The sequence below is a fragment of the Petromyzon marinus genome, chromosome 1 (assembly GCF_048934315.1).
Source record: "Petromyzon marinus isolate PM22_M1 ecotype Great Lakes invasive population chromosome 1, UKy_Petmar_22M1.pri1.0, whole genome shotgun sequence".
NCBI classification, from domain to species: Eukaryota; Metazoa; Chordata; class Hyperoartia; order Petromyzontiformes; family Petromyzontidae; genus Petromyzon; species Petromyzon marinus.
Window position 1 is genome coordinate 31,011,195 of NC_133667.1, and position 64,842 is coordinate 31,076,036.

General features: G+C 47.3%; 2 protein-coding genes across 2 annotated transcripts; one reads left to right on the plus strand and one right to left on the minus strand.

The window, feature by feature from the left end:
* The first annotated feature begins 31,961 nt into the window (after nt 1-31,961).
* Nucleotides 31,962-49,520, plus strand: LOC116939960 (long-chain fatty acid transport protein 2-like). Its single transcript, XM_032949072.2, has 11 exons — nt 31,962-32,566; nt 32,990-33,176; nt 34,461-34,673; nt 34,970-35,128; nt 41,841-41,965; nt 42,456-42,650; nt 43,537-43,627; nt 43,801-43,999; nt 44,456-44,553; nt 45,784-45,914; nt 48,163-49,520. Exons 1-11 carry the CDS (start codon nt 32,270-32,272, stop codon nt 48,337-48,339), a joined length of 1,872 nt encoding a protein of 623 aa, XP_032804963.1. The 5' UTR covers nt 31,962-32,269; the 3' UTR covers nt 48,340-49,520.
* Nucleotides 49,521-49,599: 79 nt separating this feature from the next.
* LOC116941860 (histidine decarboxylase-like) lies at nt 49,600-59,855 on the minus strand. The gene is made up of 12 exons (XM_076068654.1): nt 59,791-59,855; nt 58,942-59,158; nt 58,691-58,804; nt 57,852-57,974; nt 57,167-57,307; nt 56,721-56,857; nt 55,047-55,120; nt 54,604-54,766; nt 54,109-54,199; nt 53,353-53,451; nt 53,162-53,263; nt 49,600-50,045 (listed from the first exon to the last, which is right to left on the minus strand). The coding sequence occupies exons 1-12, from the start codon at nt 59,853-59,855 to the stop codon at nt 49,737-49,739; spliced, it is 1,635 nt and encodes a 544-aa protein (XP_075924769.1). The 3' UTR covers nt 49,600-49,736.
* Nucleotides 59,856-64,842: the final 4,987 nt, after the last annotated feature.

The following is a 64,842-nucleotide window of genomic DNA, read 5'->3' on the forward strand; positions in this document are numbered from 1 at the left end:
TCGGGGGCCATGACGGGGAACGGCGCACTCGGGAAACCCTGCGTCGCCAGTATCTCTGGCCCAAGTTAGCACAAGACGTGGCCGCCTGGGTACAGGGCTGCCGCGCGTGCCAGCAATGCGGGCCGAAACCAGCACGATACCAGGTACCCCTGAGACCGTTCCGCGTCAGTCGAACGAATCAGCTGGTTGGGATCGACCTGCAAGGGCCGTTCCCGCGATCCCACCGGGGCAACCGATATATTCTCGTAGCGGTGGAGTACTTCACACGCTATCCCGTAGCGGTGGCCATCCCCGATAAGACATCCCTCGTAGTGGCCCGAGCGTTCGTGGAACACTACGTACTGAAGCACGGGATCCCCGAACGAGTCATTACCGACCAGGGTAGTGAGTTCGAGGCAGAGCTATTCCAGGCGCTGTGCCGGGAGTTCGGGATCCAGAAGGACCGAACTACGGCGTACCACCCCCAGGCAAATGGGATGGTAGAGAGGATGAACCAGACTCTAGCCGGGAAGCTTAAACGCATGGCGGCCGCGAATCAACGGGACTGGGACGAACACCTCCCCTATGCTCTGTTCGCCTACACCACCACGGTACACACATCTACGTGTGTGATCTGCTGTTCGGTGTCCCTCCACCGCAATGGGAGGAAGGGAGCCGCCCCGTGGAGCACCTGATGGAGACCCTACGAGGAGCGAGGGGCCGGGCCTACCCGCAAGGCGAGGCCGCACACCAGAGGCAGGAGCAGGGGACCCGACCCCGAATGGAGCCCCCTTTCTACTCGACGGGCTCTAAGGTATGGCTGCACACCCCTCGCGTCTGGGCCGGGCAGGCGGGGAAGCTAACCACCTACTGGCGGGGACCCTGGACTGTGGGACGACAGATCTCCCCCTGGATGGTCCTGATTCAGGGGGGGGAGAGAGGCCGGGAGAGGGTGGTCAACGTCCGGCGACTAAAACCATGGAGGGCGGCCCCAGCGAAGGAGAACCCCGCCGCTCGAGTACCCCAAAACCCCGGGGTCCCCACACCCCCCATACCCGGGGGCCTCGCACGGTATATGGGCCCCACGGAGCCCAGGGCCCCGGGGGGTCCTGACCCGGGCCAGGGAGGACGGGGACGACGGCCCCTGAACCCTACCGCCCCCGAGTTTGTCTCCCAGCCCGCAGGTGCCAAGGACCAAGGAAAACCGCTGGAGTGGAGGAGGAGACCGCCGCCCGAACTCCGGGAGACGGAGCCACCACCCCCGAGGCCGGCCACGAGGACTGGACGAGTCCCGCGGACCCCGCGGCGCTACCTCGTGGGAGCAACCCAGGCGAGGTGCTCCAGTCAACCCGGGACGGGACTGGCACCTCGGGGGGCTATGTGGTGCCACAACAGCGAAGCCGCTCCGTCGAAACCGGAGCCGTCGCTGTGCTGCTGCGACCGAGAAGCCACCCGGCTCCCATCACAGCACTTCCCCCGCCACCCCCCCCCCACCTAAACACACACTCAAGTAGGGCCTCATGGGGAGGGAGGGGGTGTTGTATATGTGGGTGTGTGAAAATTGATGAAAAATAATTAAAATTAAATGAAATTCGAAATTTGCATAATTAATCCGAAATTATGCTAATTCGTGTAATTATGCGTGTAACTATGCTAATTAGAGAGGTAATCGTATTAATTTATACGAGTGGGTGTGGTTGTGTTAATGATAACCTTTATGATAATCAGGCCCCGCCTCGTTGACGAGGTGGGGTTATCAATCAGGATAACGCAATCAATCGTGTGGAGTTACGCTAGTGTCAATTCGGCCTCGTTGTCTAACTTCGTATTATTGATCAGCATAATACAATGATTCTCGCTTTAACACTCCCCGAGTGTTCATATTTTTGGTCCCATGTTCATATCGTTCGCTTTAGTTTAATGAGTGTGTATTGGTGTGTTTATAGTTTAGGTTCCCGAGTTCATATTTCGTCGCAGGATACAGATCTTATGCAAAAATTTCAGGAAAGAATCACACGACCACTTCTGTATTAATCAATTTATTTTCTAATTAAACCTTAACTATAATATGTATGTGAACTCTCAATCTCGGAACTTCAACACGGTATCCACACGGTATCAAGACAGTATCATCAACGACTGTACGATTTCACTTTGATAACACATGGACCCCGCATAAAGCGATTGCTGTTAGTGAGAGAGAGAGTCAGGACATGCAAATGCTATGCTACACAAAAGCTTATACATTATAATATGAACGATCATTATGCTTGAAATGGTCAGCACATTATCACAGGCGATTGATTAACATGCAACGGTATTCATATAAAAAGACAATCAACAGTTATTATTTCCAAAGGCATAAATGTAACAACAGATCCACCGGACAGACTATAAGATTACCGAAATGGCTTAGTGTGAGGGTATGCGGCGGAACGTGTTATCTCACGGGAGATTAATTAATTAATTCGTGAATAAGATTGTATGATCAGAAAATCGGGTTAGCACGATTCCTCTCCAGGAGCGTAGCTCCGTGGCGAAGGTGCCAAGGGCTAATTCGTATTGATGGATCGGTTGGTAACTTATGCGATTAGAAGTACAGTCCAAAACAAAATATTGAAGAGGGAAATTATGAATATACTTATAAATGACGGACTGTTATCACACGAACGATGCTTCCACAGCCAGATGGTTCACGGACTTGAGTGTTCGCTTCTGGTTAAGGACCTGTGTATGTTTGAGTGATATGAATTGTTTTGAATAGTCAGTGTTTGGAATTAATTCTTTGCGTTGCCATACGCTGAAGTTGGCATCGCTTGTAGGAGAAGTAGCCTCGCTCCCTTTAGAGCGGTGAGGTGTGTGGGAGTGCATCATACGAATCGCCGCCCTCCTCCACGCAGCAGCCAGCCTCTGTCCACGGGGGAGAGTTGCTTGATCGCTCTCAGTTCTGCTCAGTGGACACCTCTCTCCACTGCTAGATGAGCTGCGCGATCACACTCGTGCTGGTTCACTGACAGCAGTTTCTCTCCGCTGTTGGATGAGCTGCATCGGCACGCTCCCTCTCTCTGGGTGGAGAACTCGAACGTGCTCGTTGCTGGTTTGCTGAAAGCAGGGTTTTCTCCACTGCTGGATGACTCAAGTCGCACGTGCTCTTGCTCTGGTTTGCAGAAGCTCTTGCTTGGTGCGTCGGTCGCTCTGCAGCTGGACTCAATGTAGAATCAGCAATACTCTGTCTTTCAGCTCTTGGAAATCACACTAGGTGACGCCTCACTACCCTGCGAGTCTTGCCAACGTCAGTGGGTAGCGACGGGGCCACTTTGGCTTCTGCTCGCCACCCCCTGCTCTGCAGCTCGCCGGCTGGCGACCTGTTGCTGTCGTTCCCGATTGGAACTGCTCCTGAGCCGACCCACTGGTCGAACTCCCCGCGTTCCGACCCCTCCGAGTCGAACTGTCTCCCGAGAGTCGACCCCCCGGTCGAACTCTGGTGAGCCGACCCCCCCCCCCCGGTCGAACTCTTCCGAGTTGCTCCTCCGAGTCGAACTGTCTCCCGAGAGTCGACCCCCCGGTCGAACTCTGGTGAGCTGACCCACTCCTGTCGAACTGAGGTTTCAATGCTCAGGATCCTCTTTTTATGCCCAAAAATCCCTTCACTCGGATCCTGTCCACAAGGCGGGGTTTCTTTCGATTTTTGCTGTGTCAGGATTTGTCCGTATGTATCTGTGTCCGTGTGTGTCCGTACGTGTGTCAGTGTGTGTCCTTGTGCATCACCCACGGTATATTCCGTTGTCATACTCCTACCATAAAACCCACAAGTAAAACAATCAAATGTTATAAATTGTCTCGAAGGCGCCTCTCTGTCTGGGTGCACAACCTGGAGGGAGGGGCGATATTCCCTCCGACTTTCACCGACGCACAAAGAAATGGTTAAAAAGTTTAAGTTAACATTTCATTTCATCAGAGTTCCACAGTTATGATTCTGTATTACTCCAAGGTCTGAGTCAGCTTCTCGTTGTGGTGTTTGACTCGTGTTTCCCCAAGCGTATACACACTCCTACCCCGCGCTGCAGGGATACAAAGACGGCCGGGATTTTCCTTTCTCTCCGACCCTGGGTTTAACATCGCCCTTTGCTTACGTTGCAGTTTTGCTGTGCGCTTGCATTTCTTTTCCTCTCTACTCTTACTTTAACCCGGCTTATTATTTGCGTATGGGTGGATTAGAGCATTCATGTTGACTTAGGAAAACCTTATTGTTAGGCTTCGGGTCAAGTCGTATAGAAATTATTAAAATATGTAAATACATTTCATATTCAATTAATAGACGGGTGATGGTTACATTGACGTAGCTTGTGACAGGGTTCAATTGAAGTGGGTGTGAAGATCAATAACTTTAGCCTACCCTGTTGTTAAATTCCGACTTTAAGTTACTTTAATAGTAATGCAGAACCAATTAGCTTTTTTGACTTAACTAGATCTAGGCTAACGCAACCTCCCAGTGACCCTGGCTTTGTGTTTACGTCAGCCCTTTTGCAATCCGCTGCGCTCTGCTCTCTATCTGCTCCCTCTGACCCTGGGAGGGCTCTGAACGTCAAAATCGTGTTAGTGGGTCAAGGTAAATATGACCTCCACATGCCATGCTGAGGCCTGGTTTGGTGTTTTTATTCATTATTAAAATTAAAAGAAACAATAGAAGTATGTATCTATATCAGTGGTTCTTAACCTTGTTGGAGGTACCGAACCCCACCAGTTTCATATGCGCATTCACCGAACCCCTCTTTAGTGAAAAATAAAATGTGATTTTTTTCAAATTCAAGACGTAGATATGTTTTTTTTACTGGTACACAAAATGAGCCGTGCATGAACATTACCTTGTTCAAAGAATAAAACCAACACAATGCATAAACTCACAACAAATTACATACCTGGAAATCAATGTGACTTCTGCTGTTGCCTTTGAGAGATCAGTTCAGATATGCGTGGCTTCACCTTGGCAAGTGCCACTCTCATGTCATTTTCACAGCAAAGTCTGTTCCTTTTCTTCGTTTTTATGTCCAGCATCCTCGAAAAGGATTGCTCACAAAGATATGTTGTAACAAATGGTATAAAAAAATCCAGGGCTTTCTTAGCAATAACTGGATACTTGTTCATTTGACGACACCAAAACGTTGAGAGCGTTGTTGTTCTGAAGAGTTGCTGTTGAACCTGGCTCTGCTGAATTTCAATGATTTCGTCGAGGAATTCATCATTGACATCTGCTGTTTCAACAGCAAACGTGAACGGCTGTCTCACCCATGCTGGATATGACTCTCTTGTAGGGAAATATCCGTCGAGAGACTTTGCAAGCTCATCTAAGTGCGTGGCAATTGTTTGCTTCAGTTCCGTGGATACAGAAATATCTCCGATTCCAGACACATCTTCGATCTTACTTGCACAGTCGTCCAGAAGCGGGAAGTTTGCGAAGTTATTGTTCTCTGTTCGTCGTTTCCATAACGGTAGCTTTTTTTGAAAAGCCTTCAGGTGTTCTTCCGCTTCCATGATATTGACTCCACCACCCTGCATCTGCTGATTGAGATGATTGAGAGCTGCGAATATATCAGCCATGTACGCTAAAATGAGAATGAACTCAGGATTTTTGAAGCAATCTGCATGGCAGTGTTGGTGCTCTTGCAAAAACAGGGCTAATTCCACACGCATGGCAAAAACACGATTCAGCACCTGTCCCCGGGATAACCACCGAATATTAGAATGGAGCAGAAGTACCTCAAATTCAGAGCCCATTTCTTTACACAGCTCACTGAAGATGCGGTGCCTCAGAGCACTTTTTCGCACATAGTTCACACATTCCACCACAGTTTTTAATACTTCTGCCATTTTTGGAGGTAAGGTTTTTGTTGCCAACGCATGCCTGTGCAGAATACAATGCGTCACAATGATGTGTGGTGCATCGGCCTTTACTAGTGCACCAAAACCAGACTTTCTTCCCAGCATGACTGGAGCTCCGTCCGTACAAACTGCAGAAACCATATCCCATGAAAGATTGTTGTCTCTGAAGAAGTCATCCACAAGCTTCTTCACATCGGCTGCCTTCGTTGTTGTTGTAAGAGGCTTACAAAATAAAAACTCTTCTTTTATCATTTCGTCTTTCACATAGCGTACAAAAACAGCAAGCTGGCTTAGATCAGAAACGTCTGTGGTTTCGTCGAGTTGAAGGCTGAATTTTGCCGGGCTTGAAATCAGATCCGCGACTACTTGAGCCAAGATGTCTTTACTCATGTCTTCTATTCTGTCACTGACGGTGTCATTTGAAAGGGGAATTTGGGATAATTTACTTTCGGCCGCTGTTCCGAGTATCAGATTCGCCATCTTTAATGCAGCTGGTTTCACAAGTGTTTCACCAATGGTGTGTGGCTTGCCCTGCTTTGCGATCAGGTAAGCAACTTCGTACGATGCTGTCAGGATCGGTTTGTTAACAGGTACAAATCCAAGAGCAGGCAGAGTGGCCCTTTCATCGAATCTGGCTCTCTTCACCCTGAATTCAGCAAGTGTTGTGTTCTTGTATTCCCCGTCTCCATGCAGCTTCAAGAAGTGTTCCTTTAGTTTTGCCGGTGCAAGACTAGAGTTGCTCAACTTGGCGTTGCAAATCATGCAGATAGGACGCTCACTCCCATCACGTTCCGTGATACATGAGAATCCATGTTGTACATATTCGTCCGACCACTTTCTTCTTTTGCCCGACATAGTATGGATAAAATATTAAAGAAATCACACGACGTACGACAACAACAGTCACACGTTGACTACTGAGTACGCACTAAATTCCCCGCAGCGCTGATTGGCCAAGCAGTGTAGCATGATCATCTGCAGCCAGTGATGGCCAAGCGGGCCGTGTGTGTCATCACAAATTTACACAATAATTCAAGTGTGTCCGGACCTCCGTGGCGGGGGCTCTGCCGAACCCTTGAGATCGACTCACCGAACCCCTGGGGTTCGATCGAACCCAGGTTAAGAACCACTGATCTATATGTATTGAAAAATTACTTGTTAATATTAAGATGGAAAGGGGGGCATATACAACAGGGGGCACCTGCCCTGAGTTTTTACCCGAGAGCCCCCCTCGTGGGGGTGCTCCACGGTTTCTCAGGGTCAGGGAATTGGCAGGCAACCCCCCCCCCCCAGGCCAAATTTTACTGCGGCACCGTGGCTTAACTTAGAATTAAATGACCACGGCGAACTCACTGAGAACCGCAGTGAGGAGATGCTCAAGACACACACGGACCAGGAGACAGGTGGGGAGAGGGGCAGCGTGGGTTAAGCGTCTCTACCCATGGTGCACCACGGGCTAGCGTCTCGACCCATGATGCACCGCGGATTAATGGCCCTACCCATGATGCACTGCGGATTAACGGCCTGACCCGTGATGCACCGTGGATGGGCGCTGCGAGGGCTTTGAAAGGAGCATAAAAAGGGACGCTTTGTTGAAGCAGGGGGCCATTTTTTGATTTGATTGGAGATCAACAGGAGGGAGGGATCGGGGAGCCGTCACCTGACCGTTACTCGCACGTCCGTGAGACGGGGCAGAGAACAGCCAGATTCTGTTTACAGCATCATCTATCCGCGACCTCCATCGCTGCGAGGTCGGACCGTAAGTACGAGGGAGAGAGGTAAGACAAGGTGACGAAATTCGGAGAGAAAATAGAGGGCAGACAGGTCCATTAAGTATCAGGCAGTAGCGAGATAGGTTAGACCTGTCCTGCTGGTCCGTACTGACACACACAGTCTAGTTCGATACTCGCGGGGAATAAAACCACTAATAGGATAAAGCTGTGTCGTGGTCACTGTGAGTGCGAGGAGGGAGACGGAGTGTTTGGTGTTTGCATACCGGTACGAGTGTGTACAGAGTGTTTTGTGTTCGCGCGCATACGCGGCTGTTTGCAGCGAATAAGGGAGTAGAACGTGCTTAGTGCCGGTACCTGTACGATCGTTTACAGTATTGTTCAGCGCGCGCGTACCTACACGAATATCTTCGGTGGTGCCCAGCGCTCGTGTACCTGCGCAATAGCCTACAGTAGCGCTTTGCGCTCGCGCGCCTGTGTGACGGGGTGGCGGGGTGGCGGGCGCGCACTCGCGCTATTGTCTAATAGCGAATTAAGCGCCTGGCGTGTGTGAATACGCAGCTGTGTAAACAGCCCGTTAAATCGGAGCAAAGTAATTGCGGCGTGGTTGTTTTTGCTTAAGCGCGTGGAGCGTGGGTGGGAGGGAATCCCACGGGGGCGCGCCGCGCCTGTTTATTCCCATGCAGGACGGGGTTTTGCTTTGCGAGCGTGCTCACCGCGACACGCCGCCGTTGAACAGGGTAGCGCATCGCGAGCGCAAAGCGCACGAGCCGCTAATTAAGCTACGCAAACGCGGTCGACATCCCAGGCAGAGGTACAGGGGGGCGAGGCATTAGGGGTTGGTAGTCTGGACCTGACAGAGCAGCCGGGGAGGTAGCGGTATGGATGGAACGGGGGAGTCGGTGGGCAACGGCCCCGACAATTCAGTGATGGCGGGGGACGTTAGCCCCCACACATCCAGGATCTCTTGTTGAGTTTAATGTTACCTAAGACAATGTTATTATGATGTAGTGTTCATTCATTATATTGATATTTCCAAGCATTAACAGATGCTGTATTTGTGCTGTGTTTTTCCATCAGTTTTACCTCGTTCAATTCATTAAATACGTTTGGAGTCAGATGTTCACCCTGGCTCTGAAGGTTTATTGAATACGAGGTTATCTACTCAGTGGTGCAACGCAGCGCACAGTGAGGCCGAGACAAACCCCATTATGAGTAATTCAGTAACTTCTAGGCAGGCAATCACAGTACTGTGCAACAAGTAGGTTTCTGACATGTGTGGAATTTCAGTGTTTTGTGCAGGCTCTTAGATGTTCCAGTATCCTATAAACATATGAAAATTCTCTAAAAACAAATTGTCTAAATGGTCCCAGACACTCAGTGATGGGGGTTTTTCTGGGTAATCAAATCAAGGACAGTACTGTAATCATAAATGTTGGTGCACATTGCATCGATACACAAATTCACGCTTGGAGTTAAGTAACTCACGAAGAACGGGACGAGGCCCTGTGCTCTGTCCTCATCCACGGCGCGTCGGAGCGTCTCCCCACGCAACGAGAACTCCCAAGTCCGTGGGCAGTGAGCGCACCCTCACCAGCGACATGAGACTCACCTTTAGCACTGACGAGTGAGCCTGGCGGGAGTCAGAATTCACCTTCATTCGTACTCTTTAATTATGTATGGATGTATATTGAACGTCTTTGGCACCGTCCGTAGCCAAACATGCTAATCGGAGGTGCGATTAGGTTTAAGTTTAGAGAGGGAAAAGTTACGAAAATAAGTAGAAGCAGGGAGCATTTTCCGCACGCTCTGATTGAAGCATCATTCATCAAAAGCGTACGATAATGCTCAATATTCTTCTATTAAAAATTTGTGGGGTGGGGGGAAATAAACCATTTTAAAACATAAGGTGGGCACGGGCATTAGCGAGTGTAGACTGCCACACCTGGTCTGATGTGTACCCCACTAGTCGTGAGTTGAGGAGTGCATCATTGCCGACGTCCTGGCTCACATCGCCGCGTAACTGTGTAAGAGCGCGTGTCCGTGCCGCCAGAAGGGCCAGCATGGTGGATTCGCTCACTGAGCTCTGTTCCACAAAAACGCAAGTACACACCCACACACATTTTTGGGATAAGTGCAACAAATTGAACCATTAATAGTTATAATTGATAAAAAGTTTTAAAAATATGGTCCACTCTGACCTTGGAGGCAACTGTGCTACACATGCAGGCCATGCAAACACCCTGATGAACAAATGTGAAAGTGTGTCACTATTACATCGCGGTTAATATGACAATTGCTATCACTCATTTATATCAACTGGTCCCTTCCAGCATTCAAAACTCTGCTTAAACTCATCACTTCCAACTTGTATTTCCTACAGCGCCATCTTATCAATTCTCCTGTCTGTCTTGATTTGAAGCTTTCGTGACTACAGGAATCCATACTCTTTCCATACTCTTTTGAGTATGGTCTGTCTTTCTCCACTCTCCACCCCTTAAATGTTTTCTAATCTTTCTTGCCTATTCTGTTAATCTGTTGATCGTTTTAGATGTATTTAGATTTTAAATGTACTGCTTTGTAAACCAAAGTGTTGGAAATATGATGATGATGTAGATCAAGGACCTGTATGACTCCACCTCCACATCCGTCTGGGTGATCATGTCGAAAGGTGGCAGGGAGCGACAGCATGTCCACCAACCAGTCCGTCATCACTATCTGCAGCTCCGTGGACGCCGGGTTAGATGCCTGGCCCAGATCACGCATCAACAGTTACCATAGTTTTAATAATAGTGTTGGAGCTGCTCAATAACCAATAAAACAAGGAATTTTACTTGAATCAAATAACCTACCTACAGTCTCAGCTTGCAAATAAATTTTATTTTGAATTTGTAAAAAAAAAAAACGTTTCTTGCACGTGTTTTTTTATTCTGTAAATTAAAAAATCTGAATATTTTTTGGGCCAGATTAAGTCTGGCCATGTTTAACATTCGTGGCAAGCAATATCTGATCTTCCCTGGGCCCCCCTATTCACTGAATATATTTTTTACTTACATATCTTAAAATATATCCATGAACACATTTTCTTCAACATTATGCGATTTTATATCAAATGTAAATACTTAATTTGCTGTAATGATTGTGTAATAAACTATTTAAATTATTTAGCAAATGTTTTCAAACTTGAGTTAAATTTGTACATTTGTATTGTTACCCTTGCATCTTGTTTTCTCAAAACGTTTCCAAATGTCTTCATTTAACTAAGATGCATATCTCAAAGAGTTCCCACATGATTTTTGATGGTTGTCCATCGATCTGTTTTATATGTACTGTCACTCATTGTGTATGCACCTAGCCTGGTACAAGCGCTGTGTGGTGACATCACTGACACTTAGTGGTGAATAGTCGTTGCTGTCGTTATGCAAATACGGCACTCTTACACACAGACGTACCCATGTGAAGCCGACACAGTTAATCCTAGTCGCCAGCATGTCACCAAGAAGCGATGGGTACGAGTTGAGTGCCGGGAAATATCCATGCATGTGTGGGCTCTGCCAGTGCGCAATCTGCATGCATGCCACAACTTGCATTAATAAAGCAGAAATTAAATAGTGCTCCGACGTGTTTTCAGGTTACACCACATCTTGTAAGGCATGATCCTAGCTTGATCCTATCTTATTCATGTTTCTCTGGCTGGGTGCCTTACCCCAGGCATAATGAGCTGCTGCATGTCCTCAAAGATTCTCTCCCAGGGCTCTACTTGCTGCGGGGGGCCAGGGGGCAGCAGGGGATGCAGGTAGCCGGGCCGTACGGATGGGTTCACGGGCCGGTCACGTAGCCCAGTTAGATACGCGGCGATGTAGTCCACCATCGCCTTACCTGTGCAGAAACAATACAGTACTTGTGTAATGAGAGAGCACCACCTGGGGGGTTACAGGGGGCATCTGTACGGCCACCGCTGGGTAACCGGTATCCAATCGGGAGTAGGGATTCAATCTAGGCCAAAGGTAACAGGCGGAGCTATGGAGAATATTCGGGGACCATCTAGAGGGTTCCACGAGGGGGCGTGGCCGTAGGCGGAGCTTAGCTCTGCCGGGGGGCATATAAGCGGAGACAGGAGAGGACTCGAGGTCGGTGTGGGGAGTCTGGAGTCCAGTCTGCATCATCGCCTACCTCTACTCGCTACCGGCTATGTGGCGGGCTCTGCCAGCGAAGCCTTCTCTCCTCCCAGCGCACCGCCAGCCAGCGGCGAGTGTGGAGAGAGAGAGAGAGAGATGCGCCGTGATGGTGGAAGAGAGAAAGCACGCATCACGGCAGTAGAGAGAGAGGGAAGCCTTCCGGAAAGAGAGACATTCTGTTAAATAAAAGACACCAGTCCAGAGTCGTCGTGGAAGTCGCTTATTACATTGGAGTCAGAAGTGGTTCTTCTGGAGACGGAAACATGCAACGGAAATAAAAATCTCCAAGCATCTTAAGAAGAAGAACCCACCTGTTGCGTCTTCCGACGACAACGAGGCAGTGACCTAGGACCTGCCGACCCCGGGATTCATGGTCCCGGTTACAGGAACCGTGGCTGGTGAAGTCGCCGCACTAGAAGCGGGCGGCGCGGCTGCGGCTTCTTCACACATGGCAGGTGGAAGACGGCTGGCGGAGGATAGAGGAGCAGCTGGAGTCGTTGCGGACAGTGCTTCTCCAGATGGTATCGCTCGTCGCCTCGTCCACGTCATCGGGGCACCCGCAGGAGGTACTGCTGAGGGGTGACGTGCAGAGGCTCTAGACTGGAGCCTCGGAGGGTCCCCCTGCGGAAACGACGGCCGCCGTCGCGGGCACTGTGGAGGCATCCGCCATTATGCGCGCTGCGAAGACCACGCGGCAGGACGCCGCCATCTTGGGCGGAGTGGCTGAGGCGCGGTCGGAGCCCGCCATTTCCAGTGAGCCGCGTGGCACGCTGGCTGCGGGGGCCGCTGCTCCTGCTGGGCGACACGGGGCTGAGCGCACCTGCCGGCTTCCGCATGTAAAATAATTCCTCGCTGCCGGCGGCGATTGGAGTGCCTTCACTTGGAGGTTTGAGGCAGCGTTCCGGTCAGTGCAATGGTCAGAGGAGGAGGCGCTGGTCGCTTTTCCGACCATCCTGGATGACGATGCTCTTGCGGTCTTTAGATCGATCCCCCCTGAGAAGAAGAAGACGCTACAAAGTGTTTATGCCAAAACGGTGGAGGTCTATGAACCACCTTCCAGCCCCCGATGAAAGTTTATGCATCGGAGAAGGGGAAGCTCGGAGTCTCCGCTCGCCTACCGAAGTTCCCTTATGGAATTGGCTGTGGCCGCCTACCCCGATGTTAAGCAGGAGGTCCTTGACTGGTTGGTCATGGACCGCATTTTGGCCTTGGCCAGGGACATTGGAGTGGTCTTGCCCTCTGCGGTGTGGCCGCTTGGGCCACTTCGCGAGGGAGTGCAGGGGCCACCCTCGGTCGCTGACTCTGCCTGCTGCTCAGGCTCCTGCTGTTTCTCCGACAGATCACCATCATCCCTCACAGGCGAGTCGGTACACGTCGGACACCCGACCAAATTTGCCACCTCATGCATCTTATACCACGGAGCATGGTTGTTGGTATCGCGATTTGGGGGTTTGTAGAGCTGCATTCATTGGCCTGTTTCGGTGACCCAATGGAAAAAATTGGCACGTCGCCTAGTCCCGGCGGCTGCGGGATCCTCGGCGGCACCTGGTTCCATTCAGGGGGTAGATGTCCGCATCTTAGTTGGCACGGGGGCTTCCGCTACGATCATTTCGGAAGTGATCTTTCAATTGTTATCGATTCCCATATCGCGTGTTCGTCCGGCTTTTGCCGCTTGTGTAGCTGCTAACGGGGGTAGCATGGGCATTGTCGGTCAGGTGGACGCTCATATCGCGATCGGGGAGGTCGCCACGTTGGGGCCGGTTCTGATCTCCAGGCCCTTGGCTGTGCCGTGCTTGTTGGGTACTGATTTCCTTGCGAAAATGCCTATAAAGATTTTGGTGGACCAGGGCAGGTACCACCACAGTCAGTATACACTGCCGTAGCGAAAGCAGGTACCACCACAGTCAGTATGCACTGCTGCAGTGAAAGCAGGTACCACCACAGTTGGTATGCATTGCTGTAGTGAAATCAGGTACCACCACAGTGAGCATGCATTGCTGTGATCATAGCAGGTACCACCACAGTATGCACTGATGTTGTGATAGTAGATACTGCTATCGAGTTGGTAGATACTGCTATATATAGTTAGTCGATACTAAAACAGTCAGTATATACCACTACGGTCAGTAGATATTACTGTACAGTCAGTAGATACAACTGCAAAGTCAATAGATACTACTTCCTCTTGAAATGTGTAGTGGCCTTTATGACGATGGGGACTGTTGGCTTGAGGCAACACGTATTTATTACAAATACTTCTAACAGTAGCGACCCTGACACTTGAAGAGGTAACGGCCTCTTCACCCGTTCTATATAGAGGGAAGTGTTCCCCGAGTTAATGCCCACGATAACTCCCTACCTCCCTCTATTCTAGTCCTCCCTACCGGAGGCTAACTGACCTGGCCCAGCTTCGGCGCAGGTCTCGACCACCAGCCACATGAGTCCGGCCCTTAGAAGGACATCGGCCCTCGCGGCTCTGGGGTCACACCCTGGCTTGCTCTGCCCAGCCCTGAAAAGGGCAGCAAATCAGGAGAGTTCCAGGGTCTGGCTAGTCGGTCTTCTCTCTTCACTGGCTCTTCGTCTTGGCTTGGTCGAACGGAACTCTCTGCTCTCTGGGTCCCACCTTTTATACAATTTCTCACTGAGGGGCGGGTTTCTGTGGGATCACACAGACCCCTCCAGTCCCCTCCCCTCAGGAGGCCCTGGACCCACATCACACACAACCGCCCACAACAGGTTTGTACCGCTTCCAAGAGGAGCGGGGTCCTGTGGGATCCCACAGACCCCACAGCCCCATCCCCTCAGGAAGCCTGGTCTGGGATGACACACTCACCCGCACCGGTAAGTATTGTAAGTCGCCCGGTTTGGTGTGTGCGTGCTCCAACACCACCACCACATCACCACCCCCCCCCCCCCCCCCCGTACATCCCGCAGCCGTCCCGGCTGTAACACAATGTGAACAATAAAGAAACCGTAACAAGAAACTCCATTCTGTGTGCCTCAATAACAAAAGCAACAATAACAGTAACAACAACGATAACAATCGCAATAAATTACCCCAACCCACCTGTACAAATAAACACTATGAACAATATACACGTCCGGGATCCGGGGAGAAGAGAGTTGTTTGGACAGTCCAGCAGCCGTTCCTTACGAAAACCAGTGTGTCTTAGCACGAGTCCGAATGGCTGGCCCGTCGTACGGGGCAGGGCATGGTTGTCTGGGGGGTGAGGCAAGCAGCCCCTAAGGGCATGGAGTGGGCTGCCCGGTTCCACACTCATCTTCGGGATCCGGTGGCTGATGCACTTTTGAAGCCGTCAATTCCGGTGTGTCTGGAAGTGGAACAGTCAACGGCATGTGAGGATCAGGCGACGGCATCACATTCCCCGAGTCGACGGACACATCACATGCTCGGCCCTTGGAACATGTAGGGTAGGTATGAGGTGGAATGAACGGTTTCAGCCGTGAGAGGTGAACATACCATAGCTGCTTCCCCCTCTTAATTCGAACACATTGTGGCCGCGGGACCTGCACAACCTCGACCGGCCCCCTCCATGGCCTCAGCAGTTTCGGTGACGTTGCCAGTGGTACCTGCGGAGAGTGTAGCCAGGCCTTATCGCCCGGCTTCCACTCGTGTGTGCAGTGTGCACGCAACCGCTCGTTCGCCTTTTGGCGAGAGCTCGAATTCTGTGCCGCAGCCTCCCGTACCTCGGCCAATCTCAAAAGGTTGAATTTGACGTGATCAGCCAACTTGGACTTTGGACGGGGCGCCGGAATCCCCAACTGGGCATCCACGGGCGGATCAACATCCCTGCCATACATCAGGAAGAAGGGGGAAAACCCAGAAGCCGCGTGGGGAGCCATCCTATAGGCGGGAAGAACACCCGGAATTTGGAGGTCTCAATCCACCTGAGATTCGCACACCTGATGGCACAGCATGGACGTGAGCGTCCTGTGGAGCCGCTCCACCATCCCATCCGTTTGCGGGTGGTACGGGGAGGTACGCACTTTTTTAGTACCCAGAAGGTCGCACACGTCACGCAGTAAAGAGCTTGAGAAATTATTTCCCTGATCGGTCAAAAGTCACTCCAGTGCACCCTTGTCCAGGACATAGCCCTGGACAAAGGCCTTGGTAACGGCTGCTGCCGACTGGTTAGCGAGTGGCTAGGCCATGGGCCATCGAGTGAAATATTCCACGCCAACCAGCAGGTACTAATTAACTCTAGGTGTTGCCGGGAACGGCCCCCATAATGTCGAGCGCAACGAGCGCGTTGATGCGTGAGACCCGAATGGATTGCAGCAGCCGACTGACTGCCTTGGCTGGCGGTTTCCACTGGGCACAATGCACACATCCCATGGGAACGATCGACACATCCCTTGCCATGCCCGGCCAGAAGAAATCAAGCCGGAGCATGGCCAGGGTCTTGTGAGACCCCAAATGCAACAGTCGTTCATGAGTGGCAAGAATAACTCTACCCCGCAAGGTGGATGACACAACGATTTTATAGTGAAGGGATTTACCGTCCCAAATCATGAGGAGACCCGCAATATCCAAGAATCGACCCCGACCCTGCCATCCGCGGAGCCACCAGCCTTACGACGCAGTGTGAGCAGGGACGCATCCCTCATTTGCAACCGGCCCCAGTCAGTGAGGGTCAAATTAAATAACGAATCCCCACGCGTTTGAGAGAGAGATACCCGGAGCTGGTGCGTTAGCAGCGTCGGCCAAAACCGTGGACGGGACAACTTTTTGCGGTTTGCAGCGTCCTGACCCAAGAAAACATGCACATTCCCTGCCGATTGGCAGTCGCGAAGCGCATCCGTGTTTGTATGGCGAACACCCTTGCGGTAAGTGGTCGTGAATTGTGTTGTATATATAGGCCTTTTTTCCAAAAATGTATATTAAAAATAATTCTGCCATTTTTTAAATAATCGATAAAATAAATAAAACACCCTCAAACCCGCTACCTCCCACAAGCACCAATCAGCTGGAGGTCGTAAAAGGCCATTAAATAATAAACTCCAGAGCAAAGGGAGGTTAACGGCTATCTGCAAAATCTCCAGATTGCCAAAGGATAGTTCACAAACAAATATCCAGAATCACAGGCACGGACACAGAGCACAGGGCAAACGGACATTATAACTGATATATTTTTTTTGTACGGAAAAAGTTGAAGCTTGGCTATAAGAATAAGTCGACATTATAGACTGCAGTTTTTCTTAGTAATACCGGAGGTAACATCTAATGACCTTACAAATCTTGGTTAAACATAAACCAAATAATAATCACAAGAGATTAGACCTAGGCTAACTCAAAATAGATACAAGAAAATAGGTCAAACACACAAGACCAGAAAATATGTATTCCATGAAATCAGAGCCTCCCTGGCCGCCTTTGTCTTCCAACAATTTGACACAACCACATGGCAGCCATAAAATACGTATGAAGGGAGAGTGCCTCCCCTCTGTTGTATATATAGGCCTTTTTCCAAACTTGATATTAATAATGATTTTGCCGTTTTTTAATCAATCGTGGTGTCACTTGGAGGCCAGAGGGGGTGAGGTGAACAACCCCCTCCCCTCACAGCAGCCGCCCCTCACACTGGCCGCCGGAGATAGCAATAAAAGTAATAAACCCAGAACCGGACAGACAGGTTTTGGTTATTTTAATTAACAGAAGTCCAAGGAAAACTCAACAAGAATAAGCTGACATCGGAATCTACGCACTCACTAAGAAAAACCAGACTACAATCTACATAGCGGGTTATTACTTCACATACATAATATTGATACTAACGTTATTCACCTTAAATTACACTACATCTTGCTGTTTACGTGACTTTACAAAAAACAAAGAAATGAATTCCAGCAGCCAAGAAGCTTAACCGAAGCTTAGTTATACCTCTAAACCTCAGGACATCAAAGAATTGCTCTAGCATAACAGCACCGATCCCCGGATACAGACGAGGGGAAGAAATTAATAAACCCTAAAAAAATATGTGGTGATGACAATGTTAAGTCACAAATCTTAGGAAACATAAACCAAATAAATTTATGCAGTATTAAACCGAGGGTTATCGAGAAGGGATGAGGCGGAAGAGGTCAAACTTACACAACCAAGATAGGCTGTATTCCATATGGAAGGAGCCTCCCAACCATCTCTATCTTCCTGCAGCACGGGAGAGCAAGGAATGTAACACTCAGAGCGAAGGAAATGACTATGTTTATTGCCGTGAAGGCATGTGTTCCACGGATGAAAAGATGGCTTGGGGAGATACACAGATGGCTTAATAAATGACAACAACAACCGCCATTCGCCACTAAGTGGCAGTGACGTCACCACGACGCTTGTGCCAGGCTATGTGCACCCTGAGGCCACACACACACACGTACACCACCCCCCCCCCCCCCACAATGCAGAGCGAGATCAAAGAAAGTTCCAGTCCTTTGTGAGAGAGCATGACAAAGTAAGCATCTGTTTTTTTGTCTCGCAAGAGACGCGCAGAGGGGAGATTTTTCGGATATAAACAGCAATACGACACACACAGTTCAGCTCGACAATTCAGCTCGACATCCCAGCTACCAGCGGCAGAAGACGGCGACCATGAGCTTGACAAGAAGAGGACAGCAAGCCAGCTCCGAGGCATGGCCTCGAGATCGACAATGCATGTGGTGCATTGCAGAGAGGAGGGGCGAGGTGATGCTCTGTGCTGAGTTCAGAATGGACCGACAGTATTGCTGAAAAGCTATTCTCAGTGTTGTATATATAGGTGTTATGAAAATTGATGAAAATAATGAAAATTAAATGAAATTTGAGATTTGCATAATTTATCTGAAATTATGTTAATCAGTGTAATTATGCACATAAATTATGCTGATTCGAGAGATAATCGTATTAATTTATGTGAGTGGGCGTGGTTAGGATAATGCAGGTCGTTATGGATTATAAGGTCGAGCCTCGGTGACGAGGATTGTGTTATGAATTGGAATAACGCAATTAATCGTATGCAGTGATGCAGGCGTTGTGAGCGTGAATGAGAGAGAGTCGATTCGACTCTGCTCTTTAATTCCGTATTATCGATAAGGATACGATTGCTCTCGATTGAACATTATGAATTATGTGTGTTATGGATTATGTGTGGTGATAGTGTGCTTATGATAGGTCCCCAGGATTCAGATCTCATACGCAGAACAATATGCAGAATTTCAGGAAGAATCACACACAAACCTTCTGCTTTGATCAATTTTATTTTCTAGCTAACTTAAATTTTTGGATAATATGAAAACTCAATCTCGGGATGTTGGAATTTCAACACAGCGTTAACATGATACCATCACGATTGCGTTGTTTCACCTCGATAGCGGCACCTGTGGTTAATTCCCGACGCGTAACGCAATCGATCGGTTGTTGAAAGAGAGATTAAAAACATGCAAACTATTCTATCAAAACCTTAACCTTATAATATGCAAACTCGTATTCTTGAATGATTACACAACACGGCACTCGGTCTTTGATTCGTATCCAATCCTTAACACATTCTGATATGCGAAATTATTATGCTTGAAATCGTCAGCACAGTACCACGGCGATGTTCGTTCATTGATTCATCAACGATTATGCAATTAAAGCGTTCGACTGAAATAATTCTGATTGCCTCATCAACGTAACTCAATGGGTGGCGATGTTTTTCGTTATCAGCTAATAGTTGACGCAGTTATCATGAGTCTTGTATGTTTAATGGGAGGGTTGTTGATTTCTTGCATTGAGCAAACGCTTAGGTTGATTTCCTTGTAAAAAAAATGTTTGTTCGTTGTGTAGCGGTGGGGGAGTGAGGAGGGAGTGTGGGGGAGGGGCATACGAACGACTGCCAGTTTCTGTCCACCGCTGGCTGGATGAGTCAGCACGACGCTCGCCGTCGTCGCGCCGATGGGTGTTGAGTGCGGGGCCGCTTCCCTCTCAGCCCTGGTGACGCGAGTTGCGCGCTGTTGCACGCTGGTGACGCGAGTTGCGCGCTGTTGCACGCTGGTGGCACGCTGTTGGCACACGCTGGTGCTGGTGCTGATGGCACGCTGGTGGCGCGCTGTTGGCACGCGCTGGTGCTGGTGGCGCGCTGGTGGCGCGCGCTCCCTCTCCTTGAAGATGCGCGAACGCGCCCGTGCTGGTTCGCTGATAGCAGTTTCTCTCCACTGCTGGCTGAGCTGCTGCACGCTCTTGCTTGGCGTTGCTGGCCGCGCTCTTTCTCCTTGAAGATGCGCGAACGCGCCCGTGCTGATTCGCTGACAGCAGTTTCCTCCACTGCTGGATGAGCTGCGCCGGTGCGCGCTCTTTCCGCTGCTGTAGTATCTGACGCTGCGCTCGCGGGCGACAGGTCAAGTTTTTCTTCTGCTGAGTGAGCCGAGTCGCACGCGCACTCTTTGTTGAGGTTGTTGGCGGCTCTCTGACAGCAGGTTTCCTCCACTGCTGTATGACTCAAGTCGCACGCGCTTGGTCACTGGTTTGCTGAAGTTGTTGGCGGCTGCTCGTGCTTTTCCGTTGCTGGTTGAGCCACGTTGCACGTGCTTTCTTTGTGGAGATGCTCGAGCGCTCTCAGCGCTGATTCGCTGATACTTTGTTGGCGGCTGGCCAAGCTTTTTCTTCAGTTGAGTGAGTTGAGTCGCACGTGCTCTCTCTGTTGAAGTGCGCGAACGCGCCCGTGCTGGTTCGCTGACAGCAGGTTTCCTCCACTGCTGTATGACTCACGTTTGTTGATACATCGCGACTCAGCGATCCTCGCTACTCAGCGAGGCTCGGAGCCAGCCGCTCCATGCGACTGCTCGTCCTGTGGACGTCTTGACTCGCTGATCTGTCTTGACTCTTTGCTTAACTTCACTGACTTTTGAAAATGCGGCTGACCGTTATATTCAAAGACAATTCTCTCTGCGCAGTGGAAAAGGGGGGGGGGCGGGGTCTGTGTGTGTGAGTTTGTGTGTGTGTGTGTGCAGATGGCTCCTGCGATAACGATATGTTTGCCCTGGCGTGAAATTCCTCTCTCGCGCTCTTTGGGAGAGACAAAGGTGGTCGGGAGTACCTATCTCTTTATACTTTCGACTTTATATTTCTCAAATACAATTTGGTCCAATGTTCGCCAAGACTCGTGTTTGTAACTACGTCCTCCCGACACCCCTCTCGGGTTACCGAGGTTCGCATTGATATCATGGAGTTATTAGAAAGACAAATCATTTTCATCCTGAGTTTAAGAGGTCCGTTTCCAGATTGTTGGAATCCATATCCCTTGGTTCGGTAAGGTTCTATAATGGAATATCGTTTAAGGTTAACACGTTATTATTAATGTTATATTGCAATTTTCTTTCAAACTTTGTTTGCCTGGTTGCCGTGTGTGGGGTGGGGTGTGTCTCCTCATCAAACCCGGCTGGCTTTTCCAGATGGCCCCTTGTGATAAGGTGTAATTCCTGCTTCTCCGCGCTGTGAGAGAGACAAAGGTGGTCGGGGTTGCTTGGGATATTGTTTAAACTCTTTCGTAAGTTTGCCCGTTCGCCTGATTCCTTCTCGATAACCTTTGATGTGACTCGGTATTTTGTCTCCAAGCTTTATTTTAACAGTAAAAGTATTAAAGGTGAAAATCATTTGATAGCGAATTAATTATTGGATAATAATTCACTGATGTATCTGGTGGCCTGGTCTTGATTGGAGTGAGTGCGAGGACCGCTAACTTTAGCTTATTCTTGTTATTGCATTTTAAATTTGAACCGTTGTTTTAATGACAAAGGAAAAAATATATATGGTTTAACCCGTGGGCGTCCTCGTTTCTGGCTTGCGGAGGGCTTCCCTCTGCGTGACCTCCCTTAGGGCACATCAAACTCTTGTTCATCTGGAGATCTTCGCAGATAGCTGCTAACATCCTCACCTCGAGAGTTTTATTATTTCTTTATTTTTTAATGGTCTGTTTATGATCGACATCTGGTTTTTCGTGTGCCTGGCTTACGGGTTTTATTTATTATTATTTTTTTGTTAATTTTTTTTATATATAACGCAAATGTTATTGTTAATATCAATTTTTGAAAAGGCTCATATACAACATCAGCGTCAAGCAATCAACCAGAGAGAGAGACGGAGCAAGAGAGAGCACACAGCAGCGCCACCAGCGTCACTGAGCAAGGGTGTCAGCAGCCAGTGGACAAGCGTTGTGCCGACTCGGCTCATCCGGCAGGGGAAAGAGCCTGACCAGCTGCCCATGAGCAAGAGTGTCAGCACCAGCGAGTGCGCCGTGGGTTCGACCCACATGCACACCGACCAGCACCAGCTGGGAACCAAGACAAGAGTGAGGAACTGCTGCCAGCACACGAGCGACCGAGCATCTTCAGGACGGGCATCGTGCCAACGCAGCTCATCATCCAGCGGCAGAGAGAACCGGCAGCCAATGTCAGATGCCGAGCGATAGAGGGAACCAGCCATCGTTCGTATACCCCCTCCACCCTCACTAACCCACCCCCACCCTCACAAACCCACGACGCTCCCAGCTTCTGCTCACATAGAAATTTACTAAAGAGACAATCCACTGCACCCACACAATATTAAGACTAATTATAAAAGTGCATGAACCATCAGCTGGCCGTGGAGGCATCGCGGCTCATCGAGTGATAAGAATACGTCGTTTATAAGTACACTAATTTTTTTCCTTATTTTTTACGTGATTTTACTTCCAATCGCGTAACTTACCAATAGATTAATTGATACAAACTAAACATTTTGAAACCTTCGTCACGATTCTATACGCTCACAGAGATAATATCGTGTTAAACCTGTTTCTTTATCATGTAATCTTATCCACGAATTAATTAAAACTTAGCCAAAGATAAGAATCTTCCATGGGAGAGCACGAACACCATCGCACACCCTTATTCCAGGACATTTCGTTAATTATATAATCTTGCCGATGAATCTTTTGACGTATACTTTTGCCTTTGGGGTGTAATAATTGGCTTTATTGCCTTTCGTGAATATCGTCGCATGAATTTTAAGGACTTTTATTCCTATTTGCCGTATATGATCGTGTTACTCTGAAGTAATCAATTGTTCTGTTACCCAGTTAACACACGTGGTCATTGAGGGTTAAATGTATGGATCAATGAGGGAAACATCTCCTGGAGTACTGTGTTGACAATTTCAAGCATAAGAATCCGCATATTAGAGTGTTAAGGTTTTGTTTAGAAATTAAAATTGCTTAACACAGAAGTATCTGAGTGTTTCTTTCCTGAATCCATGCGTAATAATCTTAATTATAAGAACTGTATCCTGCGGTGAGATTTGAATTTGGAGACCTGACATAACACACTAATACATAATCAGAAAATGTTAAAGTGAGAACCTCTGTCTTGGAGAAGTCAATGTCATGTGAGCCCACTGAATTATAACAGTGATCTGCCACGGCAGAGGAGTTCGTTCTACCGTGTTTCAAGTCTGCTTTATGTTCGCGGATGCGGTCCGAGATATGTCGTTTGGTTTCTCCAATGTAGCTACTACTACAGAGGCACTTTAGTTTATAAACGCCCGGGTATTGTATGTCTGGAACAGCATCTTTTACAGATGGAACCAGATCGTGGATTTTATGTACTGTGTTGAATCAGACCTGGATCTTGTGTTTATTCAGGATTTTGGAGATATTTTTAGTGACCCCTGCAATGTAGGGTGAGGTGATGGTTTTGAGTGGCTCCACAATAGGATCCTTCTTCCTGACTGGAGTGATGGCTTTGCGGATTGTGTAGTCGGAGTAACCATTAGCTCTGAGAGCCTGGTGTACGTGTTTGAGTTCACTGGCAATGTGTTCCTGGTCGGAAATGCATTGGGCTCAATGGTATAGAGTCTTATGAGGGAGTTCTTCTGGGATGGATGGTGGTGGGTATCCGGTTTTAAGTAAGCATCCGTATGAGTAGCTTTCCTGTAAACAGAGTGGCTCAATGAACCATCAGGTCTCCTTTTAATTAGGACATCCAAAAAAGGGTAGCTTGCTATCTTTTTCGACTTCCATGGTAAATCTGATGGCTGGGTGTATGGAATTGATGTGGTCGATGAATTGATCTAGAGCAGGCCGGCCATGTGGCCAGATGACAAAAGTGTCATCAACGTACCTCTTCCATAAGGTCGGGCGTAGAGTGGCAGTCTGGATTGCGTCAGTTTTAAATTTCTCCATGAAAATGTTGGCTACAACCGGGGATAGGGGGGAGTCCAATGGGGTGCCCTCAGTTTGTAGAAAGTTACATTCCAGGTGAAGTATGTGTTGGTTAAGCAGTGTCTCACCAGGGGGGTACATTAGTATGTAGTCCTTGATGAACCAAGTCTTCAATGATTGCGATGGTGTCAGGTACCGGAACTTTGGTGAAAAAGGAAACAACATCAAAACTGACAAGCAGGTCGTCTGGGGACAGGGAAATGCCTTTGATTGTCGATACCAGGTGAGTAGAATTTAGTACCGCAGAGGTGTTTTTTCCAGTGAAAGGTCGCAGTATATCAGCAAGAAAACGTGCCAGTTTATAGGTGGGGGAGTTGATAGTAGAGACGATGGGACGAAGGGGTGTATCTTCTTTGTGTATCTTTGGAAGGCCATATAATCTTGGTGGTCTGGCAGCAGAGGGTTACAACGAGAACTGTTTGGTCTCATCAATGAATGCTGTTGAATCAGAGATGATTTTGTTCGTTTTGGTAACCAGGCTGTTGGTGGGATCTCTTTTTATTTTTGTATAGCTGCCATCGTTGAGTAGTTCTTGAATTTTGTTGTTATATTCTGTTTTGTCCATGATGACAGTGGCATTGCCCTTGTCGGCTGAGAGGACGACAATATCATCTCTCTTTTTTAATTGAGATAATTCAAAACGTTCGTCTTTGCTGATGTTGCTGGGTGGCAACTTAGCGTTTTTGAGGGTTGCAGCGATTTCAAATCTTGCTACGTCTGCAGAGATGTGACTCAAGCCCTTGAGTGCAACGTAGGCCTTGACTTGAGTGCAACGTAGGCCTTGACTTCAACATAGCCATTTCTGTGACCAGTCACAAGCTAATCACTCAGTTATTTCAATGCTAAATTCGCCTAGTTATTTCAATGCTAAATTCTCCTGTTTGATTTGTACTAGGTGCCTCAGTGAATGTATATGCTCTGACTTTAACATAGCTATTTCTGTGACCAGTTACAAGCTAATCACTCAGCTATTTCAATGCTAAATTCTATGCGAATTCCTTTGTCAAGGGGTGCCTCTGCGGATGTGTATACTTTAACTTAGCTATTTCAATGCTAAATTCTATGATAATTCCTTTGTCAAGGGGTGCCTTTGCAGATGTGTATGCTTTAACATAGTCATTTCTGTGACCAGTCACAAGCTAATCACTCAGCCATTTCAATGCTAAATTATATGCTAATTCCTTTGTCAAGGCGCTTTGTTTCTTCTCACACAGCTTAAAGGTCGTGATCTGAGCGTGGCTTTTTCACTCCAGCGCTGTCCTCCAAACAGTCTCGTCCCTTCACCTGATGAAGGCCGCTTGTGTTGTGGCCGAAACGTCGTGAGAATATTATTGTGTTATTTTATTTTATCAATTTATTATTTAATTCTCATTCTACGTGACTTTACCGAAAGAACCAAAGAAGATGAATCCTTGCAGTCACGAAAGCTTTAAATCGAAATTTAACTGCCTCTACGGAGAGGGATTCCACACAACCTTAAGATCATTCAACAGACTCCGGGATAAGAAGGCTCAACTAATCGAGTCTCTCACCTTTCTGAAGAGATGCCGTGACTCTAAGGTAATACCAACCACATTTACACTAACCTCTGCTGTTGCAACTTCTCTCAATGCAAAACGAATTCTAGCTAGAACTAGCTTCGCTCTTATCTCGGAAAAAATCAGACTTACACGCACCGAACTCGATCAGTTAGACAAGACACTCTACAAATCACACTTAACATTGACAGCAACAATGTCTACATCGGATTGGGAACATGTAAACAATATGACTACCTCTTCGGCTGCCACTATGTCGACCAAATGTAGGGACAATTTGATTTCCAAATTCAATCACCTCTCCAGCAAAAATCGGATCCACACACTGAAAAGATAGACGTCAACAAAGTCGTAATTAATCGCAGTAACAGTTCCATTTCTGATGGTCTGACATCCGTTTTAGCTAAAGGTCTAAACTTTGCTGTCACACCGAGACACTTACCGGTTAATGATATCATTGCCCATGTCGACGTTGCACTCAAGGGCTTGAGTCACATCTCTGCAGACGTAGCAAGATCTGAAATCGCTGCAACCCTCAAAAACGCTAAGTTGCCACCCAGCAACAACAGCAAAGACGAACGTTTTGAATTATCTCAATTAAAAAAGAGAGATGATATTGTCGTCCTCTCAGCCGACAAGGGCAATGCCACTGTCATCATGGACAAAACAGAATATAACAACAAAATTCAAGAACTACTCAACGATGGCAGCTATACAAAAATAAAAAGAGATCCCACCAACAGCCTGGTTACCAAAACGAACAAAATCATCTCTGATTCAACAGCATTCATTGATGAGACCAAACAGTTCTCGTTGAAACCCTCTGCTGCCAGACCACCAAGATTATATGGCCTTCCAAAGATACACAAAGAAGATACACCCCTTCGTCCCATCGTCTCTACTATCAACTCCCCCACCTATAAACTGGCACGTTTTCTTGCTGATATACTGCGACCTTTCACTGGAAAAACCACCTCTGCGGTACTAAATTATACTCACCTGGTATCGACAATCAAAGGCATTTCCCTGTCCCCAGACGACCTGCTTGTCAGTTTTGATGTGCCCTTGTTCACCAAAGTCCCGGTACCTGACACCATCGCTATCATTGAAGACCTGGTTCATCAAGCACTGCATACTGATGTACCCCCTCTGGTGAGACATTGCTTAACCAACACATACTTCACCTGGAATGGAACTTTCTACAAACAAACTGAGGGTACCCCAATGGGCTCCCCCCTATCTCCGGTTGTAGCCAACGTATTCATGGAAAAATTTGAAACTGACGCCAGCCAGACTGCCACTCTACGCCCGACCTCATGGAAGAGGTACGCGGATGACACCTTTGTCATCTGGCCACATGGCCAGCCTGCTCTAGACCAATTCATCGACCACATCAATTCCATACACCCAGCCATCAGATTTACCATGGTGGTAGAAAAAAATGGCAAACTACCCTTTTTGGATGTCTTAATTAAAAGGAGACGTGATGTTTCAATGAGCCACTCTGTCTACAGGAAAGCTACCCATACAGATGCTTACTTGAAACCGGATTCCCACCACCATCCATCCCAGAAGAACTCCCTCATCAAGACTCTATACCATAGAGCCCAATGCATTTCCGACCAGGAACACATTACCAGTGAACTCAAGCACGTACACCAGGCTCTCAGGGCTAATGGTTACTCCGACTACACAATCCGCAAATCCATCATTCCAGTCATGAAGGAGGATCCTCTTGTGGAGCCACTCAAAACCATCACCTTACCCTACATTGCAGGGGTCACTAAAAAGATCTCCAAAATCCTGAATAAACACAAGATCCAGGTCCTATTCAACACAGTACATAAAATCCGTGATCTAGTTCCATCTGTAAAAGATGCTGTTCCAGACATACAGTACCCGGGCGTTTACAAACTAAAGTGCCTCTGTGGTAGTAGCTACATTGGAGAAACCAAACGACATATCTCGGACCGCATCCGCGAACATAAAGCAGACTTGAAACACGGTAGAACGAACTCCTCTGCCGTGGCAGATCACTGTTATAATTCAGTGGGCTCACATGACATTGACTTCTCCAAGACGGAGGTTCTGTGCAAACCAACCGGCTACCATGAGAGATTCGTTCATGAGGCCATTCACATATAAAAGCACAGAGACAATTTCAACCGAGAAGATGTATTCTGGCTTAGTAACCATTGGAAAGATGTTTTATACCATTTCCGTTCTTAATTAATTGTATTTTACGATGACCTTCAGACCGCAGCTCTTTCGCTGGCATTGACTCTTTATACCTCTCACACCACGGTTAATGGTATGGTTTACAACATGGAGTATAACAGCGCCTCGCAGCTTTCTCTCTCTCCCTCCTCTGTTCCGACCATGGATTAACTCGTCCGTCTGAACGGGACCCATAGCTATCCGTGTTGCTAAAGTTGAGGGTAAGAATACACCCATTTTTTCGCCATATAGCATTGTGATATATGACGACTTATTGTTGGTAGCTTAGGTGATTGGAGAATATAAAGTTTATTGATAACATTGAGGTAATTTATATTTTAGTTTTTTATTGGTTCACTATATAGTATTCATTATATATTGTATTGTATACCCAGTTACTGTGAATAGCTCAGATGTGTAGGCCTTGACTTCAACATAGCCATTTCTGTGACCAGTCACAAGCTAATCACTCAGTTATTTCAATGCTAAATTCGCCTAGTTATTTCAATGCTAAATTCTCCTGTTTGATTTGTACTAGGTGCCTCAGTGAATGTATATGCTCTGACTTTAACATAGCTATTTCTGTGACCAGTTACAAGCTAATCACTCAGCTATTTCAATGCTAAATTCTATGCTAATTCTTTTGTCAAGGGGTGCCTCTGCGGATGTGTATACTTTAACTTAGCTATTTCAATGCTAAATTCTATGCCAATTCCTTTGTCAAGGGGTGCCTTTGCGGATGTGTATGCTTTAACATAGTCATTTCTGTGACCAGTCACAAGCTAATCACTCAGCCATTTCAATGCTAAATTATATGCTAATTCCTTTGTCAAGGCGCTTTGTTCCTCTCACACAGCTTAAAGGCCATGATCTGAACGTGGCTCTTTCACTCCAGCGCTGTCCTACCAGACAGTCTCGTCCCTTCACCTGATGAAGGCCGCTTGTGTTGTGGCCAAAACGTCGTGAGAATATTATTGTGTTATTTTATTTTATCAATTTATTATTTTATTCTCATTCTACGTGACTTACCGAAAGAACCAAAGAAGATGAATCCTTGCAGTCACGAAAGCTTTAAATCGAAGGTCAGCAAGGTCTTATTGTACCCGAGGTGCATAAGTTTCTCGTGAATGGTCCGGGTCAATTTACCTCGCAGGGCAGTGGGTACAACGACACAGTAATGCTCCAATTGGGCATCCCAACGCATGAGGAGGCAGTCATGTACAGCGATCGCCGGGGTGGCCGATGGAGCTGAGCTCCGGGCGCTTAGCCCAACATGGCGTCATAGCCTCAGCAGAGAGGAATCCTCCATCTGCACCATACCTCTCAGGTTAGTCCCAGGCCAAAATCAACAGGCAACGCCACACCCGGAGGGGGGTCTGCATTGGCCGTTGCAATCAACTCGACCGCGGTGTCCGCTGGGGTCTTGCAGCGACTCGAACCTAGGGTACACGCGCACCCACCCTCCGTAGGCAACCTGGAGAGCCCATCCACATTACCATGCTTTGCCCCCTTCCTGTGGATGACGTCGAAAGGGTACTCTTGCAGCACCTTGAGCCAGCGGGAAAGCTGACCCGAGGGCTGATTGATCCGCAACGAATATTGCAAGGCCGCATGGTCAGTCCGGACGGTTAACCACCTGCCATACAAATATGGCCTATAGAGCTGTACAAAGAACACGATGGCAAGCAGCTCCCACCGTGTAACACAACAGCGCTGTTCAGTGGGGGATAAAACGCGGCTGCCATATGCCACGACCCTTTCCACCCCATCGACCACCTGGGCCAGGACCGCCCCAATGCCCATATCGCTGGCGTTAGTGTCGAGGAGGAAGGGCTTTGAGAAGTCTGGGTACCCCAAAGGCGGCACATCTGCCAAGGATGCACGAAGCGCAGCAAAGGCAGCTTCCTCCTGTATGCCCCAGTGGAACTTTTGGCCTTTGGCGGAGAGTTTGTGCAGTGGCTTCGCTATCGTCGCAAAATCGCGCACAAAACGACGATAATACGAAGCGAAGCCGACTAAGTTACGCACCTCAGCGACAGATGTGGGAGTCGGCCACGTCCGGACACAAGCTGTCTTTTCCGGATCCGTGGCAACACCTGACACACTAACAATGTGTCCTAAATACCTCACTGATGGTTGTAATAAATGGTATTTTTGTGGTTTAAATTTCAACCCCGCAGCATGCACTTTGACGAACACTGACTCAAGGCGTTGCAAGTGCTCATCAAACGTATGGCCGATGACAATTACGTCGTCCAGATAAATCAAACAAGATTCCCACTGCAGCCCTGCCAAGACCATCTCCATGAGATGCTGGAAGGTGGCTGGGGCCGGATGTAGGGCCATAGGGAGCTGGTTGAATTCGTACAGCCCCTGTGGTGTGCGGAATGCTGTCTTTGGCTTCGAGGCCTCTTCCAATGGCAATTGCCAGAAGCCCGAGAGCAAGTCCAAGGTGGAAAAGAACCGCGCACCCGAGAGGGCGTCAAGGGAATCATCCATGCGAGGCAGTGGATATGCATCAGCCACAGAGATCTTGTTCAATATACGGAAATCGACGCAGAACCAGAGGCTCCCATCCCGTTTCTTGACCAGCACAATGGGGGCACCCCAAGGGCTAGTGGATAGGGAGATAATATCCGCTGCCAACATATTGTCCACGGCCAAGCGGACATGATCCTTTTCCGCTGGGCTGAAGTGCTGAGAATTTAACCGAATGGGGGCCGAATTGCCCGTGTCAATGTGATGTTCCAGAAGAGTCTTATGACCAATATCAAATTTACTTTGACTAAACACATCGGTGAACCTCAATGAGTGTACGGAGCTGCTGGTGCTCCCCAGGGGACGAGACATTCTCATTGCACAGCGCATTGACCCAAGATGCGCCGGTCCCCCCACCGTGCAGCACGCATGCCACAACTCCTCCAGCCTGCCTGGCGTCGTCGGGTGGAGGAGCTGGGGTCACGTGTGCCAAGACGGCGCCAGCCAGAACCATAATGGGCAAAGTCCCCGAATTGAGGACCTGCAAAAAGGGGTCCCGGACGTCCGACACGGCTGTCAAGGCGCCAACCAAGCTGGACGGCCTTGAAAAGTAGTTCTAGGGAGACAACAGGATGCGAGTTTCCGGGGAGTGCAATCTCAAGGGTCTGCGCAGCCTAAGGGGTAGCAGGATTTGTGACCTTGTCGGAATGGTCACGAACTCCTTATTCAAGGCCCGTACACTGGCGGCAAGGGGAGACAAAATGGTGGGAGACTGCAAAAAGTGCACCCTGCGGCCCGATGGCATTCCACACAACTCTGGTCCACGAGAATCCGAATAGGCATCCTGGCCAAGAAATCGGTGCCCAACAGGCAGAACGATGAAGAGGCCTTCACCAAGGTAGGTAAAATAAAATAAATGAAAACTAAATTAAATCACGACGTTTCGGAGGCAACACAAGCTTCCGTTTTCAGGTGGAACAGTCACAGCAAAATAGCTGTATCAAGTGAAGAGCTCTGAGACACCCGAGATTATATACAGGTTAAGGGACGGGGAGAGGAGCCAGGAAGGGACGTGGGTGGGGGGGAAGGCTCCTCTCCCCCTCCCTCAACCTGTATATAATCTCGGGTGTCTCAGAGCTCTTCACTTTATACAGCTATTTTGCTGTGACTGTTCCACCTGAAAACGAAAGCTTGTGTTGCCTCCGAAACGTCGTGATTTAATTTAGTTGTTTTCATTTATTTTATTATACCTACGTGACTTTACCGAAAAAAAATCAAAGAGTACTCTACATATACTGTATAAAGATATTCTTGGTTCTTTAGGTAAAGTCACCTAGAAGGGAAATAATTAAATATAATAAAATATTATTTCCCTTCGACGTGACTTTACCGAAAGAACTAAGAATATGAATCCCTGCAGTCATGAAAGCTTTAAATCGAAATGTATATAGATAATCAAATAAACTGCTTTCAAAGGAAAAATATAATAGGGCGACGTTTTAGACAATAGCCCTTCTTCAGTGCACATGCCCGAAACAGTTAAATTCATGGTCACGCTAATATTGACGAATGTGTTGGAGTGTTTTGTTGTTATATATGCTTGTGCACCACTGCTTATGCAGCGGTGTCAGCAAATAATTCGTTTCATTGACTGATATGACTGACAGAGATGCGCCAAAGCCTCTTATCTTATTTTGTTTGAAGAGCTTTATTACTATCACAGAGTACACTTGGTGAACTTTTGCCCATAGTGCACGCTGAACCAATATAACTGCTGAGATAAGAATATTCATGAAGCAGTAGGTGTGGAATTTGGACCGTGTAAGCTTGTGTAGCCATTCCAGCATTTGAATAGAGTTGGAGCTGGGTGAGAATTATTATTAATGTAAAAAAGATTAATGTTGCTTATCTAAAGTATGGCAAAAACGCACTGTCAAGTAAAAACAATAGGGGTTTGATTGTTTTAGCAAGATTTATTGTCACCAGCGATTGACACGTGGCTGAGATACAGCGGAGGGCACGGCGGCCTCAGTGTGACTACGATGGAACTCCTCTCTCTCCTTGCTGGGGCTGCAGTGATAGTGGCTTGCATTCTGCTGGCCTCTTGGATATTCTGGCCGCAGCTGTGGCTGGGTGCTTGGCGCTCCCTGCGTGTCCTGCGCAATGCGGTGTACAGGCACCGCTACTTGTCCCGCAAGCCCCTATTCTCCGTTCTTGACCGGCTGCTCGAGCGAGCGTCCGCCACTCCGCACAAGGTCTTCCTCACCTTCGAGGACGACAGATGGACGTACGAAGAGTTCGTGCGCGACGTGGCTCGCACCGCGCACGCCCTTCAGGAGGTGGGTTGCCCTCGACTCAGTTTGTGAGAATGGCGGTTGTTTTTGCTGATCTAACATCAAACTGGGATTTCTTGCACATTTTTTGTACGCAGCATAAACAGATGGTGCTTTTTATGGAAGATTTTATTGTTTTTATAGGGGATGTTTCAATTTGCGTGCAGTAAATTTTAAATGTATCTTGTAATTTTATTGTTTGTTGTGGTTGCACCCGAATCAAGAGCCGAATGGCTCACAGGGTTAAACCAAATAAATAAAACTGAAAGCTGTGTCTTGCCGTCATTCATAAGTGGCTACAGCACTACATCATGGTTACTGCACGTTCCCCTCCGCCCTTCTATGCACGACCCCTTGCGATACGGTTGCATTTAAATTCTTGAGAACTCCAAATGTAATTTGTCTGGCATCGTCGTGTTGCCTTTTCAGTTTGGGGGCGTGCGCCCGGGCGACACCGTGGCTCTGCTAATGGAGAACGAGCCGGCGTTCTTGTTCGTGCTGTTCGCGTGCACATCCCTCGCGTGTCCCGCCACCCTCATGAACACGAATCTGCGCGGTCGCATGCTCCTGCACTGCCTGACCACGAGCAAAGCACAATTCCTGGTCACTGGTTCTGGTGAGACTCCCATCTCGTCGATTGCACGTGGATGCCCTCGGTGTCCTGAGGGCTACGGCACTCCTGGTAGGAGTGGATGTGTAGGCTTTGACTTTAACATAGCCATTTCTGTGACCAGTCACAAGCTAATCACGCAGCTATTTCAATGCTAAATTCTCCTGTTTGATTTGTACTAGGTGCCTCTGTGGATGTGTTGGCTTTGACTTTAACATAGCCATTTCTATGACCAGTCACAAGCTAATCCCTCAGCTATTTCAATGCTAAATTCTCCTGTGTGATATGTAAACCCCTTTGTCAAGGTGCCTCACTTCTCTAAACCAGCTTAAATGATGCTACGAATCTTAACAACGTTCATTGAAGCTCTGTCGTCCCGACAGGTTTGTTCCTTTCACCTGAAGAAGGCCACTTGTGTTGTGGCCGAAACGTCGTGAGAATTTTATTGTGTTATTTTTTCATTATTTTTATTATTATTTTATTCTCATTCTACGTGACTTTACCGAAAGAACCAAAGAAGATTAATCCCTGCAGTCACGAAAGCTTTGAATTGAAATATGATGTAACTTTTGCTTTTTTACATCTGATGCATTCCTTTCACGTGCATTGTTGTTTGCCACTGGGTAAAGGTCAATTGTAGATGCAACCAATAAATAAAACAAATTTTAAGCTAGGTAGCTGTTAAGTCACAGCTACACTCAGTCCCTTGAGGTTTCATATGTTAACCCTCCAATCAATGATGTTCTAGATATGCTTAATTCAGAATTAATAATAACAATAATTATTTACAACCCTTTTATCATTCCCCTAATTTACGAAGTCCTCCCCATCCTTTTCACTCGAGGGGGTTGTTTTGACCATACCTTCCCACACGGCTCAGTGTGCCCAGGTCCCTTTCAGATATCACTCGTCACTGATGTTAACCATGGCCAGGAATTCAACTAAATTGACAAGTTCAGTCGCGCAGTGTTTCTGTTTCTCTAAAACTAGGGCCTAATTTCAGTTAGGTTTGTACATGTCTGCAACCTGGAATATATTTCCATGCGAGCCACATCCTGTATACCTCTCGCTATGGCTGTGGCTACTTGTCAGGTGCCACCTTCCCGGATTACTAGCCCCGTCTAATACTATCAATATATTTCAGTTGTATGTTTCAAACGGCCAGTATTAGGTTGTTGGCAGAGTCCATCATTACTTCGTGTACCTTGGGTATAAGAATAAAACCTATTTGAATTCTGCAGTACAATGATCAGTGATATATGGCTGCGCCTGACCTCTAACCACGGACAGGGCCACTATTGGTGGCGGTGGAGGAAATTTCAGTGGAGATGAATGAGCTTCAAATCCGTCCCCTGACCATGGGCGATGCAACCCCCGGGTCAGCTGTGCCATCACTCGCCTCCACTTTCCGTGAGGCCCCCTGCAACCTCCCAGCAGCCAGCGTGCGTGCGCACATCACCGCGAAGGACGCCTTCATATACATCTACACGTCCGGCACCACTGGTTTGTCTGATGACCCGTACTGCTGTAATCATGTTCACCATCATCATCCTATTGTCATCATATTCACCATCAGTAGCATTGGCATCGCTATATTGTATGATCATTATTTCACCATCATCGATGCCAGACTTTTAATGTCATAATTGGGTAATTGTCTTATTTTTCTGTTGTCTTCTAGTCTGTCAGCGAAATAATTTCCAACTGCTGTGCTACAAATGACAATAAAAGATTCAAGGAGACAATACTGAAATGTTTAACAGGTCCATTGATTCTCTCCCGATCCCACACATTGCCAGGACTCCCAAAGGCTGTGAAGGTCAGCCACACGCGTGCATGGTGCGGAAACTTCAACTACTCAATGTCTGGCGTAAGAGCAGAGGACGTGGTGTACATCTTCCTGCCACTCTACCACAGCTCGGCTATCATGGCTGCGTTCATCGGTTCCCTCGACATCGGTAAGCCTCCTGGGGTGACTTCTCTCCCACGCTTGTGATGTTTGTCAAAGCCCTGGATGTTAACCTTCGCTGGTGACATCACCATCGGAGATCTGTGAGCCTTTCAATACTCGTGTGTGAATCACTTCAAAGACACTAATAGTAGGAGGCACTCTCGTTTATCCTAGCCTATCACGGGTACAGGGGATAACTAGACTATGGTCGGGACAGCTAATACACTGCCTGACCAACAACGCCGAGGAGGTGAAGACGAGGCCGAAGACGGGGACGAAGACTTGGTAGCACGACGGGTTCCATTCCAGACGACAGCCCCGACCCTGAGTCGGGGCCTCCATTTTATCTCCCCCAGCATGGCCTGGCTCCGCTCTCGGTCACGCCCTCTTCTGAAACCTATTAGAAGGTTCCCGGCTTCACCTCACGTGTCCCCTCCATCACCTTTGTCCGACATCCCTTTCCCCGACCTATCACATGCCCTGCTGGCAGACCGGGCTGCTACACCCTCAGATCCCACTCTCTGCCAGCAACCAGCGCTACACGCCCTAGTGACCCATTCTATGTCACTATACTCGTAAATCGCTCCTAATCTTTTGAGTAATCCATTGTCGACAAAAAACGTGACATGATTAGCAGAATCGCTTTGATCAGTTTTTCCTGTTGCTTACAAATACAGCCAAGCCTATAGCGGTAGTGTTTTCCCGCATGTTGCAAAGGTCCAATGTTCAATTCCAGCGACTACCCTGGTTAACGATAATAATATGCGCCGTATGCTTGAGAGTGGATGTTAAAGATCCCCTGACGTCATTCGCACGAGAAGGCCATTGTGCGTCTCTGTCAGGGTGCAAATTATAAAATTACCTGAAAATACTCGACTTAACAAACATCGCCCTCTGCAGGTAGAACAGTGTCCCAGGTCACCCTTGAAAATGAAGTTATCATGGTCTCTTAATTTATCGCTTGGTTCAACAAAATAAACTAGAAACAAATTCCTACACATGCAAACGTATGTTTACTGCTAATTGGTAGAATTGAACTCGCACCTGACCGTGTAATTTAGAATCTTTACTCAGAAGTTTATTGCACTGAATTCCACCAGAAGAGCCAATCACGGTTGCAATGGCAGTTGCATATTTGTCAGTTGCATTGCCTCGCATGTACACTGTGTTGTATATGAGCCTTTTCCAAAATTGAAATTAACAATAATATTTGCCGTTATATATATCATATTTTTTAACAAACAAAGAAAAATCAATAAAACCCCTAAGCCAGGCACACGAAAAACCAGATGTCGGTCACAAGCAGGCCATTAATAAATAAATAAATAATACAACTCTCGAGGCGAGGATGTTAGCAGCTATCTGCGAAGATCTCCAGATGAACAAGAGTTTGATGTGCCCTAAGGGAGGTCACGCAGAGGGAAGCCCTCCGCAAGCCAGAAACGAGGACGCCCACGGGTTAAACCATATATATTTTTTCCTCTGTCATTAAAACAACGGTTTAAATTTAAAATGCAATAACAAGAATAAGCTAAAGTTAGCGGTCCTCGCGCTCACTCCAATTAAGACCAGGCCACCAGATACATCAGTGAATTATTATCCAATAATTAATTCGCTATAAAATGATTTTCACCTTTAATACTTTTACTGTTAAAACAAAGCTTGGAGCAGGAATACCGAGTCACATCAAAGGTTATCAAGAAGGAATGAGACAACGGGCAAACTTGCGAAAGAGTTTAAACAATATCCCAAGCAACCCCGACCACCTTTGTCTCTCTCACAGCGCGGAGAAGCAGGAATTACACCTTATCACAAGGGGCCATCTGGAAAAGCCAGCCGGGTTTGATGAGGAGACACACCCCACCCCACACACGGCAACCAGGCAAACAACGTTTTAAAGAAATTGCAATATAACATTAATAATAACGTGTTAACCTTAAACGATATTCCATTATAGAACCTTACAGAACCAAGGGATATGGATTCCAACAATCAAGAAACGGACCTCAAACTCAGGATGAAAATTATTTTTCTTTTTAATAATTCCATCATAACAATGCGAACCTCGGTAAACCGAGGGGTGTCGGGAGGACGTAGTTACAAACACGAGTCTTGGCGAACATGGGACCAAATGGTATTTGAGAAATATAAATCGAAAGTATAAAGAGATAGGTGCTCCCGACCACCTTTGTCTCTCCCGCAGAGCGCGAGAGAGGAATTTCACGCCAGGGCAAACAGATCGTTATCGCAGGAACCATCTGCCACACACGGGCAGCAAAAGAGCGAGCGAGCGAGCTTTAAGTTAAATAAACTGCCACACATTTATATATAAGACACACAGTGACGAAAATTAATAAACTAAGTAAGAGCCAAGGTAACGGGGTGGATTAGGCTGGTAGAATGTGGAGTCGAAATTATATTTGAGCGATCTCAACTCAAAGTATATAGAGATGGGAAGATCCCGGCCACCTTTGTCTCTCCCCGCAGCACGTGTTAAAATGCATACGCTCAGAAGAGCATCTTCACTTGGAAACATAAATCAAATACTATGAATCACAAGCAGGATCATAACTGTGTATGATAAGATACCAACTGTGATGTGAAATGTTAAACTTAAAAAATCTTAACCATTTCTTTGTGCGTTGGAAACGTGTACGAAAAAGGGGGGGGGGGGGAACCCGCCCCTCTCTCTGGATGAACAGCGTCGACAGACAGACGCCTTCGAGATGAATCGAAGCGTCTGTTTCCTTGATGGTTTATGGCTTGAGGAAGACCCGAACAGAACCAGGACACAAACACACACACGAACGCACACACACACACAGACCACGCCCCCCCCCCCCCTTTTCCACTGCGCGGAGAGAATTGTCTTTGAATATAACGGTCAGCCGCATTTTCAAAGTCAGTTCAGTCAAGAAGTTAAGTCAGTCAAGAGGGAAGCAGCGAGTCAAGACAGATCAGCGAGTCAAGACGTCCACAGGACGAGCAGTCGCATGGAGCGGCTGGCTCCGAGCCTCGCTGAGTAGCGAGGATCGCATGAGTCGCCATGTATCAACGAAAGTGAGTCATACAGCAGTGGAGAGAAACTGCTATCAGCGAATCAGCGCTGAGAGCGCTCGAGCATCTCCACAGAGAAAGCACGTGCAACGTAGCTCAACCAGCAGCGGAAAAGCTTGGGCAGCCGCCAACAACTTCAGCAAACCAGCGACCAAGCGCGTGCGACTTGAGTCATACAGCAGTGGAGGAAACCTGCTGCCAGAGAGCCGCCAACAACCTCAACAAAGAGAGCGCGTGCGACTCGGCTCACTCAGCAGAAAAAAACTTGACCTGTCGCCCTCGAGCGCAGCGTCAGATACTACAGCAGCGGAAAGAGCGCGGCCAGCAACGCCAAGCAAGAGCGTGCAGCAGCTCAACCAGCAGTGGAGGAAACTGCTGTCAGCGAACCAGCACGGGCACGTTCGCGCATCTTCAAGGAGAGGGAGCGCGCGCCGCCAGCGTGCCATCAGCACCAGCATCAGCACCAGCGCGTGCCAACAGCGTGCCACCAGCGTGCCACAGCGCGCAACTTCGCGTCACCAGCGCTGAGAGGGCAGCGGCCCCGCACTCAACACCCATCGGCGCGACGACGGCGAGCGTCGTGCTGACTCATCCAGCCAGCGGTGGACAGAAACTGGCAGGGGGTCGTATGCCCTTCCCCCCACACTCTCCCCCCCTCCTCACTCCCCCACCGCTACACAACGAACAAACTTTTTTTTGACAAGGAAATCAACCTAGGCGTTTGCTCAACGCAAGAAATCAACAACGCTCCCATTAAACATACAAGACTCATGATACCTGCGTCAACTATTAGCTGACAACGAAAAACATCGCCACCCATTGAGTTACGTTGATGAGGCAATCAGAATTATTTAAGTCGAACGCTAATTGCATAATCGTTGATGAATCAATGAATGAACATCGCCGTGGTACTGTGCTGACGATCTCAAGCATAATCATGTCGCATATCAGAATGTGTTAAGGATTGGATACGAATCAAAGACCGAGTGCCGGCTTGTGTAACAATTCAAGTATACGAAATTGCATATAATAGAGTTAAGGTTTTATAGAATAGTTTGCATGTATTAATCTCTCTCTCAACAACTGATCGATTGCGTTACGCGTCGGGAATTAACCACAGGTGCCGTTATCAAAGTGAAACAACGCAATCGTGATGGTATCATGTTAACGCTGTGTTGAAATTCCAAAATCCCGAGATTGAGTTTTCATATTATCCAAAAATTAAAGTTAGCTAGGAAATAAAATTGATTAAAGCATAAGGGTTGTGTGTGATTCTTCCTGAAATTCTGCATAATATTGTTCTGCGTATGAGATCTGAATCCTGGGGACCTATCATAAGCACACTATCACCACACATAATCCATAACACACACAATTCATCATGTTCAATCGAGAGTAATCGTATCCTTATCGATAATACGGAATTAAATAGCAGAGTCGAATCGACTCTCTCTCATTCATGCTCACAAGACCCACAGAACTGCATACGATCAATTGCGTTATTCCAATTCATAACACAATCCTCGTCACCGAGGCTCGACCTGATAATCCATAACGACCTGCATTATCATAACCACGCCCACTCGCATAAATTAATACGATTATCTCTCGAATCAGCATAATTTATGTGCATAATTCCATCAATTAACATAATTTCGGATAAATTATGCAAATTTTAAATTTTATTTAATTTTTATTTTTTTCATCAATTTTCATAACACCTATATATACAACAACACTACATTGTTCAGATTTAAACTGAACGTTGGCTATAAGAATATGTTTTACCCTTTCTGGCAATAAAACAGTTGTGTTAAGATATTTAAACACCAAACTGAAACCTTTTGCAATGAATCATGTCTGCATTAACCACATATAACCACAGTTTGGTGTTTATATATCTTAACACCTGTTTTATTAAGCTTGATTTGGCGCTGTTTTATTGCCAAAAAGGGTAAAACCTATTCTGAATTTTTTATCCAGGCAAGGAACGTCCAATGATGAACGTTGGCTGCTTTCTCATCTAGCGCACTTATACAACTTTATCCAGGAGGGGCACTGTGCATCTTACTCTCACACAGCTTAAAGGTCGCGGTCTGAGCGTGGCTGTGTTTCACTCCAGCGCTGTCCTCGAGACAGCCTGGTCCCTTCACCTGATGAAGGCCGCTTGTGTTGTGGCCGAAACGTCGTGATTTTTGTTTTATTTTTTACCTACGTGACGTTACCGAATAGAACCAAAGAGTATCACTTTCTCTGCTTGCGTGGGGAGATGTCGTGGGGAGCGGTTAGCGCTACGCTGCACTTCGAACCCAGCCGCCCGAGTTCCATTCCCACTCACGGCCAAGACCAGTGACGATTATCTGAACCGTTCTTTGGGCCTCCTCCTGAAAGGTCGACTCAGCATTAAAATGAGTACCTGGTCCGATGCGTCAACATCGCCACACGAGGGAGATACAGGCGACTGGATGTGGCGCTAACCAAACACACCCCCTCGTGTGCCACAAGTGCCGGCCTTCACGGGTGCTCGCTAACAGCACTTGCCCCAACAGTCTGTTAAAGGCCACACGGGGGATCTTTGCCCTGGTTTTGAGAGGGTAAGAATATGATTCGGTGCTCAGGTTAGTTTGGTGGACCACCATGCAAATATGCATGTATGTTGAACTAATTTCGCATGGTACGTAGCCAACCGTGATAATCTGAGGTGTTAGAACGTCAGTAAATCAATGTCAGCAAATGAGCAGATTCAGTCAATCGCCAATTTGTGTGTACGAGTCGCGATACAATCGAAATAGTTGTACAATGGGCAGTAAAAAAGAAAAAAAACGGTGCTTTGTGAAGTAGGAAAAAAATCGAGCAGTTCCGTGGACCACTTCCCACAGCCTGTTCGGACCACAGGGTGGGAACCACGAATGTAGGGCATAACGAATAGGATTAACCTGAGGCTTTGGGTTGAGGTGAGGAATCAGGTATGAATAGGGTTTTAACATGGGTTTATATGAGGGTGAGCACAGGGTTACGGCTTGGATTGGGTTAAGATTAGGACAAGGTCTAGAGTTTGCGTTCGGGTTATGGGATGACACCAGACACACAACAGCATTCGCAATTTGCCACGAAGTGGCGGTGACATTACTGCGTTTATTACAGGCCAGGTGCACTTTGAAGCCACGTTTCGAAGGCTCGCTGGCAAGAGGTCACGGGACAGACCCAGGTGCCGTGGGTTGACTGAGGTCATATGATACCTGACCTCGCAAGAGCGCAGAAGTGTGGTCACCACATCTACGCCTCTATATAAGGAACGAAACAGGCGGACTTCTCCACAGATCTGGCTGTTGCCTGATGAAGCTAGTTGTAATTACTGGCAAAACTTTGTACTCAGATTGTAAATGTTGTGGCTTGGCTCTCCAACACACTGGTGTGCTGTACTAATGACGAATTGGCACGTTCTGTTTACGTGACAACCCTTACTAGTTGGCTGTTTCGGGTGGTGGCGGGTTTCAACAACACATTTGTATATTTACGTGATCTAACCCACAAAAAAAAACCTCTTATGGATGATATTGGTCGCGAAAGCCTACCACGTGTTAAACTGCCACCAGCACTGATCCCATTCTCCCCACCCCCACCCCTCGTGTTGTCTCGTCGTCTCATCCCCCTGGCTGCAGGTGCGCGCTTGGTTCTGCGGAGGAAGTTCTCCGCGAGCCACTTTTGGGGAGACTGCCGCCGGCACGGCGTCACCGTGTTCCAGTACGTCGGCGAGATCTGCCGCTACCTCCTCAGCCAGCCCAAGGTGCCAAGTGCTGCCTCGTTACCGATCAATGCGCGTTGACAATTGGATCAAGCAATTGCGGGTCATGGGCCCTCAAAATAAGGACCATGTACGTGGACATGTACAGCCCTTTTTGTAAAGGCTCTGCTGCATGAGGAGGGCTTCTCAATGGCATGTGGATCATGGGAGGGGTGGAGGGTTTGACCATACTTCAGTGAATTCAGTTCAGGAATTCAGTGAAGAAGCTCCTAAGCAAGTGGAGGAAAATGTCAGACATAATGCCCAATGACACACGGTAACAACACCGAAAACACATCGGAGAAATAGACTAGTGCAGCACAAGTGCCAAAACACCTACTCAGTGATAGTACACCACCTTATAGATTTTCCGCATTGTCAGTGATGGCACACATACTATCACGTCTTCTCCATAGATGGTACGAAAACGAACTTTCGCTCAAGGAACATTATTTTCCCCACCCTCCCTGCCTCCCTCGCGTGCCTTGTCAAGAACGAGCTGGACCGCGTGCACTCGGTACGCATGGCCGTGGGGAACGGAATGCGAGCAGACGTGTGGGCGCGTTTTCTTGAGCGGCACGGGGACGTGAGATTCTGCGAGCTCTACGGCGCCACCGAGGGCAACGTGGGCTTCGTCAACGTGGATGGAAAGCTCGGGGCCTGCGGCCGGGACCTGCCCTTCCTGCGTGTGCGTCGTAATTTCTCAGCCGTTGTTATTGTTGTTATTCCGCTGTCAAATCCTGGCTTCTTACCACACCTCCTTCTTCGCAGACTGCCTGGATCAAGGTTAGCTTAGGGAGTGTGCCTGTATTTTGGGTGTGCTGTCTCGGGACGATGTTAACAAAACTCAACACGTTCGTCAACAACACTATTGACCTAAAAAGGAAATAGTATATAATAGGTGATGTGTAGGGCAATGGCCCTTCTTTATAGCACAAATATTTTATATATTTTAATTTTAAGGCAGCATTATTAAGAAACGTGTTGAGTTTTTGTTACTTGTGCCAACACGGTATCATAAATAATCTCTTTTCCTGGTTAATATCGACCCATAACACTCTTGATCACCATGAGAGGTGAAAATGCTGCTTTAGCTGTTGCTGGGCATTTGGATCTTGTTGAGTGGGGCCCTCTAGGGTTTGTTCAAATTGGGATCATCATGAGCAACGTTCGATAGGTAAGCACTGGCCAAATCCACAGGCATATTACAAAGATGGACTTTGGCACGTTGAATATTGTATGATTAAGAATGCAAATGAATACATACCAAAAGACAAACATCTCTTTTGTTAGCAAGACATGAAGTGCAAATCAAGAAGAAATACAATACAAAGTACAATTTGCAGAAAGTTAACTATCACAACCGTAAGCCAGCAAACAAAGTAATTTAAATCTAGTGTCTTAAAATTCACAAAAGATTCGTCTCCTCAGTGGAATTAAATAATGACCTAAAATTATTTGTAAGACAGCCTTTGCACCAACAGTCAAAGGTAACAACTATACCTTGTGCGGGAGGACTACAAGGGAAAGATGAGTGGTCTTGAAATTGTTCGTGTGGCTTTGCTTCGTTTCAGCTCCTGATAAAGTATGCTCTGGTTAAGTATGACCATGAAAAGGATGGACCCGTGCGTGATGACAAGGGCTTCTGCATCCCGTTACCCAGAGGTGAAGGCACCAGACACTGACGACCATAGCTCAATAACAAGGCAGACACACCAAGAGGAGATTCAAAAATATTATTTGCATTCATAGCTGCTTCCGAACAGTACTTGCCCTAAGTCTGTTAAAGCTTATATGGGGGATCTTTGTATTTGTCGGCATGTGGGCTGGTGGAGCAGGACAGCCAGGTCTCCTGGTGGCCCCGATCTCGAAGCACATGCCATTCGATGGTTACTTGGGGAACGCCGAGTTCACGCAGAGGAAGGTTCTGCACAACGTGTTCATGCATGGGGACCGCTACTTCAACTCGGGAGACATCATGCGCATCGACAAAGAGGGCTTCATCTATTTCATCGACAGGGTTGGGGATACTTTCAGGTGATTGTCGCTCTCATTTTCATTTTCTCTGTCTTCAGTTCAATGCCTAAGAGACAGGTCCATAGTTCACGCTCCTGATGTCCAATTTACCTCCTACTTCTCCTCTGTCCCTGCTTTGGAGGATCTCAGAAAGAAGAGTAGAGGTGGTTTCCCCTGGTCTTCCTCAATTGTGTTCTATTAGATTCTCTCCAGATAAATAATAATGGCCATACCTAGGACACCCATCAATCATCAGCATCTGGAATTATCATCATCAGCATCATCATATCCCAAATGGAAGTCGTGTATTCCTACTTTTGGTTATGGTTCATATATGCAGGTGTGGTTATTTTGGCAATCCCAGCTCAGTGTTCAGAGCTAGCCCATTGCGAGTGACCTTGGCTACACCCGACTGGCTTGAACTCGTTTGAATTTATTTTTGCATACCCTGAATGATTTCTTGTTTCTGTCGATAAGGTGGAAAGGTGAGAACGTCTCGACCATGGAGGTGGCAGACACTCTGGGTGACCTGGACTTCATCAAGGAAGTCACAGTGTATGGTGTCACCATCCCAAGTTGGTGGCGCAGCTAATGATCGACTTTAAAACAAAACTTCAATGGAAAGCAGATTGATGAATGATTCAGCACCTGCTCACTTTCTCACCACTCTTCTATCGCTACTACCATGGTTTCTGTCCCCGTGAACTTCACTCAGTGATTCCTCCTGCTCCCATGTTGGGGACTCAATCTTCCAGACTAATTAATACCTCAGTGGGCTTCACCTGGTACGGTGGAAATGGTTTCGTTTTATTCGTATGTTTTAGGCTGATTTCTTTACCTTTCTTGTACTTTGCACTGCTATCGTGTTTTTGTATCGATTGTTGTTGTAACGTTCTTACCTGCCCCTATTGGACATCTGTGAAAATAACTATATAGCTCATCGAATTCCTCCAGTATGAATAAATAAATATTCCGATTCAGACTACTCTTGTCGCATTCACACCACACTGCAGTTTAAAATATTTCTCTATCCTCTTATTCCCTCGCAACTGCTCAACTTTGGAACTTCCTTCCATTTTGCCAAGTTCTTATAACTTTGCTCAATTCAAGAGATGTATTAACGATGACCTGTCTACTTTCAATAATGCGGGGTGGGGTGTTGCTGGCCGCTTTGCATGTTGGGCCTCTGGGCCTGTGCTCGGCAATCATATATCACGAGCTTAATCAACGTTGATCTCATTTTATACCCGAGTTATTGAAGTAAAACATGTATCGGATCGCCCTCACCAAATGAACAATGTTTGCATTATATATGTGGTTATCAATTATTATGTAGTCAATATAATATGCATGGGGGTAACCACATGCTAAGAAACGTTTTATAGGCACTGAATACATTTCTATTATTTTCTATTTTGTGATGTTATGAACGTTTTCTTTGTCTTCACTCGTTGTTCTTGTTGATAATGAACGTAGTTAAACAAGTTATAAAAAGTAACACGTAAGCATAGAGGATTCTAACACCAATGTGTGTAATTATCAGTACATAAATTGATGGGTAACCGTCAGGGCAAACGTTTTGGCCAATTCTTTGATCAGTTTATCTTGTTTTCAATAAAGCAAGTCCAAAATATTAAGACAACTTCATACTACAGGTTCATATATATTGGATCATCTTTACGAGAGTTGTCGTTCTGGGCAGACAGAGCGAATGCATAAACGCTTTGAACCTTAGTTTGAAACCATAAAAAATATCACTATTAACCACCACCACTGCTGCTGGTGACTGCGGTTTTTGTTCTCAGATAACGAGGGCCGGGCCGGCATGGCAGCTGTGATCCTGGAGGAGGGCCACTCGCTTGACGGCCCGGAGCTGTACCGCCACGTTGTAGGACACTTGCCAACATACGCCCGCCCTTACTTCATCCGCTTGCAGGTAGAGGTTGTACGCCATGGAGCCTACAGAGTGTTGTCGCAGGACTGTGAGATATGGAGAGGCCTTAATCCAGCAGTTGGATTATGGCTGATCGTGATGGATGGGTGGTTGAAGGGCTCAGGTCCGATCCCCAACAGGGCTTTGAACTCAAAACCTTTTGATTGCAATGCTTGCACTCAACCACTGTGCTACCACTGAGTTTTACAGTCAAGTGGTTTTACTATGTATAAGCTTTTGTGTGTAAATTTCGATTTAAAGCTTTCGTGACTGCAAGGATTCATCTTCTTTGGTTTGTGTTTATTTTATTTTTTGTGTTTGATTTGTTGTCTTTCCCCCACATATCTCAGATTAGCACGGTTGACTACGTACGGTGCAAAAGAAGTACATACAAGCTCACCATGCCATAGGAATGTAGACTTTCCACCACTTGCTAAGGGCTACATACTCCTGATGGTCACTGCCCCATGGTTACTTGAGTAGAAAAACTCTGGCTTTTGAGTTATTTTCAGATCATGGCAATGTAGTAAATAATGTGCTGTACATGCTCAAAATGTTAATATCATTACATAAATTTCGATTTAAAGCTATCGTGACTGCAATGATTCATCTTCTTTGGTTCTTTCGGTAAGTCACGTAGAATGAGAATAAAATAATAAATTGATAAAATAAAATAACACAATAATATTGTCACGACGTTTTGGCCACAACACAAGCGGCCTTCATCAGGTGAAGGGACGAGACTGTCTGGTAGGACAGCGCTGGAGTGAAAGAGCCACGTTCAGATCACGGCCTTTAAGCTGTGTGAGAGGAACAAAGCGCCTTGACAAAGGAATTAGCATATAATTTAGCATTGAAATGGCTGAATGATTAGCTTGTGACTGGTCACAGAAATAGCTATGTTAAAAGTTAAAGCATACACATCTGCAGAGGCACCACTGGAAAGATGTTTTAAACCATTTATGTTCTTAATTAATTGTATTTTTACGATGACCTTCAGACCGCAGCTCTTTCGCCAGCATTGACTCTTAATACCTCTCACACCACGGTTAATGGTATGGTTTACAACATGGAGTATAATAGCGCCTCGCAGCTGTCTCTCTCCCCCTCCTCTGTTCCGACCATGGATGAACTCGTCCGTCTGAACGGGGCCCGTAGCTATCCGTGGTGCTAAAGTTGAGGGTAAGAATCCACCCATTTTTTCGCCATATAGCATTGTGATATATAACGACTTATTGTTGGTAGCTTAGCTGATTGGAGAATATAGAGTTTATTGATAACATTAAGGAAATTTATATTTTAGTTTTTTATTGGTTCACTATATAGTACTGTGAATAGCTCAGATGTGTAGGCCTTGACTTCAACATAGTCATTTCTGTGACCAGTCACTAGCTAATCACTCAGTTATTTCAATGCTAAATTCGCCTAGTTATTTCAATGCTAAATTCTCCTGTTTGATTTGTACTAAGTGCCTCGGTGAATGTGTATGCTCTGACTTTAACGTAACTATTTCTGTGACCAGTTACAAGCTAATCACTCAGCTATTTCAATGCAAAATTCTATGCTTATTCCTTTGTCAAGGGGTGCCTCTGCGGATGTGTATGCTTTAACTTAGCTATTTCAATGCTAAATGCTATGCTAATTCCTTTATCAAGGGGTGCCTCTGCGGATGTGTATGCTTTAACTTTTAACATAGCTATTTCTGTGACCAGTCACAAGCTAATCATTCAGCCATTTCAATGCTAAATTATATGCTAATTCCTTTGTCAAGGCGCTTTGTTCCTCTCACACAGCTTAAAGGCCGTGATCTGAACGTGGCTCTTTCACTCCAGCGCTGTCCTACCAGACAGTCTCGACCCTTCACCTGATGAAGGCCGCTTGTGTTGTGGCCGAAACATCGTGAGAATATTATTGTGTTATTTTATTTTATCAATTTATTATTTTATTCTCATTCTACGTGACTTTACCAAAAGAACCAAAGAAGATCATTACATAAATATATGGGCATTTGATATAATCTATACCGAAGAACAGCAGACATCCTTTAGTTTGTTTACACTTTTTTATTGTAATTCAAAATCATAATCAGAATATTTATTTATACTGGAGGAATGCGATGAGCTACAAAACTCCTTTTCACAGATGTCCAGCAGGGGCAGGATTTATCTATGATTATTTTGTCTACTCGTAGTGTGTTTTTCCATTTATTTTACCATTCCGGATGTCACACCCTGAACCCCTTGTCACACAGGAAGCATTGGAGTTGACGAACACATACAAGCAGATCAAGACGCACCTCTTGCAGGAGGGCTTCAACCCGGCGCTCATCCGTGCGCCCCTGTTTTACCTGGACAGTGCAGCGTGCAGCTACACGCCACTAACGCGACAAATCTACGAGGGCATCGTCAGTGGAAAAGTGAAGCTCTGAGTGACGAGCGTGAGGGGTTTGAGCCAAGTAATTCCTCAGAGAAGGGATCAGAATCAGAATCTGTATTCATCCTGGAGGAATCCGATGTGCTATGAAGCTCTTTTTTTACAAATGTCCAGTCGGGGCAGGTTAGTCAGAAAGTTAGGAGGAACCATGGTGCTGAAGTAATGCCTCAATTTAATAATAAGAGGCTGATATCTGACACCAGTTGGGATTTTTATTAATCCAGCTCAATTCCTGAGCCACCGAGCCAACTCAGTATTTTTAGTCTTTTGTGTCATCCGAAAGCAGAGTTATGAGCGAACACCTACACATAATATGTAATGACAAATATCTATACTGCCATTTGCTGGCCACCTTGAAGGTTGCAGTCTCCATTGTGGTCAGCGTGCTATGCTATGATCTCGGTGACCCGAGTTCAATTACTGGTCACGGCCAACGTTTGTGGCGGGCGGTATCCTCCACCATTCTCTAACCTGCACTGCCCATCATGCTGAATTATGGTCAAACAGCCCCTGTGACCAATATGGATTGGAGGTTTTCAATCAGCAGTTGCTCGTTAAATGGTTGTAACAACTGAGCAATCTCGTAGTGCTGTTGGTGATTATGGTCATGGCGCTTGGGGATATTCAAGATATTTTGTGCAATGCCTCCCCATAACTAGGTGGCGAGAGGAGTACCGCGGTGGAGAAATGTTATCTCCCTTGCTTGGTATGCAAGCAGTCGTGGGTTCGATCCCAACCCTGACGCCTGCTGTATATTTGGAGTTTGCGTGTCTCTCTCCCTGTGGTCGAGTGTATTTTTCTCTGGGTCCTCCGGGTTTCCCCTCCACTTTAGAAACATGTTTCTTTATTTCGTTGCTATAAAATTTCACATGATAAGCACTTCGTTGCGCTATCATTTGTGACCAGGTCGCTTCTGAAAAATAGCTAATTGGGTTGACCTGGTAAATAAAAGTTAATAGCTTTAGATATTATAGCTGTTCAATAACTAAAGACGTTTCCTCTGACCCATAGAATACAGACCAATGGGCATAAGGTTATAAAGCATGTCCAGGCAATGATAGTTATAAAATATTTGATAACGAAATCACTACCTTTTTTTCCCCAATGACAAATGTGTATTTCTAGTTTAAAAACTATGTATAAGATAAAATTACATTAAAATTGTTTATGAAAGAACATATATCCATATGCCCCCATCATTCAGTACCCACAACTTGTATTACATCACTTCCAAATTAAATGTTGAAAATATCAATGGAGGCAGATCTAGAAACTTCTAGGAGGCGGGGGGGGGTGATCATAAAATCTCAAACTTTTTAAATCCGGCCCTCAAGTAAATACATTATTTGGGGGATATCAGGGAGATTTCCACCATCTGGCACGAGAGAGCTCTTAACTCCTGGCCAGTGCCATGACCTCTAGACACCCTTGACTCTGGTGGTCAAGGGCAGTCTCTTCCTCTCTGCCCACAATGCAGATCTCCATTCCGCTCGCGTCGTCCTTGGCTGCTGAGCCCTGCAGCAGGTCTGTAGCAGCCTGCAACACGAGCCGCCAGTCCCGTAGCACATCCGCCTCTGTGGTGAACTGAGACGTGATGACAAAGCGGATGATGAACTTGTCCCCGGCCATGGCTGGCACCACAAACAGCTGCTGCGACTGATTGAGTCGCCTGAGAAGTGTCTCTGTCAGTTCGTTTGGGCCCTGCAACGAGAACAGCCTCAATATAATAAGGTGCTTGAATAAAGCAATATCTATTTTATTGCAGCCGTTAAACCTTTGTACCTCTCAACAGGTTAACAGCGATGAAAAATAAGAATAGTTTTTACCCTTTCTGGCAATAAAACCTTTTATTATTTTTCATAATTTTATATTGGCAAAATGGTCCCATAGACACGCTCACATCTTTCCTAGCCCGCAGCCATCGACATCGGTTGGTTGTCATCCACCGTGTTAGTCTACCACTCCACCAGTCGAAGAGTTCTGCGTATGAGCTTAACGGCCTTGCAGGACACAACTGAAGGTAAGAGGGTATAACTTGCATTTTGACTGCTTGTGTTGTGGTTATTGCAAACATGATACCTTGAATAAAGGTGTCAGTTTTGTGCCAGTTAAAAGGGTAAAACCTATTCCTATAGGGTATAACTGGATAAGAAGACTCAAAGAGTGACAAAGCCATAGGCTAGGTAACTAATTATATTCTACTAGCTCTTCACCCGTCCAAGGACGGGTGTATTTCAGTAAATCTGAAACTTGCAAGCGAAAAGCAATTTGTAAGGTCGCAGTGACACAGACTTATTTCATTTAAAGGTTATAATCCCTTGTTCATCATGACGTCCTTTTTACGTCTATGTCTCAATAGGGTCACGGAGATCACGTGACGTGAGGGTTCTGCCTCTGTAATGAGGGTTGTGAGTTGACGCTGAGGAGGGGGGAGAAGGCACATCGGTCCCCCATGTGGAGTGACGTCACCCGCTAATTATTATTAATGGAGGGGGAGGTGTCCATTTGGGAAGATGTTACCTGTTCATGATTATTAATGAGGGGGGCTGGCCAACGTGGAGTGACGTCACCTGCTCAGGATTATTAATGAGGGGGGGTGCTACATGTGGAGTAACGTCACCCGCTCATAATTATTAATGAGGGGCTGGCCGACATGGAGTGACATCACGCGCAGGACGCAGACATTCTTGGCTCATTCTAGTAGTAAATTTTATTTAAGATTTATTTAGGGCCCTTTCCAGGGCACTTTACAATGCAAGAAAACGGCGGTACACAAAGGGGCAAAAGGGGAGCAATGGGTGGGGTGGAGCGGCTGTCAGTGAGAGGGGTGATGGAAGGGATAAAGGGATAGGGGCTGGGAATGGAGCATGATGTTGCAGGGGTAGGGAAGGAGTAATAATGTGGAGTGTGATGGTGAATGAGGGTGACAGATGGGTGCAACGTGGATGAGGCAGCTGGTTATAGGGCACATGCGTGAAGTGGTAAGATAGGTGGTATGGCTGGACATGGATGAGGGTAGGTGAAGAGTAGTAGGGGCAGAGGTCTGGTGGCCGGATAGTTGAGCTGATTGAGGAGCACACGGAGCTGGGGGGGGGGGGGGGCGGGGGCTGTCGGAGCCAGGGGGGGGGGCGACGGAGCCAGGGGGGGGCGACGGAGCCGGGGGGGGGGGGCGACAGAGCCGGGGGGGGGTAGCGACGGAGCCGGGGGGAGGCCGACGGCGCTAGCAGAGGGAGCCGACACTGACTTTCTCACACATCATACACTGACTCACTCACACCATGCACTGACTCGCTCATCACGCGCTTACTCACATCATGCACTCGCTCATCATGCGCTTACTCACACATCATACACGCGCACAACCACTGACCCATTCACTCATCATACACAGGTTCACTCATTGTGTGCTGGCTCACTCGCACATCATACACTCACTCACACTGCCGCTGACTCGCTCACACATCATACACTGACTCACTCATGCGCTGACTAACACATCGTGCGCTGACTCACACATCATACACTCATTCACGCTGCTGCTGACTCGCTCATACATCATACACTGGGAGTGTCGTGCTGCCAGCTATGGCCGCAGGTTTTGTCGTACGTGTTATGTATATCGTTTATTGTTAAATTTAAAATCACAGTTCCATTGATTACTGTTGTTACATTGTTTTCATAGCTTTATTTTGGTGATTCGAAAACATATGGTTAATCTAAATTGTTCATTGTTTTTTTTCGGTAAAGTCACGTATGTAGAAATACAATAAAATGATATTAAAACAAAAAACAATCACGACGTTTCGATCACAATGCAAGCGATCTTCATCAGGTGTCAAGAACAAATCAAGGAGGTAAATACAACAAAAAGATGAGAGACGAGAATTCAACAAACCTGAAAAAACATTACGTGAAGCACATCCAGTCAGGCCAACAATACAGTTAGACACTTCCTGGCGGACAACGAATTTCAGAAGAGTGTTAAATTTCGTGTTCAACCTTTGGATTGCACATACCAGCATATATAGAATGAAAAATACGAGGTACACGGTCAGTAGAAATACATATACAAGTCCACCAAGAGGAAAGGAGGGAGGAAAGACCGACAGGGAGGCAGAGAGAGGGGGGGGCGGTGAACAGAAGCTTAAATAGGAAATACGGTTGGAGGGGGGGGAGGGGCCAGAGCGAGAGCGGCAGCTCAAACACGCACATCTTACACATACAAAACGGCAGCTCAAAAAAGGACCACCTCTTGTAAATACAGTCATAAAAGCTTTAATACTTTATTAATCTAAATTGTCTTATGGTTGTTGTTGTTGGCTTGCACCACATTGTGATTTTTGCACACAGCATTTAATACGTTTTTTTGCGTGGAATATTTGCCGGTTTATTCCAGGCTGTTTCTGTTGCGCGTTGTCGCTTTGGGATTTTCTGTATTCATATTTTGTTTGTTGCGGTTGCACCCGACTTAAGAGCCGCATGGCTCACAGGGCTATACCTAATAAATGAAACTTGAAACAGTGGACAGCTGGGGGAGAGATGTGGTTAGGTGCACATAGAGAAAATGAGACGTGGGAGCCGGGTCAGGAATTAGGGTCTTAATAGGAAGTGGACCGGGGGACTGGGAGTGGGTTAGAGGCGGGGGAAGGAACCGGTAGGGGTGGAGGCAGTGGAAGAGAATAAGCGATAGAAAAGAGAAAGGAACTGAGGGCAGAGCAAAAGGAGGAAAGAGAGGGGGAGAGTCTAATGTGGAGGCCAACAATTAAAAGCGTTCCACTGCATCTGCAATTTCATGGGGAAAAGCTGTAATATCTCACCTGGAGACGAAACACAACGAGTCCCAAGTTGCTCTTCGCTGGAATTTCGAAGTGGGGGTCTTCTCTGACGAGGCTTTCAAAATACCTTGCAAGTTTATTGGTCTGTAGAAAAATATACAGTACATATTATCATTGGTTTCAACTGTCCTGAGTGTCAGTGACTAGGAGCGCGTGTCACACGAGGCCCTCACCCTGCGCACGTGCTCCTGCAGGCCGTCCAGCCCGAACGAGCGAATCACAAACCACAGCTTGAGCGAGCGGAAACGCACAGTCAGCGGGATCTGCCAGTGCTGCACGAAAACACCACCCCGATCATTAACACATCTCACAGCACAATCATGTACTGTACTTGGCATGAGGACAGTGACTGAATCAAAGTGGGTGAAAATATGAGTCCCCCACATTTAAGTGCTCATTAGCTGCCTTGGCTACTTGATATGGGCCCCCATGTCCACCTCCCCTTCCCCCCCAACTTCCACAACGTTCCCACATATCTAAGCAAAATTATAACAGCTTGGGTGTTACTGGTTACAGCAAAACATACATTCTATCTGTGTTTTTATGACAGAATGCAGAGAAACATATTAAATACAATGGAACCGCTGTTATACATCAGAATAGACTTTCATATTAAGGTAAATTGCTGAGCTAAACTATGGTTTTTTTAAGAGAGAGAACAAGATTAACTGGTAATGACATCTTGACAAGATGGTGTTTTCTGATGTTATCTGCTGTGTTCTTAGAGCAAATATACCCACATAAAATGTCCGGGTTTGTTTGTGAAATTACTTAAGATTGTATAAAGACGATCATACTCTTTGCACCAGGAATATCAGAGCTGTTGGCTTGGTACGCCTATACATAGTGTAATAGAGCATAAACTGTTCTCTTCCATGAATGCATGCCATTTTACAACAAAACATATTTAGTGCAGCAAATTCACCCACCATGAAGTCTGTGACCGAACCGGAGTGTTCGTGCTGCAAGTAGTGCGGCTCCACGCAGAACGTGCTCTGCAGACTCCGCTTGTCCGCCACCCTGGCACAGTGAGTCGGGCTCTTAGCGTGCAGTCAAGTGTGGCAGGCTGGCCAATAAGAGGCATGCGATTACGTAGTTTAACTGTGAAAGTTGGTTCAAGAGGTGGAAGTGGGTGGGATCTCTTGAATTCAATGCCCTTGTGGCATTCATGAAACCGATCAGTCGGTTGCCAGTGGGGTGGGAATGCTGTCACGGCACTCTTTGGCACTTAACTTCCGAGAAAACAGGAAATCGAAGCATATTAAACAAGTATATGTGATTGATTTCCAGGTCAAATAAATATCTGATATTGAGAAGTGAAAAATTTAATCCAAATAAACAAACCTTAACAGCTTGTGTTTCGTGCAACAAGGCCAACGCGATCTTGTCCAAATGGTATGTTGCACGATTCACGGAGGCCTCACCAAAATACGGCGCAGTCCAGGTTGACCATCATCCACTTGCCAGGGTTGACCACGAACGAGTCGGCAAACTCGACCCCGCGCAGGGGGTCACGCAGCTCGGGACACAGGAAGGCAGTGCCCACGTACGCCGCGTCCACGTGCAGCCAGAGCCCCTCCTGGCGGCCTGAGTGTATCGCAAGAAAGCTAATAATCGTGTTTCACTCTGATGTTGGGCTCTTGCTGGTAAAAAGATTTCCTAAACCAGGTATAAACAAATGAGTTACAGTAAGCAAACATTTGCTCCTGCTTTTAAATCTCATGGGTAAGGACTTAAGTTTATGTGTGTATGTATGTTGAACATCTTTTGCACCGTACGTAGCCAACCATGATAATCGGAGGCGCAATTAGAACGGTTATGAACTTAGGGTGTTAGGAATAAGAGAAATTCAAAGACCACATCTCACAGATTGGGCCCAGTTCAGCCATGTTGTCAAAGGTGCACACGCCTGTTGTGCCAAGGGTTGCGCACACCGATACACACACGCACAAGATGCACGGTGGTGAGAGCACGAAAGCATTATACACACGTAGTTATTTTGCCAAGAGAGCTATCATCATCTGAGCCATACTGTTCGTGGAAACGATAAAACAAACTGAGTAGCTATGTTGCATATATCCTGTCAGCTTACATGGCTAATTAGCAGGGAAGTTACACCTCCATCATGTATTTTGTTCCATGCAAGTGACACCAAGTACCACATCTAATTGAACCACACCAAAGCCAACATTTAAATTAATGTGGAAGTTGTTGCATCCTTGTCATGTTCATATTGTGGCCTGGTTATGTTGCAAGGCACTTTCTTGCAGCATGACTGAATGAATGGGTTTTCCAGAGCACTTGATATCATTAAGTTATGTTGATAAGTAACAGTTGCTATGTATGTGAAGCTTAAAAGTTAAGAATCCTTCAAACATAATCAATACAGGTACTGTATGACGACTGTGAACAAACATTCAAGCATGTGGTGCAGAATCTCAATAGAATACAAACCCTGTTCTGCTTCACGGCAGGAGTAGGGGTGTGTGTACACAGGAATTTCCTGTTTGGAGGTTGAGTTTGGTCACGTGACCAGGAAGTTACGATTTAAGATTCCCTCAGCCACGCGGCAGGGTGTCAGCCATTACACAGAGTACAAAATGGAGGGACAAATAACGTCTCCGTGAAAAGATATGCAACTGTTCATTGTGGGACCTTAATAACCGTTGTCTGTAAGTTCGTTTATGTTCTTATAATACTGGGAATGCTGTTATAATGTTAGAATGACCGTTATAATTACGTAAATGCCTTTATAATGCCGTTAAATTGTTATGATAAATATGAGGCCTCGTTAACAATGAAGCCTGCCACTCGCCTTATTGTGAATGTTACTTGTAATTGAATAAGTCGAGTCAGACTTGTACTCATGTGACCTTATTGTGATCTTGAGAGAAAGGATGACGAAATATCTCATCCACAGTTCAGTGTTATGTGTAGTGCTGTACATTTAGGCTGCAGTAGCTAATTCTCTTGTATAGCTGTTCAGTACAAATGTGGGTGCCTGGTCCATCCAGGATCTCTTGTTGAGTTTAATGTTATCTAAGACAATGTTATTATGATGTAGTGTTCATTCATTATATTGATATTTCCAAGTATTAACAGATGCTGTATTTGCGCTGTGTTTTTCCATCAGTTTTACCTCGTTCAATTCATTAAATACGTTTGGAGTCAGATGTTCACCCTGGCTCTGAAGGTTTATTGAATACGAGGTTATCTACTCAGTGGTGCAACGCAGCGCACAGTGAGGCCGAGACAAACCCCATTATGAGTAATTCAGTAACTTCTAGGCAGTCAATCACAGTACTGTGCAACAAGTAGGTTTCTGACGTGTGGAATTTCAGTGTTTTGTTCAGGCTCTTAGATGTTCCAGTATCCTATAAACATGAAAATTCTCTAAAAACAAATTGTCTAAATGGTCCCAGACACTCAGTGATGGGGTTTTTTCTGGGTAATCAAATCAAGTACAGTACTGTAATAAATGTTGGTGCACATTGCATCAATACACAAATTCACGCTTGGAGTTAAGTAACTCACGAAGAATGGGACAAGTCCCTGTGCTCTGTCCTCCTCCACAGCGCGTCGGAGCGTCTCCCCACGCAGCGAGAACTCCAAGTCCGTGGGCAGTGAGCGCAGCCTCACCAGCGACATGAGGCTCACCTTTAGCACTGACGAGTGAGCCTGGCGGGAGTCAGAATTGACCTTCATTCGTACTCTTTAATTATGTATGGCTGTATATTGAACGTCTTTGGCACCGTCCGTAGCCAAACATGCTAATCGGAGGTGCGATTAGGTTTAAGTTTAGAGAGGGAAAAGTTACGAAAATAAGTAGAAGCAGGGAGCATTTTCCACACGCTCTGATTGAAGCATCATTCATCAAAAGCGTACGATAATGCTCAATATTCTTTTATTAAAAATTTGTGGGGGGGGGGAAATAATCCATTTTAAAACAAGGTGGGCACGGGCATTAGCGAGTGTAGACTGCCACACCTGGTCTGAGGTGTACCCCACTAGTCGTGAGTTGAGGAGTGCATCATTGCCGACGTCCTGGCTCACATCGCCGCGTAACTGTGTAAGAGCGCGTGTCCGTGCCGCCAGAAGGGCCAGCATGGTGCATTCGCTCACTGAGCTCTGTTCGACAAAAACGCAAGTACACACCCACACACATTTTTGGGATAAGTGCAACAAATTGAACCATTAATAATTATAATTTATCAAAAGTTTTAAAAATATGGTCCACTCTGACCTTGGAGGCAACTGTGCTACACATGCAGGCCATGCAAACACCCTGATGAACAAATGTGAAAGTGTGTCACTATTACATCGCAGTTAATATGACAATTGCTATCACTCATTTATATCAACTGGTCCCTTCCAGCATTCAAAACTCTGCTTAAACTCATCACTTCCAACTTGTATTTCTACAGCGCCATCTTATCAATTCTCCTGTCTGTCTTGATTTTAAGCTTTCGTGACTACAGGAATCCATACTCTTTCCATACTCTTTTGAGTATGGTCTCCTGTCTGTCTCCACTCTCCACCCCTTAAATGTTTTCTTCTAATCTTTCTTGCCTATTCTGTTAATCTGTTGATCGTTTTAGATGTATTTAGATTTTAAATGTACTGCTTTGTAAACCAAAGTGTTGGAAATATGATGATGATATAGATCAAGGACCTGTATGACTCCACCTCCACATCCGTCTGGGTGATCATGTCGAAAGGTGGCAGGGAGCGACAGCATGTCCACCAACCAGTCCGTCATCACTATCTGCAGCTCCGTGGACGCCGGGTTAGATGCCTGGCCCAGATCACGCATCAACAGTTACCATAGTTTTAATAATAGTGTTGGAGCTGCTCAATAACCAATAAAACAAGGAATTTTACTTGAATCAAATAACCTACCTACAGTCTCAGCTTGCAAATAAATTTTATTTTGAATTTGTAAAAAAAACCGTTTCTTGCACGTGTTTTTTTATTCTGTAAATTAAAAAATCTGAATATTTTTTGGGCCAGATTAAGTCTTACCAGATTAAGTCTGGCCATGTTTAACATTCGTGGCAAGCAATATCTGATCTTCCCTGGGCCCCCCTATTCACTGAATATATTTTTTACTTACATATCTTAAAATATATCCATGAACACATTTTCTTCAACATTATGCGATTTTATATCAAATGTAAATACTTAATTTGCTGTAATGATTGTGTAATAAACTATTTAAATTATTTAGCAAATGTTTTCAAACTTGAGTTAAATTTGTACATTTGTATTGTTACCCTTGCATCTTGTTTTCTCAAAACGTTTCCAAATGTCTTCATTTAACTAAGATGCATATCTCAAAGAGTTCCCACATGATTTTTGATGGTTGTCCATCGATCTGTTTTATATGTACTGTCACTCATTGTGTATGCACCTAGCCTGGTACAAGCGCTGTGTGGTGACATCACTGACACTTAGTGGTGAATAGTCGTAGCTGTCGTTATGCAAATGCGGCACTCTTACACACAGACGTACCCATGTGAAGCCGACACAATTAATCCCAGTCGCCAGCATGTCACCAAGAAGCGATGGGTACGAGTTGAGTGCCGGGAAATATCCATGCATGTGTGGGCTCTGCCAGTGCGCAATCTGCATGCATGTCACTTGCATTAATAAAGCAGAAATTAAATAGTGCTCCGACGTGTTTTCAGGTTTCACCACATCTTGTAAGGCATGATCCTAGCTTCATCCTATCTTATTCATGTTTCTCTGGCTGGGTGCCTTACCCCAGGCATGATGAGCTGCTCCATGTCCTCAAAGATTCTCTCCCAGGCCTCTCCTTGCTGCGGGGGGCCAGGGGGCAGCAGGGGACGCAGGTAGCCGGGCCGTACGGATGGGTTCACGGGCCGGTCACGTAGCCCAGTTAGATACGCGGCGATGTAGTCCACCATCGCCTTACCTGTGCAGAAACAATACAGTACTTGTGTAATGAGAGAGCACCACCTGGGGGGTTACGGGGGCATCTGTACGGCCACCGCTGGGTAACCGGTATCCAATCGGGAGTAGGGATTCAATCTAGGCCAAAGGTAACAGGCGGAGCTACGGAGAATATTCGGGAACCATCTAGAGGGTTCCACGAGGGGGCGTGGCCGTAGGCGGAGCTTAGCTCTGCCGGGGGGCATATAAGCGGAGACAGGAGAGGACTCGAGGTCGGTGTGGGGAGTCTGGAGTCCAGTCTGCATCATCGCCTACCTCTACTCGCTACCGGCTATGTGGTGGGCTCTGCCAGCGAAGCCTTCTCTCCTCCCAGCGCACCGCCAGCCAGCGGCGAGTATGGAGAGAGAGAGATGCGCCGCGATGGTGGAAGAGAGAAAGCACGCATCACGGCAGTAGAGAGAGAGGGAAGCCATCCGGAAAGAGAGACATTCTGTTAAATAAAAGACACCAGTCCAGAGTCGTCGTGGAAGTTGTTTATTACATTGGAGTCAGAAATGGTTCTTCTGGAGATGGAAACATGCAACGGAAATAGAAATCTCCAAGCATCTTAAGAAGAAGAACCCACCTGTTGCGTCTTCCGACGACAACGAGGCAGTGACCTAAGGCCTGCCGACCCCGGGATTCATGGTCCCGGTTACAGGAACCGCGGCTGGTGAACTCGCCGCACCAGAAGTGGGCGGCGCGGCTGCGGCTTCTTCACCATGGCAGGTGGAAGACGGCTGGTGGAGGATAGAGGGGCAGCTGGAGTCGCTGCGGACAGTGCTTCTCCAGATGGTATCGCTCGTCGCCTCGTCCACGTCATCGGGGCACCTGCAGGAGGTACTGCTGAGGGGTGACGTGCAGAGGCTCTAGACTGGAGCCTCGGAGGGTCTCCCTGCGGAAACGACGGCCGCCGTCGCGGGCACTGTGGAGGCATCCGCCATTATGCGCGCTGCGGAGACCACGCGGCAGGACGCCGCCATCTTGGGCGGCGTGGCTGAGGCGCGGTCAGAGCCCGCCATTTCCAGTGAGCCGCGTGGCACGCTGGCTGCGGGGGCCGCTGCTCCTGCTGGGCGACACGGGGCTGAGCGCACCTGCCGGCTTCCGCATGTAAAATAATTCCTCGCTGCCGGCGGCGATTGGAGTGCCTTCACTTGGAGGTTTGAGGCAGCGTTCCGGTCAGTGCAATGGTCAGAGGAGGAGGCGCTGGTCGCTTTTCCGACCATCCTGGATGACGATGCTCTTGCGGTATTTAGATCGATCCCCCCTGAGAAGAAGACGCTACAAAGTGTTTATGCCAAAACGGTGGAGGTCTATGAACCACCTTCCAGCCCCCGATGAAAGTTTATGCATCGGAGAAGGGGAAGCTCGGAGTCTCCGCTCGCCTACCGAAGTTCCCTTATGGCATTGGCTGTGGCCGCCTACCCCGATGTTAAGCAGGAGGTCCTTGACTGGTTGGTCATGGACCGCATGTTGGCCTTGGCCAGGGACATTGGGGTGGTCTTGCCCTCTTGCGGTGTGGCCGCTTGGGCCACTTCGCGAGGGAGTGCACGGGCCACCCTCGGTCGCTGACTCTGCCTGCTGCTCAGGCTCCTGCTGTTTCTCCGACAGATCACCATCATCCCTCACAGGCGAGTCGGTACACGTCGGACACCCGACCAAATTTGCCACCTCATGCATCTTATACCACGGAGCACGGTTGTTGGTATCGCGATTTGGGGGTTTGTAGAGCTGCATTCATTGGCCTGTTTCGGTGACCCAATGGAAAAAATTGGCACGTCACCTAGTCCCGGCGGCTGCGGGATCCTCAGCGGCACCTGGTTCCATTCAAGGGGTGGATGTCCGCATCTTAGTTGGCACGGGGGCTTCCGCTACGATCATTTCGGAAGTGATCTTTCAATTGTTATCGATTCCCATATCGCGTGTTCATCCGGCTTTTGCCGCTTGTGTAGCTGCTAACGGGGGTAGCATGGGCATCGTCGGTCAGGTGGACGCTCATATCGCGATCGGGGAGGTCGCCACGTTGGGGCCGGTTCTAATCTCCAGGCCCTTGGACGTGCCGTGCTTGTTGGGTACTGATTTCCTTGCGAAAATGCCTGTAAAGATTTTGGTGGACCAGGGCAGGTACCATCACAGTCAGTATACACTGCCGTAGCGAAAGCAGGTACCACCACAGTCAGTATGCACTGCTGCAGTGAAAGCAGGTACCACCACAGTCGGTATGCATTGCTGTAGTGAAATCAGGTACCACCACAGTCGGTATGCATTGCTGTAGTGAAATCAGGTACCACCACAGTGAGTATGCATTGCTGTAATCATAGCAGGTACCACCACAGTCAGTATGCACTGATGTTGTGATAGTAGATACTGCTATCGAGTTGGTAGATACTGCTATATATAGTTAGTCGATACTAAAACAGTCAATATATACCACTACGGTCAGTAGATATTACTGTACAGTCAGTAGATACAACTGCAAAGTCAATAGATACTACTTCCTCTTGAAATGTGTAGTGGCCTTTATGACGATGGGGACTGTTGACTTGAGGCAACACGTATTTATTACAAATACTTCTAACAGTAGCGACCCTGACACTTGAAGAGGTAACGGCCTCTTCACCCGTTCTATATAGAGGGAAGTGTTCCCTGAGTTAATGCCCACGATAACTCCCTACCTCCCTCTATTCTAGTCCTCTTTACCGGAGGCTAACTGACCTGGCCCAGCTTCGGCGCAGGTCTCGACCACCAGCCACATGAGTCCAGCCCTTAGAAGGACATCGGCCCTCGCGGCTCTGGGGTCGCACCCTGGCTTGCTCTGCCCGGCCCTGAAATGGGCAGCAAGTCAGGAGAGTTCCAGGGTCTGGCTAGTCGGTCTTCTCTCTTCACTGGCTCTTCGTCTTGGCTTGGTCGAACTGAACTCTCTGCTCTCTGAGTCCCACCTTTTATACAATTTCTCACTGAGGGGCGGGTTTCTGTGGGATCACACAGACCCCCCCAGTCCCCTCCCCTCAGGAGGCCCTGGACCCACATCACACACAACCGCCCACAACAGGTTTGTACCGCTTCCCAGAGGAGCGGGGTCCTGTGGGATCCCGCAGACCCCACAGCCCCATCCCCTCAGGAAGCCTGGTCCGGGATGACACACTCACCCGCACCGGTAAGTATTGTAAGTCGCCCGGTTTGGTGTGTGCGTGCTCCAACACCACCACATCACCCCCCCCCACCCCCGTACATCCCGCAGCCGTCCCGGCTGTAACACAATGTGAACAATAAAGAAACCGTAACAAGAAACTCCATTCTGTGTGCCTCAATAACAAAAGCAACAATAACAGTAACAACAACGATAACAATCGCAATAAATTACCCCAACCCACCTGTACAAATAAACACTATGAACAATATACACGTCCGGGATCCGGGGAGAAGAGAGTTGTTTGGACAGTCCAGCAGCCGTTCCTTACGAAAACCAGTGTGTCTTAGCACGAGTCCGAATGGCTGGCCCGTCGTACGGGGCAGGGCATGGTTGTCTGGGGGGTGAGGCAAGCAGCCCCTAAGGACATGGAGTGGGCTGCCCGGTTCCACACTCATCTTCGGGATCCGGTGGCTGATGCACTTTTGAAGCCGTCAATTCCGGTGTGTCTGGAAGTGGAACAGTCAACGGCATGTGAGGATCAGGCAACGTTATCACATTCCCCGAGTCGACGGACACATCACATGCTCGGCCCTTGGAACATGTAGGGTAGGTATGAGGTGGAATGAACGGTTTCAGCCGTGAGGGGTGAACATACCATAGCTGCTTCCCCCACTTAATCCGAACACATTGTGGCCGCGCGACCTGCACAACCTCGACCGGCCCTCTCCATGGCCTCAGCAGTTTCGGTGACGTTGCCAGTGGTACCTGCGGACAGTGTAGCCAGGCCTTATCACCCGGCTTCCACTCGTGTGTGCAGTGTGCACGCAACCGCTCGTTCGCTTTTTGGCGAGAGCTCGAATTCTGTGCCGCAGCCTCCCGTACCTCGGCCAATCTCAAAAGGTTGAATTTGACGTGATCAGCCAACTTGGACTTTGGACGGGGCGCCGGAATCCCCAACTGGGCATCCATGGGCGGATCAACATCCCTGCCATACATCAGGAAGAAGGGGGAAAACGCAGAAGCCGCGTGGGGAGCCATCCTATAGGCGGGAAGAACACCCGGAATTTGGAGGTCTCAATCCACCTGAGATTCGCACACCTGATGGCACAGCATGGACGTGAGCGTCCTTTGGAGCCGCTCCACCATCCCATCCGTTTGCGGGTGGTACGGGGAGGTACGCACTTTTTTAGTACCCAGAAGGTCGCACACGTCACGCAGTAAAGAGCTTGAGAAATTATTTCCCTGATCGGTCAAAAGTCGCTCCAGTGCACCCTTGTCCAGGACATAGCCCTGGACAAAGGCCTTGGTAACGGCTGCTGCCGACTGGTTAGCGAGTGGCCAGGCCATGGACCATCGAGTGAAATATTCCACGCCAACCAGCAGGTACTAATTAACTCTAGGTGTTGCTGGGAACGGCCCCCATAATGTCGAGCGCAACGAGCGCGTTGATGCGTGAGACCCGAATGGATTTCAGCAGCGGACTGACTGCCTTGGCTGGCGGTTTCCACTGGGCACACTGTACACATCCCATGAGAACGATCGACACATCCCTTGCCATGCCCAGCCAGAAGAAATCAAGCCGGAACATGGCCAGGGTCTTGTGAGACCCCAAATGCAACAGTCGTTCGTGAGTGGCAAGAATGACTCTACCCCGCAAGGCGGATGGCACAACGATTTTAAAGTGAAGGGATTTACCATCCCAAATAATGAGGAGACCCGCAATATCCAAGAATCAACCCCGACCCTGCCTTCCGCGGAGCCACCAGCCTTACGACGCAGTGTGAGCAGGGACGCATCCCCCATTTGGAACTGGCGCCAGTCAGTGAGGGTCAAATTAAGTAACGAATCCCCACCCGTTTGAGAGAGAGAGATACCCGGAGCTGGTGCGTTAGCAGCGGCGGCCAAAATTGTGGACGGGACTTCTTTTTGCGGTTTGCAGCGTCCCGACCCAAGAAAACATGCACATTCCCTGCCGATTGGCAGTCGCGAAGCGCATCCGTGTTTGTATGGCGAACACCCTTGCGGTAAGTAGTCGTGAATTGTGTTGTATATATAGGCCTATTTCCAAAAATTAATACTAAAAATAATTCTGCCATTTTTTTAATAATCGATAAAATAAATCAAACACCCTCAAACCCGCTACCTCCCACAAGCACCAAGCAGCTGGAGGTCGTAAAAGGCCATTAAATAATAAACTCCAGAGCAAAGGGAGGTTAACGACTATCTGCAAAATCTCCAGATTGCCAAAGGATAGTTCACAAACAAATATCCAGAATCACAGACACGGACACAGCACAGGGCAAACAGACATTATAACTGATATATTTTTTTTGTACGGAAAAAGTTGAAGCTTGGCTATAAGAATAAGTCGACATAGACTGCAGTATTCCTTATATTTTTCTTATTGTATCTTTCTATCTCTGTGACTTTACCAAGAGAACCAAAGTACACGAGTTCCTGCAATCACGAAAACTTAAGTCCAAACTAAGCTATATCTCTGACCTCGAGAATAAAAAGCATGGATCCCTGGATGCAGACAGGGAGCAAAAAGTAATAAAACCCTTGAAATACCGGAGGT

What these genes read in the sequence shown, in the direction of transcription:
- LOC116939960 (XM_032949072.2), top strand. Translation starts at nt 32,270, where the DNA reads ATGGAACTCCTCTCTCTCCTTGCTGGGGCTGCAGTGATAGTGGCTTGC. An exon ending in CATCGGTTCCCTCGACATCG is followed by an intron (nt 35,129 to 41,840) that starts GTAAGCCTCCTG and finishes CCCTGGCTGCAG; the next exon opens with GTGCGCGCTTGGTTCTGCGG. An exon ending in CTGCATCCCGTTACCCAGAG is followed by an intron (nt 43,628 to 43,800) that starts GTGAAGGCACCA and finishes CTGGTGGAGCAG; the next exon opens with GACAGCCAGGTCTCCTGGTG.
- LOC116941860 (XM_076068654.1), bottom strand. Translation starts at nt 59,855, where the DNA reads ATGGTGAAGAAGCCGCAGCCGCGCCGCCCACTTCTGGTGCGGCGAGTT. An exon ending in GTTCGGTCACAGACTTCATG is followed by an intron (nt 53,452 to 54,108) that starts GTGGGTGAATTT and finishes GTTTTCGTGCAG; the next exon opens with CACTGGCAGATCCCGCTGAC. An exon ending in TCGTTGTGTTTCGTCTCCAG is followed by an intron (nt 50,046 to 53,161) that starts GTGAGATATTAC and finishes TTCTCGTTGCAG; the next exon opens with GGCCCAAACGAACTGACAGA.